Genomic DNA, 57,756 nt, shown 5'->3' on the forward strand with positions numbered 1-57,756 from the left:
AAAAAAATTAGAAGCTCGATTGAAGCCTAAAATTTGAGCTTGATTGAAGTGAAAGAATAGTTCACTCAATGCTCACCAAAAGGCTTCATGATTTTGAATGTCAAATTACCTCTATTATTTATAGAAGTTAGTTGTGATGCACTTATATGTTTCTTAGCAATGTGAGATTGTTTTGTTATCATATTTTTACTCTTTAGACTTTTGAGATGCTCTTCTATGTTTCTTAGCCATGTGAGATTGTTTTAAAAAAAAATTAAACCAAACAATATCATTTTGTTATGATTTTTTTAACCCCAATTTTTTTTAATTATAGTTATATAATTATATTTATTATTTAATATGTTATACCTTAAATATTATGTTGTAGTTAATTTGAATCATTTTGTTTCACTTGATTTTATGGTTTTTAACTTATATATGTTATGACTTGCTTTGAATATGACTTGTGATATAAAAAATTATTTTTTATTAAATATTTTTGGTATTTTTTATTTAATTTTTTAAATAATTATGATGTCGTCCGGTTCTTCCGACCGGTCAGATCGATTCGACCGGCTGAACCAGTGAACCGGTAACATGACTGATTCGCTAACCGATCCGGTTCTGAAAACCATGCCTAATCGGTCTAACTATGATGCTTTATTCAACTATAATTAGTCAAAAAAAAAAACGTGACCGCTAACATAAATAAAAATAAAGTTAGTTAACTTAATAATTCTTTATAAGATGAAAAGAAGCAAGATATTGTGATTGTGAGTTAACTATTTCAACTACTGTAATCTAACTTCTCATGCTTTGCCGTTTTATCTGTAAATTTGTTTGTTTGATATGTATTACAGTGTTTTTTCAAATATATATGTAAATAAATAAATTAAAATTATTTTGTATATACATATTATTGCTAAAACAAAGTGTTATTTATTTTATTTTGTATAATTTATCTTCGGAAATTGGTGGAACAAGTGGAGGCAGACAGGGTGTGACCCAAACAATATGAGGGCTGCTGACAAGCAAGAGTTACAGACAGAAACTAATGGTTGACCCTGTCTGTCACGAACTTATTTGGCCCCAACAAACCAAATATACAACAACCACACCCCATTTTAATATTTCCTCATTAACTGAATATTTCGAAATTATAAATTAAAATAAATAAACTAAATACTACCATGGAAACATGGTTTTTCCTTTAACAAACATCTAAGCATAATTAAACTACCTAACATATCTTTGGATTATATGCTAAAGAATAACTTAATTCCTTTACAATACAATTTAGTTGAGTAATTTAGTTTTTTTTACATATTTAATTTTAAATCAATGAGATATTGATAATATTATCGGCAAATACTTAAATAATTAAAAATGTTTTAGGGTTCAATTTATTTCTATAATATTTAATATTATTAAAAGTTTAAATTTAAACAATTATATAATTATAATTTATATAAATAATAAAAAATATGATTACATTATGGTTATCAAATATATCTAAATAATTAGTATTCACGTAAATACACTCTTGGAATTAATTATTGTTATTTTTTGAGGTCTCGAATTCGAGCACTATGGATGACAGGGTACCGGTGTTAGTGGCGGATCCACATGTACTCAAGGGTGGGCACGTGCCCACCCTGAAATCCAAATTTTCTTCAATTAATTATCTATTTTATTAATTGTGTTTATCCTGAAATTTAGTTGTGTCCATCCCATTAAAAGAAATACATATATTGTCTCATATTATCTTTAAACATATATTGCCTTATACTTGCATCATATTAATAAAAGAAATACACTCTCATAAATTTCACAATGATTATAATTACTAGAATAATAATTACATAAAAACTAATCCGCTTCCAAGCTATGCTATAAAGCTTATCCATTATTTATTAACAGTTGATGATTGAAATCTATTGAGTAGTCTCAGTGATTAAAATAATAATATTAATTTTTGAGATCTTAAATTTTAGCAACTGTATTTGCACGATATGTATATATCATCAATGACTAAGAAAATATATTGAATATATACTACCTTATAATCATCCTAAATTATTAGAAAACCATTTACTAGATGAAGATAATATCATACTAGTTTATAAAAGAAAATGATAAACTACTCAAATGATCACTCAACAAGGGGGTGTCAATATGACCACATACTTTTAATTTTGTCAATACTTACATATTCTATCAAATTAATTTTATTTTTAATTTAATTCAGAAAATTAACTATCAAATCAAGAGGTGTCACGTGTCAATAAATTATTGTGTCACGTGTCAATAAATTATTGTGGCACGTGTTACCACTTGTTTAAAGGGAAAACAAGTAATAGAAAATTAGTTTTGAATTTTTATTTATTTATCTTGTTTTAACTTATCACATAAAAGAAAATAAGAAAAATCTAATAAATAAATTATATTTCATAATATATATATATATGTATTAAATTATAGTTAATAAATGGTTTAAAAATAAAAATGAGTTTAATAATTTTATATTAAATAATTTTTTTGTTTTTCCACAATATTTTTAAATGATTATAGATTTAGTTTATGATTTAATTTATTTTTGTAATTTTGAATTATTTATATGAATTTTTAATATAAAATTGTTTAAAAATAATTATATAAAGAAAAATTAATTTAAAAATACAAGATTCATTTCTATTTTAAAACCTTGCATTAACTGTACTTATATATATATATATATATATATATATATATATATATATATATAATATAGTTTATTTATTAAATGTTTATTATTTCCTTTTTTTATGTCATAATTTAAAACAAAATAAATAAATTTTTACAAATTAGTAAATGTTGGGTTTACCCTAGTGTTAGAGGTGTTCCTAGCTTCACTTGAGGTCCTTGATTCAATTCCCCCGAGTAGCAAAAAGTTCATCTTATTTGTTTTCCCTTCTCACCATCTAATTGGTGAGAAAATTTATTCATTTAAAAATATTAAAATTAATTAAAAAAATCAACCAGGGGTGATACACTTTACAAGTGAAATGTGTCACAATAATCTATTGGCACGTGGTATCTTTAGATTTGGAGAGTTAATTTTTTGAATTAAATTAAAATTAAGAATAAATTGATAGAATATGTAATCATGAAGGATTAAATGTATAATTATGTCAATTTTATTAATTATCATGCCAACACTGTTTTTTTTAAATGTTAATGGAAGGTGGCTTGAATGAAACCAATTCAATAGTTTTGTGATCTTATTGACAAAAATTGAAAGTGTGGTGGTCATATAGACATGAATCCAATAATTAATTGGTCATTTGAGTTATTTACCCTAAAAAAGTAGTTATATGAGATACATGTTGAGGTTTAGTTCATCATTTTTAATTACAAAAAAATATTATTCCAACATACTAGGTGTTTTATTTGTAATTTTTAATAGTTTGAGGTAATTATAATATAATATATGTTAAAAAATATTTTAATTATTGACAACGTACACACAAATATACGTATCTATTCAAATTCAAAATTTTAAAAAGAATAATATTTTTTACTTAAATCAATCAATGAGGTTTTTATCTATATCAAATGATATGAAAATAGATGTTTATTAATATAAATAAATTTTATTATTGTAAATGGAATAGGTATGAGTTGTAGACAAGTCACGTTAATGTCTGGAACACATTTTTTATGTGAAATAATAACATATGGTTGTATAAGATACAACAATGGAGATCTGGTGGGTTATTTAATATTGGGGCAGGGGGGCCATTGTTAAACGTTCAAAGCCCTAACACGTGTCACATATGTCGTTTTGCAACTCAATCAAGTTGATGGACAATCCCATAGTTTCTGATCTCAATGTTGGTTAATTGCTTTCAGAAAATGTGGATGTCCTATCTAACCATTTATTACTTGTTTTAATGTCGAATAATTTGATAGATTTTCTGGGTGAAACATTTTGATATCTCATATAACATGTGTGTACTTCGTATCTCCAATATATTATTTTTCAAAAAAACAAAACCTTACTTTTCAAATAATTTTGAAAATACATTATTGTATTGATCGATATAAATATTAAAATTTAAATCAAATCAAGTCAACACAAGATAAACTTAAAATTTGAAGTAGGATTATAATATAAAATATTATTTAAATAAGATTATAAACCTATGATTTTAACATACGAACTCGTCCAATTTTATTCCATATTTCTTCAACATCCAATACATTGACCTGTTTTTATAGTACGTTTTCAAATTAAATGATATTTTAATCTTTAGACTTATATTTCATTATCACTTTAGCATATAAATGTTTAAATTTATTTTATTTTTTTAATTTTTTCAACCGTAATGTACGTTATTCATATTCTTTTTTCATTATAAAAACACGTTGTATATATTATATTAAAATAAAAAATTATTATCATTTAAATAAATATTTTAAAATAATAAATTTTAAATTTTTTTAAAAGATTTTTAATAATTTTTTAAATTTAATATATATTATATGACACATTTTGAAGAGTCCTGTGAATTCTATATAATAAAGTAATCAAATTAAAGTATATGGTCATTGATGTTTGAGTAAATTACTCTTTTCTCCACTGATGTTTCAAAAGTAACGATTTGGTCATTGATATTATCGATTTATAACAAATCAGTCACTCAATGTTAATACTCGCTACTAGATAACATAATGTTGATGTAGCACGTGGCATTGTTTGCTCATACAGGATAGCCACATTGATCGGCCATTTGATTTTCTCTATATTTGACCAGTGTTTAATGTGATCACTTATGAAAAATCACATAAAGATATAATGATTCATCAAATTGCTCGAAAATTCCATGCACATAGTATGACCAGCCATGAGAGTGCATAGGTAGGTTATGGAATGAACCAAAGATCATTTTCGAAGACGTATCGAGCGGAATGCATCCATCGTTAACCTCATATCTACTGTGAGATCTTCTCATGCCTTAGATTGTAGGGGAAGGAACGCATTTTTAGGTTCCACAAGCATGATATAACTATGCAAATAAATAATTATTATTGACAGTAAAAGTTTATTTATGTACAAAGACTTTTTAAGTTTCAAAATTAGATTAATTATAAATAGACAATAATAATAATGCAAAACTAGTAAAAGATTACACTTTGGTCGTTGTACTGGGTAAAATATCAGGTTTAATCCAGATTGACCTAGAATTTAATACAAATCAAAATGAGTTTTAGATGATTCAATATCTTATTTGAGGTGATAATAAGTCCAAATGAATCTAAATAAATATTTTCTATACGCATACATATATAGTCTCTACATATTTACTAATTCAAATTAAAAAAAGATGCTGGAACAAATTTGAATTTAAATTGGAGCTGAGGTAGAGATTCTCAATGTAATAACTCGACTCCACTACACAATAAGTAGGATGATGGGGCAACCCAAACTTGTAATTAGTTGGGGGCCAGGGGACCGAGCGAGAAGAGAACCGCACAAAAAGCATAACTGAAAATGACGAGCCGGGCGGCCCATTTCAAATGTGATTGGTATTGCTTGTGAAGTGGGAGGCAGTCAAACATCCAAAGTGGGGCAATCCTCTTTCCACCTTAACATCGTGAGAGGAAAGATATTTCATCAATGTCTCCTCTCACCCACTTAAGTGACAAATTCAGTGATTCCTTAAATTTTTATTTTTTTTTTATATGTTTTTTTTAAAAATAAATATTTTAATCGATAAATTATTTTCGTCTTTTAAAATTTAATAAGTTCATCTCTTCAAAATATTATTATAAATTCACGACATAAAATCATATTTCCGTCCTATACAAATTCTAACTTATTTGGATTAGGTACCCACCTCTCTTGTGCTGTTGTCCATGTACTATATATCACACAAATGCATTCCTTTTTTTTATTTTTATTTTGTTTAGATGAGTAGGGAAATTAAAACGATACAACTAAGTTCACATTGAAACATAAGATACATTTTGATAGAAGAAACACATGATTTCATACTTAGAAGCATTTTATGTATTGAACTAAGCATGACAGCAAATGATAGAACCTATGGAGATGGAGGCCAACCCAACATTCCTGCTTCTTCACCATTCCCTTCGTAGAATCTTAGCTCAAGTTCCTCGAATCTCCCCTCGTCATGCCACATGCCGTCGTAGATGTCATAATCATCGTAGTCATCCATTTCGAACTCCCAACCCAAATACTCAGAATTATCGGAGTAGTCTGAGCTATCATCATCCCATTCATCCATCTCATAGTAGTCCATGACAAAGGGTCCCAGGACCTTCAATTTCGGGAACTTTTCCTTCACAAACTGATTATCGAGTTTAACATCCCAGCAACCTCTTAAATCCAAAAATTCAAGCTGGGGACAGCCAGAAAAGATGTTCATAACACTCCCTGTGCTGATATGATGGTATGCCATCTCAAGGCGCTTGAGCCTAGGCATTGAAGCAGCTATGGCATTCGCCTCATCATCCTGCGAGAGCTTGCCTGCTGCATCCAGTGGGTGCATGTTGCGGCACAGGGTGACAAGCAGTTTACAATGCTTCCCAATGGCCTCTAAAGCACCGGCACCGATTTTACCACAGTAGCTCAAATCTAAAACAGTGATTGTGGACAGCCTCCCAGCAGTTCGTTCAACTATTGAATTGCTCATTTCGCTTCTTCGCAGTCGCAAAGCCTGAAGGGCACCAGCACTTGCCAAAAGCGACGACCAAAAGTAAATTCAGTATCACTTATAGGAAAAGGAAAATGCAATCCTATTTTCCTTGATACATTACAATTGTCTCATTGAGAATCTTATCATGTACTTACTTCTCTGTGATGAAGGAGAAAACGGAATCATTGTGGAGGCCCGAAACACACAACTTGCGGAGAGATCCGGTGCTTCGGGTGATGAGCATTCGAAGCATCCGATCGAGATGGTCAGGCTGACATCGATTGCTCCACTCTTCAATGTCAATCTCTTGCCAACAATAGGGACCTTTGATAGCCTTTCTCCAGGATTTGCAGACACTGGGAATGACTGTTAGAACCTCTTGTAGGGTCAGATTGCTGAAGATCATCCCAAGTGCATCGGGAATTAGTTCTCCCCAGTTTCGAAAGTCGCTTTGCTCTTCCATCTGTTCTTCATTCAGGAAATGGTGGGCAAAAGGGAAACACAATAAGCAACTTTAGTAACTAAAAGAAAAAACAAATAGAGAAAATGAATTTGATGCAGAGACTTTATTAAAGATTGGATAAGCTTAAGCCACCCTCATTTGAAGGAACAAACGCAACACAAAGAAGAATCACTTTACACAACCAATGGCAAAGAGAGTGTATATATGGTGGCAAATTAGCATATGAAATAAGGTAATACAAGCAACTTTATCTACTCTGAGGGGAAAAAAGTTATATCTTTAAGAGAAGAAAAAGAAGTGTAATTGAGAGTATAATACTGCACCCACCGCGCAAGGAAAGAGGTGATTATTGTATAATAGAAGACAACAATGAAACCAATTTATGGATACAAAAGTTCAGAAAAAACAAAGTAAACTTGATGCAAAAATTCATGTCACATGTTAAAGAAAGGAGCAATCAAACTAAGTACAATAACAACTTTTCTGAAGGGGTTAGGAATAGGATCTAAAAGCAGAGTACAAGGAACTGAAAAAAAAATTAAATCTTTGGACTTGGGATCTAGAAGAAACAACTCAGAAACGGTGAGCTTTCATTTTAGTACTCGAAAAACAGCATGAACATGACAGACAATTACGAATTCAGAACCATTAAATCGAAAGAAAGAAGAAAAATCTAAGATGGGTTACCTCACTTCACTTTTGTTGCAATTTAGATTATGCGAAAGAATCCCACTTATCAGCCTGAAATGCCGGGTTAAAAGAGAAAAGTAACCCCTGAAGAGAAAAAAAAAGTAAAGAAAACAACAAAACAAGTCTATCTACCCACCTAACCAAGGGCATCAAATGCAACCCATCAAAGAAGATGAAGGGAGAAACCAAGGGTAAAATAAAGGAGTTACAGGAAGTGCAAAAAAGAAAAACATAAGTGGTTAAAAACAGAGGATATATATAAAAATATACAGTCTTAAGTTACAGAAGAAATGAGGGAAGGAGGGTAGCTTTTACTGGGGGGGGGGAATGGGTTTGTTAATGACAGATTTGGAATAATAAAGGCATTGGTTTCATGCCATGTATTTACGTCTTTTTGAACTGAAAGTGAAAGGTAAAATATTTGAAAATGACTGAAGGCTGAAAGCACATTAGATTATTTTGCGTGCGTTTGAAGGAAGAAAAGCGATTGGGGAAGGGTGGGAAAACCAACACCAGTGGGAGAGTTAACGGGTTTGAGAGGGAAAAGACCGTAAATGGTTTCTTGACAAATTAGAATGGTTGTTTTGTTTAAGCCTTATCGTTGACTGACCAATTGGCTAATGGCTATGGATTTTCAAAGCTTCTGGTTCCAATGCTAATTGGTTTCGAAATCTCACTTTTTATTAAGACTTTTCTTTGACAAATCTTTCAAAGCACTGTACATCTCGTTTGAAGGTGAATTTGAAGGGTGATGTGTTCTTGGATCCATGAAAAAATAGCATAAAAGAAAAGGGTAAAATAATACTCTTACAGTTGATGAATTCATTTTGTTACATGAAAAGGGTAGTTCTGCGGTGCGGCGTCTAAAAAACGGTTAATATATGGTGTGACTGATTAAACAAGTGATCGGTTAAAATTTAGACCGGTTATGTTATATTATTTAACCGGAAATATTATAAAGTACAATAACATACTAGGTAGCGCTTATATAATGTAATAGGCAGCGCTTATATAATGTAATAGGTAGCGCTTATATTTACATATTTTATAAGTAAACTGGTATATTTATACCGATATCATTGCAAATTTACCTATTACATTATATTATATTGAAAGTGTCCATACTTTTTATAAAAAGGATCGATACTTCTTTTAAAGTTATGTAATTTATGTTTCAATTTTTTTTAATAGTGTTTCATGTTTTCCACCTACAATATTAATTTAATAATTTCATTTGCACAAAAAATTATTTGATTGTTTTGATATTTTATAAAATAATATTTAGAATTTTTAATTTAATAATAATATATATCGTAACGTAAAAAAATAAATCATTAGACACCTATAATTACTAAATTAATATCTTAAAACTCACTCAAAAGATAACCTTAAATTAATGTTTTCCACAGTGAAAAAAGTATGGACACTTTTATAAAAAGGATAGATACTTTACAATATAACCACTACCTATTACATTATATAAACGATACCTATTACATTATATAAGCGCTACATATTACATCATATTTTTACCTATTATATTGAAATGTCCATACTTTTTATAAAAAGGATCGATACTTCTTTTAAAGTTATGTAATTTATGTTTCAATTTTTTTAACAGTGTTTCATGTTTTCCACCTACAATATTAATTTAATAATTTCATTTGCACAAAAAATTATTTGATTGTTTTGATATTTTATAAAATAATATTTAGAATTTAAATTTAACAACATTAACCAAAGATAATAATAATATGTAATATATATGTTTATTGTTTTTAATTTAATAATAATATATACAACATCAAACACATTCCAAGCTATAAATTACAAGCTAAAGACACTTGAAGAAGCAAGAGAACAACTATCCAAGCAATCAAAAACGAGAAAATCCCAACATGATAACAACTGAACATATCATATCAATGTTCAAACTCAAGTTGTAGATTTTGATTTCCTTTTGCTTGGCATCATATGAGATTTGGATTTGGATTTCCTTTTGCTTGGCACCATATGAGCTTTGGACTTTGATGAGCATCAGAAGTATTTCGGACTTATGATTTGGGTGGTACTCAGAAGCATTTCGGACTTATGATTTTAGTTGCTATTTGTTACATTTCTTGGATACCACCCAGATCATACGCCCGAAAAGTTTCTGACGCTTTAAAGTTGAGCAAAAAATACATGGTCGGATTTCCCTCGCGTTTAAACGTTGAAAAAAACAATGGAAATTAGGAATAATCAATGATAACATGCATAATGGCTTGGGCTAATATTTATAGTGGAACCGAAATATATATTGAAATTCAAACTCAAATTGAAATTCAAATTGAAATTCAAACTCCAATTACATATGTAATGAATTTGAAATGCAGTGTTAAATTGAACATGAAAATTGCATAATTGATTCATACTGTTCAAGTAACATGCTTTATGAACCATCAAGCTAAAAGACAATATTGATTGAGTTCAAAGCTGAGTTGTGAGTTGATGGAGTTGTCACACTTGTCAGATGGTTGGAATAAAGTACTCGCATGGAAGAGATAGATTGTTTTGTTATACATAACCCATCTCAACTGAATGAAAATATACATACAATATAATCAAACCAAAACATACATACACAACAAATTTATATATAACAATGTTCAAATAATGTACCCACAAAAACGAAATTAATCCAATGAAAAAGAGTTATTTCTAACAAAGTCCAGAACATTATTTTTCCAAATAATGTACTCATAACAATGTTCAAATAATGTACCCACAACAATGTTTAATTGATTTGTTGTTTAATTTTCAATTTGAATTATTTGATTTAATAATTTCATTTGCACAAAAAATTATTTGATTGTTTTGATATTTTATAAAATAATATTTAGAATTTTTAATTTAATAATAATATATATCGTAACGTAAAAATAAATCATTAGACACCTATAATTACTAAATTAATATCTTAAAACTCACTCAAAAGATAACCTTAAATTAATGTTTTCCACAGTGAAAAAAGTATGGACACTTTTATAAAAAGGATAGATACTTTACAATATAACCACTACCTATTACATTATATAAACGATACCTATTACATTATATAAGCGCTACATATTACATCATATTTTACCTATATATTGAAAGTGTCCATACTTTTTATAAAAAGGATCGATATTTCTTTTAAAGTTATGTAATTTATGTTTCAATTTTTTTTAATAGTGTTTCATGTTTTCCACCTACAATATTAATTTAATAATTTCATTTGCACAAAAAATTATTTGATTGTTTTGATATTTTATAAAATATTATTTAGAATTTTTAATTTAATAATAATATATATCGTAACGTAAAAAATAAATCATTAGACGCCTATAATTACTAAATTAATATCTTAAAACTCACTCAAAAGATGTATATACCTAGATATGTAGTTAACAAACATACCTAAATATGTAGTTATTGTACATACCTAAATTTAATGATAATATATACTTGTAGTTATTGTACATACCTAAATATGTACTGCGAATTTAATGTTGTACCCACCCTTTAACTACCACTACCAATGCCAAAGCAGCACGACTGAAACATGTTCAAATGAACCTTTGCTTACATCTCCATCAACTCATGGAGCACTGAACTTGCACAACAAAATTTTTGCCATGGATAATACTAATGTAGACAATGTTAAGCCAACCGAGGAATGCCATGAAGTACATAATGTTGATGAATCTGACAGATTGGTTGGTCAGCTCTTCTGTTCGCGTGATCAAGCTTGGCACTTTTACAAGGGATTCGCACGGGAACATGGGTTTAGTGCACGTAAGGGAACAACACGGCTTGACGTGGAAGGGAATGTGAAGACACAAGAATTTTATTGTTCCAAAGAAGGGTTTCGAGTATCAAAAGTCAATACTGTTGATCGTCAACGTGCTCATACGCCAGTCACAAGAATAGGATGTAAGGTTAGAGTCGTAGTTACAGCAACAAATACAAACGATCAGTGGGTTATAAGTAAGTCTGATCAGAAACATAATCATGCATTGTGCACACCTGCTATGACACCATTTATGCGTTCTAATAGAGCTGTAAGTAAGGCTGATATCGATGAGGCAACAACATTGAAAGAGGTCGGTGTTGGCACGTCACAAGTAATGAACTATTTAACGCAGCAGGCAGGGGGCTATCATAATGTTAGATTTACACATAAAGACCTCTACAATGCACTTCAAAGAGGTAAAGCAAAGGAAATCGTCGATGGGGATGTGAATGCGCTTATTGCCTACTTTGATTTTAAGAAACATGATGATCCCGAGTTTTTTATGACATACTCGGTAGACGAATCGGGGGCATTGTATAATCTTATTTGGTCGGATTCTACATCGAGATCGGATTACACATGCTTCGGTGATGTAATTGCGTTCAACACAACGTACAAAGATAATTTGTATGGTCGACCAATTATGCCTATTGTTGGTGTCAATCATCACCATAACATAATTGTGTTTGCCACTGCCATAATCGCTGACGAGACGTCTCAATCTTTCGAGTGGGTGCTACAGAATGTTTTAGAAACCATGATGAATAAATCACCTATTTCCGTTGTAACTGATGGGGATAGGGCAATGCAGAGGGCTATCAAATCTGTTATCCCTTATGCTAAGCACAGATTATGTTCTTGGCATCTTTCTCACAATGCACAAGCTAACATTGGTGACCCAAAGTTTACAGCAGCATTCTCAAAATGCATGGCTTCCTGGTGGACAACCAAGTAATTTGATATTCAATGGCGTTCGGTTGTTTCAGAATTCAACGTCCAAAAGCATCCATGGGTGATTGAGAAGGGAAATACACGACACTTATGGGCACAAGCATATCTAACCGGTCATTTCTTTGCCAATATCGCTCAACACAAAGGTGCGAGTCTATGAATGCTTCACTAGCTATTGCACTGAAACACAAGAAGACATATTTAGATGTTGTTCGTGCAATTGAAGATGGAATTAGTAGAATGCGTATGAACGAGTTGAAAGCGGATTACTTAAGTTCCCATACGAAGCCCTTCCAGATCACAAAACTGGTCGACCTTGAAAGCCATGCCGCTGCGATTTTTACCCGTGAATCTTTTCGTGTATTCCAAGATGAACTTATACGGGAGACATTGTACCGGATTGAGGCAGAGATTAAGTCCTTATCAGATGAATGTCAACATTATATTTTGTCAAAGTACGCAGAAAAAATAGGAAATTTGAAATTAGTTTTGATTCTCGTACGAAAACTATAATTTGCTCCTGTAAAAAATTCGAGACCGTTGGACTTCCGTGTCACCATCAACTTCACATTTTGAAGCAATTGGACTACACATATTTGCCCGGGACTTTGATTCAAAGTAGGTGGACTAATGATGCGAAGGCTTCTGCACCCAGCTATGTTGATTTGAATGTGTCTCCAGAAGTGATGCAAATGGCAAGGTTCGCTGCTCTACGTTCAACGTCAAGTAGGTTATGCTACATTGCATCAAAGACAAACGAGTCTTTCAAAACCGCAAGAGATGAGATGAAAAAACTAATAGAAGAATTAGAAAACTCGTTTGGTTTGAATCATTCAGTCAACCAGAGCATTGTAGTAAACAATGTTCGTGACCCTCAACGAAAACAACGCAAGCGAAAAGAAATGCGAAGAACAAGGTCGAGAAGAAATTAGGCGATGTGGGTACTGCAACGGTGAGGGACATAACAAACTAACATGTCCTCAAGTCAAGCTCAGTTTGAGTACAAGCACACAGCCTACATCAACTGATTTTTTCGAAGACGGAATGGAATGGCAACGATCTCCATATAATATATCGTAAGTATCAACATGACTCCTATTGTATGTACATATAAATATTTTGAATGAAGGAAGAAAAACCGCGTTACTTAAAATTACCGACACTTTTTTAAATGGTATCGACACATTTTTCTTCCAATCTGGACATAAAGTACCGACACAATATTAGAAAATGTCGATATAGGTTGTAGACCTATTCGCTCATAAAACCGGTATACTTATACCGGTTATATTACAAAATTATCTATTACATTATAAATCTGGGTTTCGATGTGTAAATGTCGACACTTTTTTAAATCGTATCGACACATTTTTCTTCCAATCTGGACATAAAGTACCGACACAATATTAAAAAGTGTCGATATAGGTTGTAGACCTATTCGCGCATAAAACCGGTATATTTATACCGGTTATATTACAAAATTATCTATTACATTATAATTATGGGTTCCGATGTGTAAATGTCGACACTTTTTGACAATGTATCGACACATTTTTCTTCCAATCTGGACATAAAGTACCGACACAATATTAAAAATTGTCGATATAGGTTGTAGACCTATTCGCGCATAAAACTGGTATATTTATACCGATAGCATTGCAAATTTACCTATTTTATTATAATATGTTGAAAGTGTCCATACTTTTTATAAAAATGATCGATACTTTTTTTAAAGATATGTAATTTATGTTTCAATTTTTTTTAAGTATGTTTCATGTTTTCCACCTACAATATTAATTTAATAATTTCATTTGCACAAAAAATTATTTGATTATTTTGATATTTTATAAAATAATATTAAGAATTTTTAATTTAATAATAATATATATCGTAACGTAAAAAATAAATCATTAAACGCCTATAATTACTAAATTAATATCTTAAAACTCACTCAAAAGATAACCTTAAATTAATATTTTCCACAGTGAAAAAAGTATAGACACTTTTATAAAAAGGATAGATAATTTACAATATAACCACTACCTATTACATTATATAAACGATACCTATTACATTTTATAAGCGCTACCTATTACATCATATTTTTACCTATTATATTGAAAGTGTCCATACTTTTTATAAAAAGGATCGATACTTTTTTTAAAAGTTATGTAATTTATGTTTCAATTTTTTTAATAAATCATGTTTTCCACCTACAATATTAATTTAATAATTTAATTTACACAAAAAATTATTTGATTGTTTTGATATTTTATAAAATAATATTTAGAATTTAAATTTAACAACATTAACCAAAGATAATAATAAATATGTAATATATGTTTATTGTTTTTAATTTAATAATATGTAAGTTATGTAATAGGTAGCGCTTATATTTACCTATTTTATAAGTAAACCGGTATATTTATACCGGTTATATTACAAAATTGTCTATTACATTTTCAGTCGACACTTTTTAAATCGACACTTTGTTGTGGATATCATCGAAAACAATGCTATAGTCATGTGTTTCGATACATTTGCAAGCATATGTAAAATACATTAGTATTGATATTTCAACAATCCTCAAATGTATATGACACATAGAAGCAAATATGGAATAATTAATGAAAATATACACACAATATAATCACACCAAAATAAAATACACAAGAATGTTCAAATAATGTACCGACAAACAAAATTAATCCGATGAAAAGGGTTATTTCTAACGAAGTCCGGAACATTAGAGGCCTTCAACAAATTTCCAAATACTCTCGTATGTTTCCGCCTTTTTCTGAGGACATACATAAATAATTTCAATTATCAAACTAATGAGGTGCAATTTTACTAACAATAAACTAAATTCGCATAAGCATGAATAAATTTGTGTCATACCTAGAGCATTGTCGTTCGAATGGGAAGCAGCGTCAAAGGTATGTGGACATATGTAATTGTATTTCTATATAAACACATAAGTTGTTAAAATAATCAATGTCTGAACACCTGTTCAACTGGAAAAAACATATTGCATAAATGCAACTTACCGGATTATAAATCATTTTTTCCGCTGAATCATCGACCAAAAGTGTATTTAGCTCGTTAAAATCTGGACACGCGTTCCAAACATCATTGAGATCTTTACAGTAGGTAACAGAATCATATGTTTTGCATTTTTTTGATCCTGTTCACAAACAATCGAACATAAATATGTAGGAATCATAGACAACGAAAAGTCAGCAAACTGTAATGACATTCATCTTACCTACACGAATAGAAAATGCTCGGAAAATACAGGTAGTTTCTCAAGTACACGGTCGACGTTATGCCTGAGATTGTAATCAAGTTTGAATGTTAACATTCAAATGTATATTAACGATTTTGACTACAGTAATTCAATTGCTTCAAACATGTTCTAACCTCATCTTTGAAGACCAAAGGGCAACAACAAAATTATCGACACAAAATTGCATAAATTCAAATAATCCTCTTCTGAGGACAACATCTACAACATGAAGAAAATGAGATTAAAGTTCTACGCTTATATGTTAAAATAATGGATACAAAAGAATAGAATTAAAACATGCAGGCAGTCTTGGGATGTAGGCAAGGACACCATTGAGATCAAAAATTAAAAGTTTTCTTGAAGGCGGCGTTGCAGACACGATATACTTGTTTGGATCATCATCTTCATCATCATCATCATCATCGTCATCATCTTCATCGTCAGCTTCATCGACATCATCATCGTCATCTTCATCGTCAGCTTCATCTTCTGCGACTGCTTGGTTGTCCACATCTGTTAAAAGAAAATAAAATAAAGTTCAGAACGTGTAAATGTTAAGAAACATAGATAATGAATTACCTAACTCGTTTGATGTCGTTGACGTAATTCGTTACGCAACATGGAGACTTCACGTTACAATGATGAAATATCGGATTGCATTCCACTCACAAGGGAATCAATATGCTCCCGAAAATTGACCATGTATTCCATCACGGTCTTAATTGTGACATCCTCTGCAACTGGAGCTTCTTCCATCATTGCGTCTCCACTTGGTTGCTCTTTTTCATGGCCAACGGGGTCCATTTCCTCCCTCTCTTGATCTAATCCGACCTCCTTGACATGCTTCCAATCGAGTTTTTCAACAAAATCATATCCCGCTTTTTTAATAAATACCATGTCAATCTTGCGGGTTAATCGAACAGGGGCGTCATGCGAAAAATCAACTTCCTTCTTCTTCAACAGATGGGTGATGACACATCCATATGGTAGTGTAGTTGAAATTGTTGCTCCCTTTGTGACCATATACAATTGTATTAAATATGAGTTTTGCAATGTTTGGAGCCGTTTTGGATTTATACTTTGCTATCCACCAATAATCGTTGTCTCGAAGCGTTGAATGTTTTCCCCCACTAGGCTGGATATACCATGTGAGCATTTTGTGAAACACTCTCGACTCTACATCGAGGTGAATTGGGCTATTTCTATCAACCCGTTTAATTGTAGACCGATCTACACCATTTTCATCTGAATCCCCTGTATTCGATACACCTAAACCCTCTGCAATAGTTTCTGGAGATATATATATATATCCTTCCCCATGACATGTGTATTAATTCCTATTATATTAGTCTTATTAGGCTCGTGCTGTAAGGAAGCATTGTTGTAGAAGACTCTAACTAGGTTGGATAATATATTGGTTCTACACCAAGGAATTCAAGCCAACCCCAAGATTAAATGTGGATTTAAAACTAAATGCATATTTATCATCAAACAAGAAACCCAGGTCAATGACACGTTCGGGACGAATCTTCCTTACTTTAAAACTCGTCTGCCATATTTGTTTCTCCATATCGGATCTAAAGTTCAGAGTTTCGAAGGACCTGATTTCCTCAGAAGAATCGTTTCTTACAGAAGGAGGTTGTGGTTGAGAAGAACTGGGTTGAGAAGAGCTTTGAGAAAGACCTCGCTTCTGACGCTGACGTTTTGGAGCCATTTGGTTGGATGCTATTACAATGGAACACAAACACATTCAGGAAAAAACTCCAATATAGAAATCAATCAAACCCATAAAATATCGATAAATTTACCTGAATATCTGATCGTCACTTATGATAACGGTAGAAGAAAGAGGAAGAGTTATCTTCTGCCTGCTTGTCTTTATGTTTAGGGTTTCTCGATTAAGAGTACTATATATAGTGAACGGTGGAAAAACACTTGATATTTAAATTAGTTTCGACACAAACTAAAAAGTGTCGACACATTATTTAGACATATTCTCTCATAAACCGGTATACTTGTACCGGTTAGATTGAAAAATTACATATTACATTATACTTTTGGTTTTGTTTTTGGGATCGACATTTTTTATATATGGATCGACACTTTATGATTGCACCCTGTTTTCCATTCATTCTGGAACAAAAATATCGACACAAACTAAATAGTGTCAAACATTATTTAGACATATTCTCTAATAAAACCGGTATACTTGTACCGGTTAGATTGAAAAATTACATATTACATTATACTTTTGGTTTTCGATATTTTTGGGATCGACACTTTTTATATATGGATCGACACTTTATGGTTGCACCCTGTTTTCCATTCATTCTGGAACAAAATATCGACACAAACTAAATAGTGTCGACACATTATTTAGACATATTCTCTCATAAAACTGGTATACTTGTACCGGTTAGATTGAAAAATTACATATTACATTATACTTTTGGTTTTCGATGTTTTTGGGATCGACACTTTTTATATATGGATCGACACTTTATGTTGCACCCTGTTTTCCATTCATTCTGGAACAAAAATATCGACACAAACTAAAATAGTGTCGACACATTATTTAGACATATTCTCTCATAAAACGGTATACTTGTACCGGTTAGATTGAAAAATTACATATTACATTATACTTTTGGTTTTCGATTTTTGGGATCGACACTTTTTATATGGATCGACACTTTATGGTTGCACCCTGTTTTTCATTCATTCTGGAACAAAAATATCGACACAAACTAAATAGTGTCTACACATTATTTAGACATATTCTCTCATAAAACCGGTATACTTATACCGGTTAGATTGAAAAATTACATATTACATTATACTTTGGTTTTCGATGTTTTTGGGATCGACACTTTTTATATGGATCGACACTTTATGGTTGCACCCTGTTGGCCATATTGTAAATTTGCCTTTTACTTCAAAGTATCAACATGACCCTTAATGTGTATAAGAAACATGTACAACAACATACTGCTAACTTTTCTCATCTCATTCATAATTATATTCCATACAAAAATATAAATCGTATACAAAATTATAAATCTTATACAAAATTAACCCTACATTTACTTCATTGCATCATTTTGTATTCTTATGTAATATGGCAGCTTTTGTTATCTCCTGTCTTCGTTCATTTTGATTGTGGCTTACGAGATCGTTTAATATTCGCGATCGATCCCAGTCTCCAATAACCTATATTCAAATTGTCAGAACGTTAAGTATTGTCAACTACAGCATTCAATCTACGACTTTTAACAATTTTACCACAAACGAATTTTTCTATCCACTTAAAAAAATCACCAGTTGCCCCTGTAGAACCGATCGATTCCATCCACATCACATACATGCCGCAATCATGTCTGTTACAAATTTGAAACCACACATGTCAATTATGATGAATACTGCATAAATTAAGCTTTCTATTTGTGATAACATATACCCATTCAATTGCTTATTCTTCTTATGCTCCACAAATTTGAAATTTTTCAAGGGATACTTTCCTAGAGATCCACATGATTCAACCCAAATGCGTTTCTTATTATAAGAATCTAATATTTTAATCTGCATTAAAATAGAAGAAGTTATGCACCCAAAAATTATGCATTATAATTTACATAATTTCCTTTCATACATACATACATACCAATCTCTTAGCATCCTTCACTCTCTATTTAGCTGCTTCATTGTAACATACTATCATATTGTTACAACACGATCTACCATATCCAAGACCAACAGATACCAATGTGAATTATGGTAGTTTATTGTGATCATGATCTGCAACAAATTTCACACCCAATTTGACAAATTCAACATTCTATATCCGAAAACATCATTTGCATTTGGTATGTGTTTTACCTTCTCACAGTCGGTGAATTTCACATAGTTATCCAATATGAGACCCCAGAAGGTAGAAATACTCTCAACACTTTCTTTGTTGTTAGCATCCAACGCCTGTTGCTGTAATTACGCAACAAACATTATTATTTACCGTCTATAACACTACTTTTCAACATTTATTATTTAACTCACCGCTAAGAGGTATGGAAGGTAGCCAATCCTCCGGATGACTTTTGAGAATCGTAGCATATTGTCCAGGCGAGCAAATCGATAACCTAACAAAATTAATTACACAATCAGAACATATTCAATAAGTTTTAACATTTTCTACTTTCTACTTACCACACCGCCAACCCATTCCGTAGGCTCAACGTTGTAACGTCGTATACAGTAGCGAATTGATTTCCCATTGAGATTACAGAATATCTGTATGAATCATTAGGATTAATATGTCATGAAATATTTAATATCACTCACAAAATAAATATTCACTACTCCGATTCTAACTCATTATTCCATAAATAATCACAATTGCAGCTTCGATGTCATCAATTCCGCTTGGAATATCCGCTTTTTCAACCTACAATTTTACATAAATTTTTTTTATCACAACATAATAAAAATCAATTAAGTTTTCTTTTATTCAACTTACATTCTGCTTCTTCTTCTGGGGTGCAGGACATTCCGAATCCAATCTGCTGCTAAACACTCTCCGTGTATAAATGACATTGACTTCCTCCTCCTTCTTCTCTCTTCTTCTTTCCTCCCTCTTTTCTTCTTCATATTTTTCAGTTCATCGTATTTTTTTTTCTACATAGCTCTTCATCTATTTATTTCACCCTTCAATTGATCTCATTCAAGTATTTATCAACCACCCCCTTCACCCCCGTAAGTTCACTTCTCAATTCCACAACCTCCTTCACCACTCCCTCAATTTTTCACCGTCACCATCTTAATATCACCCTTAACACCCCAACTTCTTTCACCACTTCACCCCTCAACACCTCTACTTCTTTCACCACTCCATCTATTTTTCCTTCCACTACCCCTTATGCCTCTCAAGTGTATCTTCGACTCTCTCAAGTTTCTCTTCGACTATTGATTGTCTTTGCATGATTTCAAATTGGATTTTTTTGATATCAGCCAATTCAGACATCAAAATGTCGAAGTTACTACGTTTCTCTCACCATCGTCCCACTCACCATCATCCCCCAATACAACCCCCTCCTTTCTTCTCCTCTAACTCATTGCCCTCTACATCCTTGCCAATAACCTTCAAAATTAAATTACAATATTAAGACATTGATTATATTCTTAATATTATTTAATTACATTTATTACCCTTTCTTGCTTCTTCGCTCTATCCAACTTCAACTTTACCATCACTCTAACCACCTTCCTTCCCCCATACACGGATGCGTGCCACTCCGGTTCTTTCATAAGCCGGCACTGCCTCACAGCCCGACCAAAAATCGAACAGTGCAACCTGCATTTATAATAAAATTTATATTTTTATATAAAACACAAAAAAGTTCTTCAACTCATTTACCTCTAAGATTGCTATGCACCCTTTGAGGTATCTCTGGCTGTCCTTTTAAAGGTGATTATTGATTCAATCAATCTCGAATGGATATATTCAGCCCAATTAATTCACCATTCAAGCCTTCATCACAAATGAGCTTCATATGTTCTTTGTTCGTTGACGTATTACCCGTTGGACAAAGAAGATACCGACAAGGTATAATAGAACTCTGGCCTTCAGCTCATCCCCAACGTAAGATCCACTTTTTTTTCCTCTTCAATTTCAGCATATGTCACCTTATGCTTCAAACCATATTTGGAGGCAAGTGCTTTCCAGTCCTTACTCTTACAGACTTCTACAATATTTTTGCCTTCATTTTCTAACCCCAATACGGCTGCAGCACATGGGATCCTGAGAGGAAATGAAAAATCACCATATTTAGCAATACATTGCCTGACATCAAATTGCGCCATCAAGGATCGACACAATTCCCTCCGAATAGGTCGATCCCTTACTCCTACCAACGATCCAAAACCTATTTCTCCCAGCACATTCAACTGACCCTTCTCCTTAAGGTGTTTAATTAATAAATTCACCATTTTAATGTTGCATCTTGTCGACACTTCCTACATTTTTTAACAATATATAATGTTATAGTTCTTATATATTTTGTATCAACGTATTTACAAGTTTAATGAATACCTTATTTTCATGTGCTTTCCTCCGTTCTTTGTATTCTTTACTATCATTCCTTGACTGTGTGATGTAAGGTTCCTTTTCAGCATCACTCATTGAATTCCATTTGGACCTCACATCTTTTGTCACCTAATATAAACATAAACGTTTCTTAATCAATACATTAACACTAAATACTACTCAATGTCAATTTTATTTTACATACCGAACCGCTCTGTGCCATCTTCCTTCATCCTTTTGCATTCGACCATACTGTCAACATTTAAAATTTGTAATCAATTTAAAGTTTATCGATACTTAATCCAATTACCATTTCAATAATAATAACAAAAAGACATTGATACTTACTAGAAGTACATATATCCACCCTTGGGTTGTTTCGAGTCTCGGCCTCAATTTCAAAGTCATCTGCTCCACCAACAATTTTCCAACCCATTGACTCCATTTTTCCTTCATATATCAGTTTACGCAAATCAAATTATTTTGTTACATACACTTTATTCAATATACAAATATAGATAACTACTCTTGTGGTAAAATGGTTTTCTTCAAAAGAATTTGAATGGCCACACCAAAAGTGTCGGCACATTTATACAAGCTATAATATCATTTCTACCTATAATATTTAATAAAAGTATCGACATTTATATTTTCCTTGAATATCACTTTCTACGTGCAATCGGTCCCAAATGCTTCTTTACTCCAAAACCCCAAACAACACATAAAAACCCTATCGCGATTACTGTAATAATAAAAAATTAGGGTTTCGACAACATACTTTTCGATTCGACTGACTGCAGCAACAAACAAACAAACTTCGCTTTAGAAACGCCTTCTGAAATACAGCAACAATTACTCTTCGATTTCAAAAACTCGTCCGTTCTATCTATTTTCAGAGGATATTTAGCTTATATTTTCATCGGATATGTTATTTATATTTAATCGATACAAATACAAAAGTGTTGATACTTTTATGTCAGGTGTCGATACTTTCGAAAGGATAATTACCTATTTCTTTGAAAGTGTCGATAATTTATTACACGTACTTACGAAAGTATCGACACTTTCAATATATCTGGTATCATTTTACCGGTTTTATCATTTTGATACCGGTTTTATCATATTTTTACCTGTTATATCGTTGTGGATCGATATATTTTTTAAAAGTATCGACACTTTATAGGATTTAAAACTGCTTCTCTTTTAAATTCACAAAGTGTCGATCCTTATATTAAAGTACCGACACTTTAAATGTATCCGGTAGCGCTTTACCGGTTTTATCATTTCTATACCGGTTTTGTCATAGTTTTACCTGTTATATCGTTTTGGACCGACACATTTTTTATTTGGATCGACACATTTTATAAAATATTATTTAGAATTTAAATTTAACAATATTAACCAAATATAATAATAAATATGTTTTCCACAGTGAAATAAGTATGGACACTTTTATAAAAATGATATATACTTTTTTAAAGTATGTAATTTATGTTTCAATTTTGTTAATAGTGTTTCATGCTTTCCACCTACAATATTAATTTAATAATTTCATTTACACACAAAATTATTTGATTGTTTTGATATTTTATAAAATATTATTTAGAATTTAAATTTAACAATATTAACCAAAGATAATAATAAATATATTTTCACAGTGAAATAAGTATGAACACTTTTATAAAAAGGATAGATACTTTACAATATAACAGGTAAAAATATTACAAAACCAGATTCATTATGACAAAACCGGTAAAATTTACTTAATATGTTAAAAGTATGGACACTTTTATAAAAAGGATAGATACTTACCGATAACCAAAGTTTACCGGTTACCAAATTTTTTAATAGTTTTTCATATTTTCTACCTAAAACATTATTAGTTGTCAACATAATAGGTACCGCTAAACCGAATTTATTAAATTCATTTTAATGTATCCGGTACTACCGTATATTAACCGTATATTAACCTGTCTTTCCTAATACAATACCACATGAAAATGATGTAATAGAAAGAGAATAAGGGAGTTGGTTGAAGCTGACAAGTCCACATCTGCCACCGCCCAGTTAACACATGCACCATTTAGTCTCTCTCGCCATGCAAGCTTACATTGGAATTTGGGTGCACCATTTAGTCTCTCTCGCCATGCAAGCTTACATTGGAATTTGGGTGACCTCTGACGTAACACATCTCCATTACACTATGGAGTTTGATAGTTTAGAAAGCTGACACGTTTAGGTTTTATGACGTGGATTTCAAATTAAAACAATAATTTATATATAATATTTAAATTGAACAAATTTATTCCACTCATAAATTAATGACATATTATATGTTTAAATTTATAAATTAATTAGATATTATATTTAAATAAGGACCGGATTTTATGGTAAATAATAAACTTAAAAATTTATATTAAAATCTTGAAGTGTGAAATACAAAATTTCACATAATGCAGAATTAAATTCTAAATATAAAAAATATTCAAATTATTATAAATTAGTGAGATATTATACTTTTAAGTAAGAACAGAAATAAAGACATTGTATCGAAAGAAACATCAGTTTAAGTGAATTATTATTCTAATTGAAAATATCCATTTAATAGACATAGTAAAATATCTTAATTATAAAATAAAATAAACACAGAATCAAATTTAGAAATACGCTCGAACATAAAATGAATTTCGCATTTGCCTTTTTCCACATTATATAAACACTAAACAGAGTTCCCCTCACGAATGGTTACAAATTGGACTGTGACTTGAAAAAAAAAAAGTCCTTTAAGATTACCAAAATCCTTTCAATTCCTCCACCCAAAATTGAAAGCCTTTCATCAGAAGAAATACATCATCAACAAAAAGAAACAATAAGAAGAATTGGGGAGTGGGTTGAAGGAACACTCTACCTATCACAATATCATAAATTGGAAACCACAAAATGAATTCATTGGGTGCCAGGACTTGGTTGCTCACCATTTGTCTCCATCGAGGATTGTTCACTGTGAAAATTCAAAAGGATTAGTTAAAAGTTAAAGAGATCAAAAGATATCTTGTTAAAGTCCAACAATAACATAAATTAATAGCAAAATAATGGCATGCCAAAAATAAAATCTGTTAGCTCCTTAGCTTAAAAACAAGCTACCATCACCTACACAGCATGCTAGAGTTTGTCATTGAAGTGGTGAGCTAGAATTTTATCTGAGCCACTAAGTGCAAACACCACAACCACACATGAAAAATGGTCCAAAGCTTTGTTAACTCAGTTAAATGGAGTCCACTAAGATTCATTTAAATGTGGTTGGTCCACATCTGCTTCAAATGTATTATGCAGATCATCCAAAAAGGTGTCAGGGAAAGATGAATTCTCCACCGTGAGTGGCTTTAAAAGATACACCTGAAAGCCCTCAACCATATATTCATAATCCCTCCCCATATACTGCTCAAAAGGTTGTTTCATATATGAATTCGAGGAAACCCCAAGATGAGTTATTCACCTTGAATGGCATTAAGAAAGCATCTCAATTCTCAAATGCAAAAAAAGGTTGACCAGGTCCATTTCTTCATCAGCCATTAAATATGGCTCAATAGTTGTTTTCTATATCAACCAATTGCATAGACATTTGTAGAATGGATCTGTTTTTCTCTAAAATTCATGCAAAGTAGCTTAATTTAAGACCGAGACTGAACTAAACAAAACCGAATTGCATACAATGTTCAACGCAAAATTTACCACTTAATGAGCCATCCAAAGAGGAAATGCTGCATAATAGGAACCTTTTCGAGCACTTCAGCTTTATACATCTTAAGCAACCCCCTATTCACCTTGTTCCAGTTAGGCACTCCACTTATATCATTGAACAGAGGCGAATGCTCTGCAAATGGGCCCTTTTTCACCTTCCTTATAAACTTAATACATGAAAGATACATATACTCGCTCGAAAAATTCTCCAAAATATCATCATTATGAATCGATTTTGTCCTCATGTACTTATGATAAATCAACTGGGAACTCCCAAATATATAGGGCAAGAAATGTTAGTCATCTAAACCCACACCCCATGAGACCGGCAGGTTCCAAGCAATGATCAAGCTGAAGCTTCCTCATTAAGTCTAAATATTTGACAAAAACTCTAGCCACCACTGCTGGGTAATCTTCTTCTTTGATAAAATAAATGGCCTTCGGTGGGGCGGCGAGTCGAGACTCGAGAGAGGCAATTTGAGAAAAAAAAATGTTATCGTTGCCAATGACTCTGAAACAGTGCTAGTTGGGCATTTAGGGTGGAAAATTGCACGTGCATGCGTCTTTCTAAGCCATGAATGACCCAGATTTCTTAGCCCAGAAAAATAACAAAGATTTTACAAATCTATTTCAGTTAATATCATCCAAATATAAAAAGCTCATTGCGGATATTTTACAAAACGGTTTATACAGAACAATAGCATAGCTCATCATATACATAATACATTATGCATGCATGGCAACCTTCAGTTTTGTTGCTTCACAAAAGTGTTTTGCAAGTCGATGTTTGGGGATCCACATAGCTGGAAGCAAATACTTACGGCCATTACCCCCAACTGCGTTATAACTAGCCCCCGTCGTTTTGTCCACCAAAACCTCTCCTGGATAACCTGGGTACGCTCCTTTACCAAATATCCCCGTACACGCGCTCACTGCCTCCAGTGGCGCCTCCGCTGGCCCCTGAAAGTACCGTTTTTGAACGGGTTTATCACTGTTCCCGCCAAAACCGTTGCCAAATTAATCACCATACCGTCAACCCCGACATCTCCGTTAGGAGCTACCAGGGGAGGAGTTTGTGACCCGTACACGGGTTGATGAAACGGCCAGGCGCAGTAACCCGGGCACTGACTGACCGAGTTACCCACCCAAGCGTAAGGGAACCTGCTCTTCTTAACCCGGACCGAACCATGCGTCCCGCACCTGCTCATGCAGAAACCATCAACAGCCACGTCAGCGGAAGTCAAAACAACGTTGACCGCGTTACCGTGTCCATATCCAGCTTTCAAAGCCAAAGCCGTGAGCTGGGAAGTTTTAAGAGCCTTGCCAAAAGAGTACTTTTCATCAATAGTTTGTTTCCCAACGACGACGCTGCTCGAACCTCCCTTGTATTTTCCAGTCGTTTTCCACCACGAGGAGACTGAGGGGGACGACGATGCCGACTTCAGGGAGCTGAGTGAGTTTAAGAAGTCGACGATTATGGAATGCTGCGTAGATGAGAATTTACCGTACCAGATGAGATTAACAGTCATATTACCCTTAAGGAGGGCGCCATTATGGTATTTAAGAATGGGTTGTTGTTCAACGGCTGAGAGTTTCCGAGTGGTGGCCGAGGAAGAGGAAGGGAAAGCGAAAGAGAAGAGGAGAAAAAGAAGTGAAAAGGAAGGGATGGGAGCCATGATAATTTCAGTAATAACTGAGTTGGAGCTTATGCTGTGAATTGGGTTTGGGAGATGTGAGTATATATAGGAAGGAGGTGGGACGCGTTGCGTAAGGAGAAGGGAGGGGACAGCTGGTGAAAAAGAGGGAAATGTTGGGTTTAAATGGATCCGCGTAGGGTTGACTCCTTGGCATAATAAAGGTGTACAGTAACTAACTGGCGAGACTCTTTATTCCTTCGTGTGACGTCTTTATTAAGGGAAGGGCTTTATTGTGCCTTGTATTTTGGTTCATGGCACCGCCTCTTCAGTAGATTCAATGTTCAGTAGTGGTCTAGGAGATTAATGAACACCACTACTATTCCCTCTTTTCTTTACTTGTTGCAATCAAATAAAATTATTTAACACTGTCTAACTTTGGTTCAACTAAAACATTAACAAATACTTATCAAATAACGGAGTCGTGTTTGGCCCCACGCATATCATTACATAACTCATGGTGCATTCCAGCTAGGTTCATTTCTAAAGTACTACTATCAACCAAAGGTATAATTCTTCACATTGGGGTTTATTCTACAAAAAAAATAGAGGTTGCCATGGATTTAAAAAAGCCTAGTTTTTAATTGAATCCAATGATTAAAGTATCGAAATGGGTCGATTCCAAAGTCACAATTTGTCAAACACTTGGTGATCACGGATGGTAGCTTTATCAAGTCATGATCTTTTTTTTAAACGATTAATCCGGCGGATGGGTCCCGAAACTGCTATTAGAGAGGTCCGCTGCCTTATTTTGAGAATTAAATGTCCTGTTTTAAAACTTAAATCTAAAGTTGATTCCTCACCGCCCTAAATTTTATTAATAGTAATTTGATAGTGGTTCGATATTGTTTGCTTTTCTTCTATACATTTGATATATTTTTATGTTATTATCAATTCATAACATATTTTAAAATTAGACAAAAGTTTTTTTCTAAACAATACATATATAGTGAGATTTTTTTTACTCATAATGGGTATTGAATACATAACTTAGGACGGAGAAAGTGTCAACTAGTAACTTTTGATCACATACTCAATATTATTGACAAAACTAAATAAAATTAATTTTACAACATTTTTAACATGCGATTAAAAAATTTATGATAAAACATACAATTATAAATTCATAACACATCAAATATTAACGTTAATTAATAGAGAAAATAATCTCAGTGACCAAAAATGCCTTATAATATACGATTTTAACCATTTTTGGATTTGCCAAAATGACCAACTAAATCGCAATGCGATCGATAATTCGCAATGCGATCTCGGGTATCGCAAATCAGTTTTCAAGTTCGTTGCGATAGTCGAAGTTCGCGTTGCGGTTTATTCCAAATTCGCAACAACTGGTGGTATTGCATTTGTTTCTTAAGAATTTTCTCTAAAAAGATAGTATTCGCGCGGACGTGTCAAAGACACGTATTACCACGACCATGACCCCGACCCGACCCGAGACGAGACGGACGGACGGCGGCGCGCGAGAGTCCCCCTTGTTCTCTATCACTCAACAAGGAAGTGGGAAAGTTAAGCCTTAAATACCATTCCCAATAGTGTTTCCAATACTATGTGGGATTGAGCATTACCAACACTTGTTCCCAATACTATGTGGGATTGAGCCTTAAATAGTGATATTATTTTTGAATGTTTTGCTTAAAATTGCAATAATCGCGATTGATTGTATATTGACTTTTAATTATGACATATTTAATCGTATAATACTAATGCAATTGGTTGTTGATTCAGTTGTTTTAAGGTGCATGATTGTTAATTGTTTCCTGAATAATCACATTGTATTGGAAACAAGTGTTGGTAATGCTCAATCCCACATAGTATTGGAAACACTATTGGGAATGGTATTTAAGGCTTGGCTTTCCCACTTCCTTGTTGAGTGATAGAGAACAAGGGGGACTCTCGCGCGCCGCCGCCGTCCCGTCTCGTCTCGTCTCGGGTCGTGTCGTGTCGTGTCGTCGTGGTCGTGGTCGTGGTCGTGGTCGTGGTAATACGTGTCTTCGACACGTCCGCGCGAATACTATCTGTTTAGAGAAAATTCTTAAGAAACAAATGCAATATCGTCGTTGCGATTTTGGACTATCGCAACGAATTTGGAATAAATCGCAACGAACTTGGACTATCGAAACGAATTTGGAATAAATTGCAACGCGAACTTCGACTATCGCAACGAACTTGGAATAAATCGCAACGCGAACTTGGACTATCGCAATGCGAATATGTAAATCGCAATGCGATAGTCGAAGTTCGCGTTGCGAATCTGAAAACTAATTTGTGATACCGGAGATCGCGTTGCGAATTATCGATCGCATTGCGATTTAGTTGGTCATTTTGGTAAATCCAAAAAAAGTTAGTTAAAATCGTATATTATAAGGCATTTTTGGTCACTGAGGTTATTTTCTCTAATTAATAAAGTATTTGGTGAAATAGACTTTAATGAAAAAAATTATGTATAAATTTTGAAGAAAATATTATTGAAAAAAATTATTATAATTTTTTATATAAAGGATAAATGTATAAGTATAATATTTTAAAAATAATTATATTTTTATATTGCTATTGATATATTATTTCTTATTACATAATAGCAAAGTTATATTCGCGTGATTCTCTATAAATTTTTCCTTCATTACCGTTTGGTTCACTGCATATGGGATTACTTGGGGAATGGAATCCTCATTCCCCCATTTGATTGGCCAACATTCCTAGCCCCCGATAATATTTTATTATCAATAATGGATTTTTTAAAGTATATTACCGGGAATGTGATTACCCATTCCTTTAGGTATTGTTGGATTATCGACGTTTTGGACTAAAATGCCATTTTTTCTCAAAAATATCATTCTTATGTAGTTGAATAATAAAAATTCTACGAAGGTTAAATTACAAATTTATCCTTAAACTATTTTAGATTTAAAAAAAAAAAATCTATAATTAAAATTTTATATGAAGTTCAGGGGTTAAATTTACCCTTCATTAAACCTATTTATCTTTTCAATTTTGTAAAAAAATATAAATTTTATGAATTTAATTTTTTAAAGAAAAATATATAAATTAATTATAGTAATATTATAGTAGAATTCAACTTGTTAAAAAAATAAATATATAAAAAGGATAATTTGGTAAAATATACATTTCAATAATCTTTTATTCCTTTAACCAAACACTATAATCTTACATTCTTGTTAAACCAACTAAACACAAAATACAATATTCCCAGTAATCTTATTCTCCGATAATCTTTTATTCCCACTAATAATCTTACATTCCGTAAACCAAACGCAACCTCATTGTTATTATTATAACGACAGTTATTTTGTTGATTCCCACATAATATTTAAGCAATTGTGGCCCAAATGACGAGTAAATGAATAAAAGAAATGTAGCCTCTTTGCACGAGTTGAGTTCGTTGGTGTAAATATTATAAATTTAGGATAAGAAGGGAGGTAGGCAAATTAGGAGACATTCACCATTCGTTAAGGTTGGTTTTTGTGCTCATTTTAGGTCGCATTTTAAAATAAGTAAAGGAAAAAAGAAAGAAAGAAAGAAACTATCATTGATCATGATTCATGGATGGTTATTTAATAAAATTAAATAAAGTGTTTAGCATGTTTATCGAGATTATCGTCATATTGATATTGGTAGGGTCAAAAAGACTTATTCTTTGTAATTGGTTTAAATTTTTAATTAATATTATTTAGTAATAGTTTTCAACTATATTAAGTAAAGAGATTTACGAGTCCCAAAAACTTTAAATTACTTGAACTTAGATTGGTTCGAGTTTAAAGACTTGCTTTTTTTATACTTGTAATTTGAATTGATTAATTAAATTAAACTGCTATAAATTTTATCTCATTCGAATTAATTTTGTTAAAATCAAATAAAGAATTCCCGTCAGAATGTTTTTCCAGTGTCCTACTCAAAACTAAAAATGAAGTCAACAGTTGAAATTGCAGGCGTTCATTTGAAGATTTGGTATGTGGCAAAGGCTAAGGCACTGACACCAAAGGAAAGGTCGGAAAGCCAATGGAAGATCGGTAATCGGTTAAAGAGTTAAGGCAACTCCCACGCGTGGTAGAGGATGGATCATCGGCGAACTTGTCGTTAAAGTCTTGGAGTGGGATGGTCCGCGTGCTGCCGCTGCTATGTGAGATGTGATTAAGGTTCTGTTTTGTAATTTAAAAAACACAATTTTGGAATCAAGAGTATATTTAGGATTAAAAATAATATATAAAAAAATAATTCCTAAATTTAAATTATTTATTATACATTATTTTTTAGATTAAAATAAAAATATTATAAAAGTAGACCAAAAAACGTATAAGAAAAACAAATAAAATCATTTATATTTTGTGATTACTTTAAAAAAAATACTTTCCCATTCAAGAAAAAAAATACTTTGTTCATTTCCATTCATGCAATACAATCCAAAAAAATATTTTAAAAAATCGTTCCCATTAAAGAAAATCTATAACTTATAAAATTATTCTTAAAAAATATTAATGTTTCTTTTTTTTTCTTCAAATCTAACAAAAAAAATAAAATTCTTAAAAATAGATGACAACGATGCATGTCTTTTAATTAATAATTTACAATTCAAATTATCACCTTCTATAATTTTTAAAACGTTAATATTATATAAACAATTTGATTTAACGACTATGCCACAACATAAAATTATATTTCATTTTTAGTGATTACTGCCCCTAGAATTTTGTTACTTATTCAATTTGGTTTCCATTGGTGTAATATCATATAGGAAGTTTCTCAATGTACTACCTTTTTTTTTTATCGATGACAAGATGTTATGGTCGGAGAAGAAGAAGAACAGCGAGGAGAGGAGGATTTGGGAATGGACGAGCGAGGGGAGAAATTGGGAATGGATGCGCAAGGGTTAGGGATTGGAAAATGTAAATTGGAAATTAAAGCACGAGATTGTCAGGTGATTATCTTACCGACGAGCCGGAGCAGGCCAGAAGGATCCGAGGAACACTGGAGCGAACCAAACAAGATGGCCAATACCTGCTGAATAAAGGAAATGACACAGAACCTTTCTGTTAGTAATCTGTTAGTACAAATGCCAGCTGGCATAAGTTAGATTCTCCATACTATATTGTAACTAAATAAAATACTTGCTTGTAATCATCTTTCCCTTATGAAATGAATGAATGAATTCTCAACTTTCTTGAATCCCTTTTCTTCTCTTCTTTAATCTCAATTCTCTCCATTCTTCGTCTAATTTTCTTCTATAATCTCCTAGGGTCATAACAATTGGTATCCAGAGTCATCATTTCCTAGCAGCTTGAAGCAAAAAAAAATCAAGTCATGGCAGACTCCATTAATCTTTCTTCGATTCAGAGGCAGCTTGACGTTCTCACCAAGATGATAAAGCATACAACGGCTAAATCAATCCCTCCTAAATGGTGGAAGAAGCAGGACAGTTGGTTGAGTATATTGGAATCAAAAATGGCATCGCAGTAGAGAGATGTGGAGTATATGTTACAGATTCTGACTGGTAAAAAGTGTGAGCAAAAACATGATGATTCTCAGGTGTTCGATAAATTGCCAACATCAAAGTTAAAGAATATTAGAGACCAAAATGCAACAACCTTCAATTTATTTAAAATACCATGTTTATTACCTCTGTCAAAACTATCCTGGGAGTTTGCACCACCAAGTTTCTTTGGAAATCACAAAGCTTCATTCCACCATCAAGGACAGGAAGGTGTAGGAGCTGGCACTGGTTGATTTACCGGTGATTTAGCTCTGAAGGCTGATCAGGTTATTGCTTTAGACTTCGTCGAAGACCTTATAAATAAGAATGAAAGCATCAATGGACATTATAAGAATATCAAATTTCTCTGTGTCGATGCGACTTCTCCAGATTTGGATATTTCTGAAGGATCAGTGGACTTGATATTTTCCAATTTGTTGTTGATGTATCTCTCAGATGTAGAGGTTAAGGAGTTAGCAAAAAGGATGGTGGAGTGGTTGAAAGTGGGAGGGCATATTTTCTTCAGAGAGACTTGTTTTCATCCATCTGGTGACAGCAAGCAAAAGCATAACCCAACTCACTACCGTGAGCCTTCATTTTACTCACATGTCTTTATAGAATGCCAAGCAACTGATGATTCAGGAAACTCATTTAAGCTTTCTTTAGTTGGCTTCAAGCGCATAAGTGCTTATGTCAAGCACAAAAAGGATCAGAATCAGATTTGTTAGATCTGGGAAAAGGTGAATGCAGATTATGATGGGGGATTCCTACGCTTCTTGGATACTGTACAGTACAAATCTAGTAGCATACTTCGTTATGAACGTACCTTTGGTCCAGGATTTGTGAGCATAAGAGGAATCAACACAACCAAAGAGTTTGTAGCAATGTTGGATCTTAAGCTTGGCCAAAAAGTTCTCGATGTTGCCTGTGGATTTGGTGGAGGTGACTCTTATATGGCACAAGAATTCGGTGTCCATGTTGTGGGCATTGTTCTATCCCTAAATATGGTATTTATTGCTCTTGAACGAGCAAATGGACTCAATTGTGCGGTTGAATTTGAAGTTGTTGATTGCACTACAATAACTTACCCGAAAAACACTTTTGATGTTATCTACAGCCTTGACACCCTTATGCACATTCAAGACAAACCTTCACTATTTTGATCTTTCTTTAAATGGTTGAAGCCAGGGAGTAAAGTTCTTATTAGTGACTACTGCAAAAGCGTCGGAGCTTCATCGCCATAATTTGCAGCAAATCAAATTGTTACAAAGTGGGTGCTTACACTGGGTAACTCAAATAATTCCAACTATCTAGTTCCATCCGCGTTTAGAGAAAATTGTTCCAAGATGTTTAGGGATGTCAACAAACATGTTAAAATCTTTGATCCTTTTTTGTTTCGACTTTTGTTGATGAGATGGAAGATGGTTCAATTTGATAGGAGTTTGAGTGTGCCTAAAGATCTTTTAATTCGTTTGGTCTTCGACCAAGGAATCATATATGCAGTTGGCAAAGTAGCATAGATAATGTCTACCGACTTTGTTCATGAAGTGATTTCAGCATGTGTACCCCTAGTTTATCCTCCACATTCTGGTCATGGATGGCCATGTATTCCCGTCATCACCACATGCCCTCGTAGTTGTTCAGATAATAAAGTACTTTCTCATTCTGCTAAAGAAGCTAAACCTAGTTGTTACAGTCGTTCCTCTGCAATACATGGGATCCCTCTTTTTCCTCTCCAATTAGATATAGTGAAACATTTGGTTAGATTATCTTCAGTCAAGGCTGTCTTGGCATGTGTTTTTGGAAGCAGTATATTATACAGCGGTAGTGACTCCTCTATATCTAGCCCCTTGGATGATGATTTATTGTAGGCACCTAATGTTGATCGGCTGTTTTATGAGTTTTCTCTTAATCAATCTGAAAGGTTCCCTACTTTGAATAGATAGATACAGATGCAAACTAATCTTCATAGGGTTTTAGAATTAGTTGTGATAGCTATACAAAGCGCTAATGGTGGCAATGGTAAACCTGAAACAAGAACTGTTATTAAGAGACTGCATGAATTTGACAGTGACACTGAGTCTGATGTTGATGAAAATGTTAGTAATTCTAATGTCACGGCATCCTTGGACCTTAATGTTAAAGATAACACCTCTCCAGACCCATGGAATTATTGCATAAAACCTGAAACAGATGAAGTTGATAGTACAATTTTTCTTTCTTTTGGCCTAGAGAATGAAGATCCATATGAGAAAACGGTGGAATGGTTGATTGATGAAGGAAAACTAATGGATTCTCTTGCACTCTCTGATCGCTTTCTACGTAATGGATCCTCAGACAAGTTGCTTCAACTACTAATTGAACACGAAGAAGGAATTCATTCAACTTATGGACAACCTCAGGGTTACAGGGGCATGGCATATGGAGCATTAGTTGGCAGTATTGCCTGCGGTTGAAGGAAAAACAGTTGTCTACTGGACTTGCCCTCAAGTACATATATAGATGGGAACTTGATGCTGCATTGGATGTTCTAACCATGTTCAGCTGCCACCTGCCTCAAACTGATCCATTTAGGAAAGAGCTGTCAATCCAATAACTATGCCTAGCTATTGGGTTTCTATCTCTCCATTCTGACCAATCCAAGTACCATGACTATTCAGTTCTAAAAGGATAGTTTCCTGGGTTCAATCCTTGAGGACAAGGATCATCTCTTGGGGCGGGTATTGTTATGGTCGGAGAAGAAGAAGAACGACGAGGAGAGGAGGATTTGGGAATGGACGAACGAGGGGAGAAATTGGGAATAAATGTGCAAGGGTTAGGGATTGGAAAATGTAAATTGGGAATTAAAGCACGAGATAGTCATGTGATTATCTTACCGACGAGCTGGAGCAGGCCATAAGGATCCGAGGAACACTTGAGCGGCCCAAACAAGATGGCCAATACCTGCTGAAGAAAGGAAATGACACATAACCTTTCTGTTAGTAATCTGTTAGTACAAATGCCAGCTGGCATAAGTTAGATTCTCCATACTACATTGTAACTAAATAAAATACTTTGCTTGTAGTCATCTTTTGTTTATGAGATGAATGAATGAATTCTCAGCTTTCTTGAATCCCTTTTCTTCTATTCTTTAATCTCAATTCTCTCCATTCTTCGTCTAATTTTCTTCTCTAATCTCCTAGGGTCATAACACAAGAATTCAACTGAGATGTTCGTACCATTGATTAACGTTTATTGTCGTTTCACGTAATTCTGCTTGACTGATAGTTTGTGTTGAGTTGGTTTGTAGTGTCAAGGATCAGAGATTGAGGGTATTTACTTGCGTTGCATCTTGCGGTAAGTTTCACTAAGGTGCTACTTGATTGCTTTGCGTGTGTGTTCTTTTATGATTATATTATATGTTAGGTTTAATAATATAAAAAAATCATTTTTAATACAAGTTAATGATTATTTATATACTTTACCCGTATATATTTTTTCAGTTTTATCTCTTATTATATCAAAATCTAGATATTTAGTTGGATATAATAAATAAATAAATAATACCTTATTTTTCTCTCTTTTTCTTTAGTTACCGTTAGTTTTTTTCTTCATCTTTCTTGTAACATCCTCAATACCGGGTTAGTGACCAAATTATAAAGTTTCAGAAATTGGTGATTAAAGTAGGATAATTGAATAGTGCAATGATTTATTGGAAATATGATGAAGGTTATTCAGTAATTATTAAAGGAAATAAAGGGTAAAATTGGTCATTGGACCAGAAAGATATTTATCTTTCTTTTAAGGGTTATAAAACACGTGGGATATGAGATAATTATCCAGAGTCTTCTTCTCCAGCTTCTTCTTCTCCCCGTAAGCCTCATTTAAAGGTGAGTTTAATTTAAGCTGTTTAATTCTTGGATTTATAAGTTGATTTTGATTCTTGGAGTATTATATAAGCTTAAGGAAAGCTTATATAAGCTTAAAACATCAAGAAGAGAGAATGAGAAAGGAATTTCTATTAAAAGATTAGAAATGAACTTTTGATATAGAAAGGTTTTTGAAATTCTAAGGATGAATTTGACTTGTCAATGGTTAAATTAAGAGATTTGGAGTGATAGAATTGGATTTAGAACATATAGAAAATTTGGTATGATTCTTGAATCTCATAAAGAAGATAGGATTTTGAGGTTAAAGATGATTTGCATGGATATAAGTTGGTTCAAGTTATAGTAGTTGAGTTTAATGTCAAAATAGGGGCTTAAAATAGAAGAATTAAGGGAAGAGTTGATGATTTACGTGCTAAAATGTCAGTTCTGGGCAATGTGCATCGATGCACATTCATTGTGCACCGATGCATCGATGATAAATACCAGAAATTGTTTAAGGTGCATCGATGCACATGCAGTGCATCGATGCATGAAGTTAAATAGAAAACATCGAATAGGATTTATGCATCGATGCATAAGGAGTGCATCGATGCATCCCCATTAAATACAAACATCGAATAGGATTTATGCATCGATGCATGGTGTAGTGCATCGATGCATACCTTCATTAAAAGATGAAATTGGCTTTTCTTTGAGACTAAGGAGTGATAGTTTCGAATATATCAATCAGTATACTGATAAGTATTAATGTATTATTATGTAGATATAGAATGAAAGCTTGTTCCGGAACAAACTAAGGATTAGGATTGATTCAAACAACGAGGCCCAGGTGAGTGCATATTCAATAGTATATGATGTGCGATGGGAATAAGACTTGCGATGAGTCTATTTCCTGAAGTGTTACACATGAATGCATGATTAAAGGCATGAATTGAATATGCATGTATGTATGCTTGATTATATGGATTGATCTGTTCTTTATGTGTTAGGTGAGAAAGTATAAGTAATTACATAAGAAAGGTTATGAATTATATGAGATATAAACTATGTGATCATAGTAAAATATAATTATTATTATATGATAAGTGAAATAAGCTGGATAATATTGATCTATAGGATGAAGTGAGAATAGTACACTAACTAGGAGATTTGAACATAAATGATAAGATGAACATATAAGATAAGCTAGATGGGAAAGATTCATATGTTTAAATAAAACTATAACATGGGTTGTATGATAGAAATTTATGAAGTTATATGAGAAGATTATAGGAGTTATATGAAATTGAATTAAGTAAACAGATTAGATTATATATATATATAAAGAAATAATAGAAGTGAGATGTGTTTATAAGTCTGCCCTAGATAAATATGAATATGAATTATAAGAGTGCTATATGATTTATATTAGGATAAATCTTGAGAATATATATTTATATAGATGGATATGAAATGAAATGAGTTATATGAATACATAATTATGTGATGAAATGGTGGATTACCTGAACATGTGAATATATATATATATATATATATATATATATATATATATATATATATATATATATATATATATATGTCTAAGAGAATGCATAAGATTAAGATATAAGCAATGTGACTATAAGTATATATGTGCTCTAAGTGATATGACTTAGGTATTTCTATTATAATGTTACATAATATGTTATGTATGTTAAATGAATTATGTGAGGGTATAAGAAATGATATGAAATATATATGTGAAAACAAGTATATGTTATGAGATAAGACCTATGACTATAAGCTACGTCAAAGTGTTCTAGGTGTTTCGATATATTATATGAAGTATATGATCTTATGTGAACAAGATATGATAAGTATGTTTACATGAATAAAGGTGATTGGGTGAGAAATGATAGAAATTATATGAAAACATGACATATGTGACATGTGAATTATATGGAAATGATCTACGTGTAAGTGAACTACGTGACTATGTGATAATATGAAAAGAAGCTATGTGATACGTGATATGTGAAAGTGAATTACACGTTTATGTGAATATTGAAATGAAATAAATGATAAAGCCCATGTTATGTGTCATGAGAGCTAGGGGTATAGTTGGCATGCCAAGAGTCGAGGGTCTACGCGGTCCTTCGGGACATATATATATTCTTTGGAACATGTGTGAAGTCTGGTGAGACACATATATGATCCCTAGCATATGTATATGATTCTTAAGGAATTCTATGTGGTCCTTATGGACATCATTATATGGCACTACGGTGCAATTCTACGCGGTCCTTCGGGATATATATATATTCTGTGGAACATGTGTGAAGTCTTGAAAGACACATATATGATCCCTAGCATATGTATATGATTCTTAAGGAATTCTATGTGGTCCTTATGGACATTATTATATGGCACTACGGTGCAATTCTACGCGGCACTTCGGTGCAATTATACGAGCTGTGGTGACAACATTAGTGCACAACCTCTATAGACTCACATATCGATAGTTCTCACATACGTACATGGGCTAATCCAGAGATATGAACAAATATAAGTTAGTGGTATGATAAATGCTATAGAAATGATATGATGTTGTGTGTGTATAGTGTTTGATTGAAAAAGTATGTGATTATATGATAAACTGTTAATGATGAATTATGTGTATGTATGTATTTACTGCAATTAATCTGATATGATTTTATACGATATGAAAAATGCATGGAATTGCTATAACATGATAGAACAGAACATGCATGTATCGATATATGTTTTAAAGTGCATTATAAGTTGTTATGCCTCACTAAGTCTTCGACTTAGCGTGTGATTGTTTCACACGTAGGTTTCGAGAAGGGTAAAGAGTGATGCGGAGCAAGACATGTTAGTTTTCCTTACCAGAAGATCATATCAGAAATATTTGACAAAGTATGTATTTGGTTATGTATAAAGTGTTGGCATGTAATAAGTCATTAAGTACGAGCACTCTGATAAAGTCTGTATTTTGTTTTAAATAAAGTTTTAAATTTCCCGGGATTTTTCTTAAGAGTCAAGGATTGAAAAGTTAATGTGACACTTCGGACTCGTATCCGGGTCGGATACGGGTTGGGGGTGTTATATTTAATGGTATCAGAGCTAAGGTTTAGCCGATTCTAGGCTTAAACCGAAGTCAAAGGAGGTTTAAAAATGTGTACATGCCAACTAAAGGTGAAAATTTCTGATCTGATAGTGTAAGGAGTATATTATCTTGCTAATAGAATAAGATTTGTATGAGATAGTAAGAATTGATTATAGAAATTGTCAATGTAAAGTAAATCGATAACTGACAAATCTGATGGTGATAGCAATTCACCTGCCCTGGCCAGGCAAGATGAAGAGTAGAAACCTCAGAAAGTGTCTATAAGATTAAAGGTTGATTTCAGAAGATTGAAATCATATTAGAATAGTGATAGAAGATCTTCATGGTTTTGAATCGTAAAAACGATATGGATTAGTTTTGTTAGGACGTGGATAAGATAGAATATGGTGAACAAGTGTCACCATAAGAGCGTTAAAAGATCAAATGATGCAGTGAGAATTGCAAAAGAGTTCCAGGATAAGTGCATCAGTGACAAGTGTATAAGGTATATGAAGCTAGAGTTTATGAGTTTGATACAGGGGGAAATCGTAATGTGTATGGACAAGAGTACTGATGAGTAGAGTGAAAGGTTGTGAAGCTAATTTAAATGAAAATGATGCATGCAAGTGATGTGTAGAGGGCTGGTGCCTGGATTTAAAGAAGTGTTGTAGGTGTTGAAATGGGTCCCTTTTCAAAAAGTGGTTATTGTGTTAAGGTTTTGGAGAAAACTCAGAATGATTAAGGGAACTGGTATTTCATAAATTAGCACTACCAAAGAGAGATAGAGATTATGATTATCAACTACAAACTTGATTGGAATTGGTGGTATTTCAAGATAAAAGATCAATTGGAGGAAAGTCAGACTCATTTAAGTAGTAGAATCTGGTTCTGGATAAGTGAATGAAAAGTTAAAGATATATATATATATATATGAAAGTGGAGGAATGAATTCAGAGTTTTGCTAGAAATTATATATAAAGTGAAGAACAAGAAGTATTTTAAATGGATCAAGTGATGTAGATACTATTTTGCATTCTAGAAGGAAAAAGTTAGCGTTGGCTAACAAGAATATGCGATGGGAATGTACGGGAAGTATAAGAATGTAAGATATTGTCGGGATATGATAATCAAATATGGAATGGATCTGGATACAATTGTATATTTGAGTAAAGCTGAGGATTGATAAGAAGAGTTTAAGAATGGGTATATCGATGATCAATTTATAAGACAAAGGAAGTCAGAACGTTTAGTTTGAATAACGAAAAGTACAGGATGTATGAGAATGGAGGTGCAATTGACAAGTTAAATAAACGAATTTTAAGATAATTTCGATTTAAAAGGATGTATGTGTTTGGTTGATTAGGGTTTATACCCTAGATTGAACATATGTTATTGACTAGTTGTCAGAGTAAAGGTGATAGAGTTATAAGATTGAGGGAAAAGATAAAGTTGAGTTAATTGATTATGATGTGAATTTGAATATAGTTGTATATTCTGAGCAGATAGCTATGATGTAGAAACAGAGATAAGTATTTGCATGGAACCTTCAGGAAGGAAAATACAAGTATAAGAAATGATAAAGAATGAAGTTATGTATAAGAAATGGGTTATCAGAGTAATGAGAATGCAATGAAGATTGGTACATAAAGATGAGTAAAGTGATAAGACAAGAGTATGTGAATATGAAAAGAAAGATATGATTTGTGTATAAGGAATAAATAAAGGAGAAATAGAATAAAGAAAGGAAATTGATTGAGGTTATGAGTTACTGTGTTTATGATAAGTAACAGAAAATAAATGTATAAAAGAAAAAGACAATTGAAGAAATACAGGAAGGAAAAAAGTAAGTAAATGAGGTATCATGAGAACAATAGAAGATATGTTCTTATTGATTTGTTCAGTGAAAATTCGAGGACGAATTTTCTTTAAAGGAGGGGAGATTTGTAACATCCTCAATACCGGGTTAGTGACCAAATTATAAAGTTTCAGAAATTGGTGATTAAAGTAGGATAATTGAATAGTGCAATGATTTATTGGAAATATGATGAAGGTTATTCAGTAATTATTAAAGGAAATAAAGGGTAAATTGGTCATTAGACCAGAAAGATATTTATCTTTCTTTTAAGGGTTATAAAACACGTGGGATATGAGATAATTATCCAGAGTCTTCTTCTCCAGCTTCTTCTTATCCCCGTAAGCCTCATTTAAAGGTGAGTTTAATTTAAGCTGTTTAATTCTTGGATTTATAAGTTGATTTTGATTCTTGGAGTATTATATAAGCTTAAGGAAAGCTTATAAGCTTAAAAACATCAAGAAGAGAGAATGAGAAAGGAATTTCTATTAAAAGATTAGAAATGAACTTTTGATATAGAAAGGTTTTTGAAATTCTAAGGATGAATTTGACTTGTCAATGGTTAAATTAAGAGATTTGGAGTGATAGAATTGGATTTAGAACATATAGAAAATTTGGTATGATTCTTGAATCTCATAAAGAAGATAGGATTTTGAGGTTAAAGATGATTTGCATGGATATAAGTTGGTTCAAGTTATAGTAGTTGAGTTTAATGTCAAAATAGGGGCTTAAAATAGAAGAATTAAGGGAAGAGTTGATGATTTACGTGCTAAAATGTCAGTTCTGGGCAATGTGCATCGATGCACATTCATTGTGCACCGATGCATCGATGATAAATACCAGAAATTGTTTAAGGTGCATCGATGCACATGCAGTGCATCGATGCATGAAGTTAAATAGAAAACATCGAATAGGATTTATGCATCGATGCATAAGGAGTGCATCGATGCATCCCCATTAAATACAAACATCGAATAGGATTTATGCATCGATGCATGGTGTAGTGCATCGATGCATACCTTCATTAAAAGATGAAATTGGCTTTTCTTTGAGACTAAGGAGTGATAGTTTCAAATATATCAATCAGTATACTGATAAGTATTAATGTATTATTATGTAGATATAGAATGAAAGCTTTTTCCGGAACAAACTAAGGATTAGGATTGATTCAAACAACGAGGCCCAGGTGAGTGCATATTCAATAGTATATGATGTGCGATGGGAATAAGACTTGCGATGAGTCTATTTCCTGAAGTGTTACACATGAATGCATGATTAAAGGCATGAATTGAATATTCATGTATGTATGCTTGATTATATGGATTGATCTGTTCTTTTATGTGTTAGGTGAGAAAGTATAAGTAATTACATAATAAAGGTTATGAATTATATGAGATATAAACTATGTGATCATAGTAAAATATAATTATTATTATATGATAAGTGAAATAAGCTGGATAATATTGATCTATAGGATGAAGTGAGAATAGTACACTAACTAGGAGATTTGAACATAAATGATAAGATGAACATATAAGATAAGCTAGATGGGAAAGATTCATATGTTTAAATAAAACTATAACACATGGTTGTATGATAGAAATTTATGAAGTTATATGAGAAGATTATAGGAGTTATATGAAATTGAATTAAGTAAACAGATTAGATTATATATATATATATATATATAAGAAATAATAGAAGTGAGATGTGTTTAAGTCTGCCCTAGATGAATATGAATATGAATTATAAGAGTGCTATATGATTTATATTAGGATAAATCTTGAGAATATATTTATATAGATGGATATGAAATGAAATGAGTTATATGAATACATAATTATGTGATGAAATGGTGGATTACCTGAACATGTGAATATATATATATATATATATATATATATATATATATATATATATATATATATATATATATATGTCTAAGAGAAGGCATAAGATTAAGATATAAGCAATGTGACTATAAGTATATATGTGCTCTAAGTGATATGACTTATAGGTATTTCTATTATAATGTTACATAATATGTTATGTATGTTAAATGAATTATGTGAGGGTATAAGAAATGATATGAAATATATATGTGAAAACAAGTATATGTTATGAGATAAGACCTATGACTATAAGCTACGTGAAAGTGTTCTAGGTGTTTCGATATATTATATGAAGTATATGATCTTATGTGAACAAGATATGATAAGTATGTTTACATGAATAAAGGTGATTGGGTGAGAAATGATAGAAATTATATAAAAACATGACATATGTGACATGTGAATTATATGGAAATGATCTACGTGTAAGTGAACTACGTGACTATGTGATAATATGAAAAGAAGCTATGTGATACGTGATATGTGAAAGTGAATTACACGTTTATGTGAATATTGAAATGAAATAAATGATAACGCCCATGTTATGTGTCATGAGAGCTAGGGGTATAGTTGGCATGCCAAGAGTCGAGGGTCTACGCGGTCCTTCGGGACATATATATTCTTTGGAACATGTGTGAAGTCTGGTGAGACATATGATCCCTAGCATATGTATATGATTCTTAAGGAATTCTATGTGGTCCTTATGGACATCATTATATGGCACTACGGTGCAATTCTACGCGGTCCTTCGGGATATATATATTCTGTGGAACATGTGTGAAGTCTTGAAAGACACATATATGATCCCTAGCATATGTATATGATTCTTAAGGAATTCTATGTGGTCCTTATGGACATTATTATATGGCACTACGGTGCAATTCTACGCGGCACTTCGGTGCAATTATACGAGCTGTGGTGACAACATTAGTGCACAACCTCTATAGACTCACATATCGATAGTTCTCACATACGTACATGGGCTAATCCAGAGATATGGACAAATATAAGTTAGTGGTATGATAAATGCTATAGAAATGATATGATGTTGTGTGCGTATAGTGTTTGATTGAAAAAGTATGTGATTATATGATAAACTGTTAATGATGAATTATGTGTATGTATGTATTTACTGCAATTAATCTGATATGATTTTATACGATATGAAAAATGCATGGAATTGCTATAACATGATAGAACAGAACATGCATGTATCGATATATGTTTTAAAGTGCATTATAAGTTGTTATGCCTCACTAAGTCTTCGACTTAGCGTGTGATTGTTTCACACGTAGGTTTCGAGAAGGGTAAAGAGTGATGCGGAGCAAGACAGGTCAGTTTTCCTTACCAGAAGATCAGATCAGAAATATTTGACAAAGTATGTATTTGGTTATGTATAAAGTGTTGGCATGTAATAAGTCATTAAGTACGAGCACTCTGATAAAGTCTGTATTTTGTTTTAAATAAAGTTTTAAATTTCCCGGGATTTTTCTTAAGAGTCAAGGTTTGAAAAGTCAATGTGACACTTCGGACTCGTATCCGGGTCGGATACGGGTTGGGGGTGTTACATTTCTGATCGACGGCATCATCAAAATTGTCTCTTATTATATCAAAATCTAGATATTTAGTTGGATATAATAAATAAATAATACCTTATTTTTCTCTGTTTTTATTTAGTTACCGTTAGTTTTTTTCTTCATCTTTCTGATCGACGGCATCATCAGTCTTGGTATAGGTTGCCGACTGTCAGTATTCATTGTTTTTCTTTTGCTTTATTATAGTGTATCTTTATTTTTTTATTTTTAATAATTTTGCTCTTATGGTATGTCTTTTTTTGTCTCATGACACATGTTTCTCTGCCTTTATGACACATTTTCGGTCGTTTGGACGTTGTTTTCATTTATCATTTTTTTCATAGTTGAATTTGATATCGCCACAACTGATCAATATGATATTTGTTATCATATTGATATTCTCCGCTTTGGACCCTCAGATTGAATTTAGATATGTGATTTGCATTTATGGTTAGTATTTTCACGTTGATCTATTCTGATTTGTTGTTTATTGGTAGTCTTTCAATAGCTCCATCCCATTTTATGGTTTGTTTGTCGATGCAATCAGATATATTTGTATCTATTTTTTGTTTGAGTTTATTTGATTAGATTTTTTAACATTTTTCTTGTATGATCCTTATGTGATCTTAAGTTGTTAGTTTTCTTTTGTTTAAGAAAATATATTTATTATATGTTTAGTTTATGGTCGTGGTTAGTTGTAAATGTAACACCCACCGACCGATGTGGGTGACCCGATCCGATCTGAGGTGTCACATTAGGGCTACCGGAGAGTCCCACAGTAAAAATCCGAGAAAAATTAAAATTTTGTTAAAACGCATAAAATCATAAAACAATTTATAATTAAAATACAAGTTCAGAAAAACCATTTATATATTAAAAACAGAAATAAAATCATACAAGTTTCAGACTCGGATATAGAAACAGAATACAACCTACATGCCCCTAATCACATGCACCATACTCCGTAAGCAACGCCAATGAAACTCTTTTACTGTTGTTGATAGTTGTACTGGATCAACTCTTTTAACCTGAAATGGTGAGTAAGGAGTGAGCTTTGGGAAGCTCAGTAATACAGAACTACCAAGTGATGCTGAATGATATGCAAATAAATAGAAAAACATAAATATTTTCTTATCGATTTCGACGTCTACAAGTTTTCAGAATGAACTATGGTTCTACTGATATTTCTTCGAGTAAAAGACATGAAGATTTCAGTTAAGAGAAAACATTCAGAGGACCAAGTTTATTATATCATAATAGGATGTCTAGTGTTTTCCAACAATATAGAGTAATGTATATAAATCCTTTAAAAACATTTGTAGTTTAAAACATATTTCAAAAACTTCAAAAACACAGTGATACCCTTCACCCGAACACCGTTTGCAGTTTCTCATAACTGCATCCATAAGGACTTACCCTAAGCACACAACAATGGAGCCACCCTAAGGGAGTATCTTGGGGCCTATAAGCCTACCCTATAGTCTCCTTAGGTCCGTAAGAAATTGACAACTTGATCAGACCTGAACCTCCATACTCCATAATCCTACCAATACAGTATCCAATAGAAATCAGATTTAACAGTAACATGTAATATCAAGATCTCGATCTAGTAAAATCTCATAAGAGTGACAATGAAATAAACTACATAGATGCCTTCCACCCGTACACCATATGCAGTCCCATTATTTACCCAAGGGAGTGCCTTGGGGCCTGAGAGCCTACCCAAGAAAGTTTCTCGTGGCCTTAGAGCCTACCCAAGGGTCACCTTAGGCCCGTAGGGAATTACCAGCTTGATCAGAGCTGAACCTCTATACTCCAACCTACATAGGTAAAATCCCAATAAAAAAGTTCAAGTAGTAACAGTAAATCCCATGATCAATGAATTCAAGAACGATTATATTTTCCAGTGAAAACAATAATCAGATAACACATACAATGTAGTCATGGTTCATAAGGCAGTAAATCATAAATTTCGGTGAAACATATTTCAAAACAGATAAAACATTCAGGTAGTACATAGGGAACACACTAGAGGATCTAGATATTTTTCGGAGGTACTTAGCAATTATCAAGTAGGGACCATGAAACTTCTGTAATTTAATATGATTTCAGAATTAATATCCCTATAAAAAGGGGTTTAATAGCTAACAGAGTCATCAATCATTCAGAAAATGGTTTATCAAGATCGTATAATATTCATATATTTTTTCGGAGGCACTAAGCAATCAGGAAGGTACTTAGAATCTTTTGCATCAGAGTTACTTAAGATTTCAAATATAACGGAAGTGATTCCATTATTCAGAAAATCAGGGGCATTTTGGACATTTGGTTCTTGGAGAATTATTAGTAATTTGATCTAATAAGGGTGAAACGATAATTTATGGTATTTAAGACTCGTATCAATTTATCAGGATATTAATTTAACTCGAACTGAACAAATCTCAGCATTGTGATACCTGTCAACCGGTCAAATCGATGCACTTCAAAGGTATTCATACTTTAATATTGATAACTCTTGTCGAACTGATCATCTTCAGAATCATCATTGAATGGATCTTAGGGATACAAACAGATATTCCAATGGTATTTATTTTATTTTTGTATTGCAACAATATCAAGAAATATCAACGTGCTTGATTTGTGGTTCAAAACCCTTATGGACGGTATAACATATAGGTTCATCAGCGTTACCAGACTTATTTAAGTCATTCACTTAATTCTAGATCTTTGAGGGTACTTAGGTCATTTAGTAGTTAAGTCTATCCCGATCTCTTCGGAGTTCCAGAGTAATTCTGTCGTTTCCACAATTCATATACATACAGTACTTCCATTCAGTTCAACTTAATTCAAATGTGTAAAGTACCTTCAGTAATTTAGTCCCTGGATGTTTGCTCAGAAATAAAAATTCTTGGTCATTTTTTGTATTCGAGGTTGATTTATTTATTTCAGAGCTTGAGGGTATTTAGTTATTCTAGGTTTGGAAGTACTTCAGATCATTTTACAATTCAGGGGCATTTCAAATAGATCAGGAGTTTAATCGGTGATTCCAAGGTTCAAGTGGATCAAAATATGATTTCTCATGTCGTCTCCATTATCATAGCCATTCATAGTCCTTTTTAGACTTTAAGGATATTATCATCATTTCATTCAATTCTATCAGTGATATTATTTCCGATAAATTAAGCTTCAAGTGTTTATTCAAGAATCAGAGTTTATAAGCCTTGTGCTTTCTTTGAGGGTTAAAAATGATTAAAAGATATTTTCCAAATAAATTAAGAGTTAATAGGCGTGCCATAAATTTTATCAGGTCAAATACAGATTCTCAGAGTAATTCCACTATCAAGGTTAATACATACCATTTTTACAACTTAAGGGTATTTTTCGTAATTTCTTAATCAAGTATTCCCCGCATTTAACCTTTAAAGAAATTAATCATAATTTTGGATTCTGAGATCAATTTATTACTACATAATCCATGAACTTAAAATTATTTCCGATAGGTCTACCAATTTTTTGTGCGAGCAGTCAGAGTATTCTACAGTATTATGCATTTATTCCATATTCAATTTAAGTCCAATGATAATTAAATACACCTAATTGACCAATCATTTTCATTCATGCATTTACCAATTACCAATGTGTTCCGAAAAGAATACAACATGTAGTAGAGTATTACCTCGATTTACGAGTCATATCGATTCACCATTTAAACTCCTGTGATCGTTCTCGAACTTTCATTCCACGTCCCATAATGTATCGGATTCATAACAAACTAATTTACGCCAAAAACTGGACTTAATCCAATAACCAAATTTGATTTCGAAGATAAAAACTGTAAAATGGCTTACCGAGTGCGAATATGACAAAACAGACTTCAGATTCGGACTTATGATGTCGAAAAACATAAAATACGACTTTTAAAAAAATGACTTTTTTTGTTAAAGTCAAAGGTCAACGGGTCGGGTCAAAGTCAACATGTCGGGTTGGTTGACTCAGTTCAGGTCAAACAGACTCGGTTCATACTGGGTTGGCCAGTTCGGGCCGATCTAGACTGATTAGACCGATTCTAGAAGGTTCCAAGGCTAGGGAAGAAGCCCACGCGCACGCGGAGGCGCGTGGCGGTGACGACGGGCTTGGGGTGATCGACCGATTGCTCTACGATCATTTAAACCTTAACATCAAGCCAAACAACACCCAATTTCAGCTAAAGCACTTGAAACAAAAGAAAAAGGGTCGAAACGCTTACCCATGTCGACGACGAGGAAAGCGACGGTGACAACTTGACCCACCAGTCAGTTTTTGAGAGAAATAGGTCGGGAACACGTTGGTGATAACGGTGAGGCGAGACGGTCATCGGATCAGCTGGAATCGACGAGAAATGTGACGGTGATGCTATGGGTTTTATCCCTTCAATTAACGACGCTCGACGATTTATTGGGGTCGTTAATGGCTGAAGATTGGTCGTCGGAGGACACTTGTTCAACTTGTGGCGGCGGAGCGTGACAATGGCGGCCAGATCAGAGCGAATTGCGGTGAAGAGACGACGGCTAGGGTTGAGGTAGGGAATTTGGGGATAAATTTGGGGGGGTTTTCATCCCATCGAGGGATTGGGTATTAACTAACTAGAAAAATTAGGAAAATTTAGTGTTAAGTCCTTGAACTTCCCACAGGTTTTGAAACTAAGCTGCAACTTTTAAAAAAATACAATTTAGTCTCAACTTTTCTCTTGTTATGACTTTAATTTAATACTTTAAGTTAATAAAATTTAATACCTAAATTGGAGTGTGACGGTAAACTTTCATTATAATTTAGATATTTTTTTATTTTTAATAAACTTAGTGGTTTTTGGAAAAAGAAGAATATAATAAGAAGGGGGAAATATTTGTAAGTATATACTCAATCATTTAGGAAAAAGAATAATTCAATGACAATACAATAAAAGAATCTCTTACAAAACTATATTGCCTAAAATATATTTTGTACACTGCCATGCTCTCATGTCTTATAATCTTTGTTTGAACTTTTAAGTCAGAGCAGCACAAGTGGAGGTCGAAGGGTCAAACATAGCAGGAAGCAGGTACTTTCTCCCGTTGACACCATGTGCATTGTAGCTAGCACCAGTTGTTGCGTCCACCGGAAGGTCTCCGGCATAGCCTGGATAAGCCCCTTTACCATAAATCCCGGGACAAGCTGATGCAGCCTCCAGCTGTGCCTCTTTTGGACCCTGGTAGTACCCATTTCCGAAAGGGTTAGTCACAGTCCCAGCCAAGAGGCTAGCTAGATTGATCACCATCCCATCAAGACCAACATCGTTGTTGGGTGCAACCAAAGGTGGGTTCTGCGGGCCGTAGATGGGCTGATGGAATGGCCAAGCGCATTGACCTGGGCACTGTGTCTCTGAGTTACCGACCCAAATGTAAGCGAACTTACTGTGACCATTGCTTGAGCTACCCGAAGCTGAACCATGGTTTCCGCACCTGCTAGAGCAGAACCCATCAACAGCCACGTCGGCTGATGTCAAGACAACGTTAATGGCGTTCTTCTGAGCACCCTTCGATGCCAAATCCACGATTTGTCGATTCGTGAGTGACTTTCCCAAAGAGTAGTTCTCGTCGAGGATTTGTGAACCCAACGAGAGCGCAAGAGAAGAAGGTTTCTTGCTGAGCTGAAAGTACTTTTCCGTGGTTTTCCACCATGTAGCAACCGAGGGTTGAGCTATTGTAGGCTTGGAAGATGCAACGGAAGCGACGAAATCGGAGACAATCGCACGTTGGGAAGGCTTGAACTTGCCATACCAAATGAGATTAACAGAGATTTTTCCGTATAGAAGAGGGCCGTTGTGGTATTGGAAAAGCAAAGGCTGCTCGGTTTGGTCCGACGCAACGAGCCTCCTTGCTTCTACGCTGAAATGTAGCGAAGAGACCAAGACAACAAGAAACAGAACAACATTGGAAGTACTCAAAGAAGTCATGATAGAAGAAAGCTTAGATGAAGGGACGAAAGTGGTAGGAAAGAGACTAAAATTAAAGAGAAAGGTGGGGATGCCAGCCAATTTGAAGCGTTATATTTTAATCGAAGACTCTCGCAACCAATACGTTAAAAAAAATACAATTAAAAGCCAGCTAAGGGTGGATACAGACAGAGAGAAGAAAAGAAGATTGAGTGCGAGTAAGCTAGCTTCTGAGGCAGATGGAAAACGCGTAATAGTGTTAGGGGACAGTGCAGTCGAAGCCAAATTGGGGGAGGTGGCTTTAGATTTTCAAAAAGAGCAAGTTGCTGGAATATCAAGGTTTCATAATTGAGAATTGTTGAAGAGAAACAACTCCAAGACAAATAATAATAATAATAATGTTCATATGTCTTGTTTTTGGTGTAATATGAATATGTATCACAAGCACATTGAATGATGTGAGATAGTTGTTATTGCATTTGTTTGGTTTCTATCGGAATATCAATAATTGTTGGTAGGATTTAACTTACAGTTCACAACATCAATTAATCATGTCATGTTTATAATAGCTGTAGGGTAACATCTTATATTAAGTAGAAAAATATTATATTTTAAAATAAATGTCGATATTTGAATTTATAAATATAAATAATATGAATATCATTGACCACTCAATTAAATTTAAATTCATATAAAATAGGCTAATATTAATATCATTGGTCACTCGATCAAAATTAATGAATTTCAACAGTAAGATAACATTAATTGTAAATCATCCTTGCTATGAATTAATGATTTATGAATTGTTATTTGTTTTCATTCTTTTTATATTTTAAATACCACTTAACTTGGCTTATTTAAAATAGTTTCCCCCCCTGAAAGTTACTATTGATATTATTTAGAAAAATAAGTTAAAATGATCAATTTGATGTAAAATTATCCTTAGATGGATGTAATTTTACTTAAGTTGCCGTGTGATAGTTTGAACTTAGACTTGTTTTTTATTATTGAAAGTTACCGGTGATTACTGAAGACTCCAATAAAATTATGGGTAAATTATATATAAATTAGATTACTTAATTATTTAAACGGTTTTAATCAAATCACATATTATTAATCATCGATGAAAATATTAATATAATAATTAACAAAATTGAAATAATTATAATTTTTATTATTATACTTAAATTTTATATCAATTTAGTTCAAAATCAGTTCTTTCACATCCCCTTCCTTGGAACTTGCAATCCTGGAAAGTGGAAACCTCAAGATGCTTCTAACTTTCCAATTTCCAACATTCTTAAGAACTTCCCCTCTCTTCATAAGCTGCGCCAAGGTAATCGAAGAGCAGAAATGGAAGTTTCCCGAGGGGAAGCACAAGCTTATACAAGGGTGATTGATTTAAATCACGAACTAAAACTCCCAAGTAAGTGAGAATTGTCAATATGGAAAAAGCAAACCCAAGTAGTTTGCTGATCTTTTATTATCCGCATAAGCACAACAAATGAACAAATAAAAGAATTAAGCTGTAAACCGAGTACATACAGCTGAGCTCACGGAGGCTTCAAATGGTTAGACCAAAGTTGAGCAAGATGACGTTGAAGGATCATACATAGCAGGAAGCAAGTATTTCCTTCCATTGTCACCAATAGCATTGTAGCTAGCACCGCTTGTTGCGTCTACCAGTAGGTTTCCTGCATACCCCGGATAAGCTCCTTTACCATAAATGCCAGGACAAGCTGATGAAGCCTCCAATGGCGCCTCGGCTTGGCCCTGGTAGTATCCATTTCCGAAAGGGTTTGTGACGGTCCCGGCAAAGAGGCTAGCCAAGTTGATCACCATGCCATCCAGACCCACATTGTTGTTTGGGGCAATCATAGGTGCGGTTTGTGGCCCATAGATTGGCTGGTGGAAGGGCCAGGCACATTGACCGGGGCACTGTGTCTGGGAGTTACCGACCCAAATGTAAGCGAACTTGGAGTACTTGTTGGCCTTGATGTGACCGCTGGTTGAGCCCAAGGCAGACCCATGAGTTCCACATCGGCTCATACAAAACCCTTCAACAGCAACATCGGATGCTGTTAAGACGACGTTGATAGCATTCTTTTTGTCACCCTTTGAGGCTAATTCAACGATTTGTTTGTTTTTGAGCGACTTTCCAAGTGAATAGTTTTCGTCGAGTATTTGTCTTTCCAAAGACAGGGAAAGCGACGATTTCTTGGAGGTGAGGTGGTAGTATTTGTCTGTGGTTTTCCACCACTGAGCAACCGAGGGCTGGTTGTTTCGAGGCGGCGCGGTTGAGGAAAGGGAGGTAACGAAATCGGAGACAATAGCCCTCTCGGAAGGCTTGAAGTTGCCGTACCAAATCAAATTGACTGTAATTTTGCCAGAAAGAAGGGGACCATTGTGGTATGTCAAGAGCTGAGGCTGGTCTTGCACCACTTCACTCAGCTTCCGTCCAGCCAAAGAGATTTGAAACATAGAGATCACAAGGAAAAGTTTCAACACACTTTGAGCAACGAAAGAAGCCATTTTGATTCTGATACAAAAAAAGAAGAAAAAAAGCTGCTTTTGGAGAAGTGAGAAGAGAGAGCTGAGAGAGCTTCGAGCTTGGATTTAAGTTGTGGATTTGATGAGAGGGGAACAGGGTACATATAGGCCTAGAAATAGAGTTTATTTATTCAACTTTAATAATAAAAAAAACTGAATTAAAAAAGGGTGAGATTTGGGGTTGGACTTGGAGCTTCGACATCGGCAGTAACTTTAAAAAAGAGGCCCAACGGTTAACCCAAGCGTATTTTAAATTCAAAAAGAGGCTCAACATGCCATTTTAATTCACTCGGAAATAAATCATGAACAATGCCTATAAAGCGCGTGAAAACAAGGGAAAATGGAAGCAGATATGTTATGAAATGACGGTGGAATTTAATTTTTCTGAGGAAGCTGGCTGAGATTGGGCACAGTGATGAGTGAATCCTGGAATCCAAGGTGAATTGGCACGTGACAATACGCGCTTGTGAATGCGGTGGACCTGCAGCTGGTCCCAGGCCTTTTCCCCGCTTTTTAAAACAAAAGAAATACTACCACGCAGAGTTCCTGGTTAGTGTACTTGTTGCAGGTTAACGTTGCTGCTGTGGTTTTAAAGTTTCAACTTTAATAATCAGATGTATGATGTTTATGATGTAATTACATACCTATTATTAAAAAATATTAAATTTAATTTAATATATTAAACAAATAAGAAAATTTACATACTCGTTTAAAAAATAATAATGTAATTAAAAATTTTAACCCATTTTTAATTTTTAGACATGTCAGTGACTATTTGTTAAAATACAGAAAATAACTCTATTAAAAACGTTATATTTTCTTTAAACGTTGTATTTCTTTAACAATTTACGGGTGATTCTAGTAGTTATGAGACTTTTAAAACTTTAATCATATTTTGAGTTGATTTAAGGGTAGTTCTAGTAATATATGAATTGCTAATTATGGTGCCCGTTCAAGTAAAATTTATAAGGCAAAAGGGTACTTAAGGTCTTTGTATTTTTCTTTAAAAAAATTAATAGGACCCTCAAATTATTTTTTATTAAATGTGATCTTCAAATTTAGAGAAAAAAATCTAATGTGATCCTTTAACCAATAATTTTTTGTTGTTAACGTGGTATTTCACGATATTGACGTGATGATCCATGGTGACTGATGATGTGACAAATAGACTAAATTAAATTTTTTTTATTTGGTTAGAGGGCCAAATTTAAATTTTTTTAAAGTTTAGTGACTTATTGATTTAAAAAAATCTAAATTTAAATTTTGAATTGTACAAATATATAGAAAATTAAATATAAAAATATTGAAGCTAAAAAACAAATTACTAAAAATTATATATATACACACACACAAACATTAACCATAGTTATTGAAAATGTTTTTGCTAAACGATTCATTGAATTTAGAGGCGTAATCTAATTCTAATTTAAGTTTTATTTTATTTAGTAGTATAATTATATTGTTATGTTCATACATGTCAATTCTAATATGAGGTTTATTTTATTTTTATTTTGTAGAGATAAATTTGTTATTTCTTGAAAATGCTAAAAATAAATAAATATTGGAGGTGACAAAAAACCCCGCTCAAATACACGAAGTTCATATCAATCTTGACTTTATAGAGTTGTATCTAACATAAATTGACAAATATATTGATTTTCCTATTAAATTTTTTGAGATCAAGTTTGGGTGAAATTTACTTTCATCTATCATGTTATATGCACTAAAATGCTCATCTTAATTGTATAATTATTTTTATATTTTTAAATTATATAATTTCATGATAATTTATAAATAAATTTTAATTTCATAACTTTTAAATTTTATTTTTATAAGACTTTATAATGTTTATTTAATTCTATTTTATAAAAATTCAATGGAATAGAAATAGAAAGATATTTGAAGAATAAGATAATTAGAGGTAAATATATAAATAAAATTTGTGCCAGCTAAATAAGTTTAGATTTATATAAATAAAAATCAGGTTAAATTCAAGGTAAATAATAATAATAATATATATTTTAAAATGTTTAACAATTTAATTTTTATTTTTGATATTTTATTATATTTACTTTTTGAATATTTTTATATTTTAATTTTTTTAAAATCAAATAAGTCCATGAATTTAAAAAAATCAACTTGGTCCTCGAACTTAATTAAAAAAAACCAATTTAGTTCATCTATTACTTTACTAACCACATCATCAAATACAATAACTGCCAAATTAGCATTATGGATCTTCACGTCAACATCGTAACAGTCAAAGGGTAATATTAGGTTCTTTTTCTAAGTTTGAGGGTCACATTGAGTACAAAAATATTTCGAATGCCATATTGATTTTTTTTAAAGTACAAGTACCTCAAATATCCTTTTACCAATTTATAATCATGTATATTTTCCTAAACAAGATATAAGTTTGTTGATCTATAGAGAAATATCACTTATTAAGGTGATATTTATTTAACAAATGTGTGGATATTAAGAGCATTTTTCACGCCCAGGATTTCATTCCATTCGTGACTTACAATATCAAATTAAAGTATAGCAGCTCAAATAAAATAAATCTAACCCTAAATTCACGAGCTTAATTATAATATATCCAACACCTAAGCAAGTGGCTATCACGAGGCATGCTAATTTGTTAACTAGTAATTACTTAGATCACATGATTCTTATATCTCATTATTTTTTTAATAAAAATAAAACTATTCTCTTAAAATAATATTGTATTAGGTTGAATCAGTTAATTGGTTGCCTATGCGTCCACTTACAATGCCCTAAAGTCCCGAAATACTCAAAAATATTAAACTATTACTGCACCATGTCTCAAGGGAATTTTAAAAAAAATGATCATACAGCTCAGTTGGTAGAACACAAGATTCTTAATCTTGAGGTCGTGGAATCGAGTCTCACGGAGGGCATTTCATAATTTGGAGGTCTCCCACGGAAACTGCTCTCAATCTGACGTTGGGGGCAACCTACTATCTTACCTCCCTCTTACCCCATTACATATGGGAATAAGGGTCAGCTAATTTTTTTATATATATCCAGTTTTCAAACGCCAACTTGCAATATTTCTAAGCCTCTTATGCATTTCAAAATTTAGTATACCATGATTATGATCACAAAACTTAACTTGAACTAATGTTTTATTTTATTTTTGTTATTTTTGGATATGAAATCTTTGACAAAATTTCATATCCCTTACCATATTCATTCTCTTTGTCTGCAATTTGGATGGTACTGGTCTGATGCCTCCAAGTTATCAAAATTTTGTGTTCTTCTCAAAGAGATTATCAGTCCCAATATCCAGTAAGATACTGCATAGAAATTGCAGCAATTAACTTGAAATTAGTTAAGAGTCCTTGATTCAATTAATCCATATGTAAGAGATCATTAATCCATGACTATGATCTTGCTGCTTTGACTATATATATATATAAAACTAACAAAGTTTTACACTGATCTAGAATCGTTAAATGAGTGAAGATAGAAAATTGAGATTAAAAATTAAAAATTAAAAAAAATTCACTGAAAAACAAAATAATGAGATAATCTCAATCGTCCATTTTCATTCATCCAACTATCATAGATTTATATGAAAGTATTTATTTTTTACATTGAGTGAATCCTACCCCTCTCTCTCTATATATATATATTATCTCGATAATTATACCAACCTAAATAATGTTCAACTCCCATATTATTTACTTAATATTATTAATTAAAACACCTTAAAACAATTTGTGGATTTTTTTAGAAAATCTAATTATCAATAGATCAAATAACTACCCTATATTATATGACTTGGTCTCAAAGTGCTCCCGTTCTTCTCAGCAACCTTCCTATATCTATGGGTTGAAACTAGTTGTGCATATAAGACTTTGGAAACCGGCATTTTGAGATATTCTGAAGTCAATTACCCATACTTTCGCAGAAGGTGCCGCAGTTGAGCCTCGACCGGATGTAAATGATAAAGTGATAATGCCAACTTTTGCATATATTTTTCCAGCTCCATCGCCATTGCTTATTCATTTGCAGTCCATGATTTTGCTGCTG

At 32.8% G+C, this 57,756-nt stretch overlaps 2 protein-coding genes and 2 pseudogenes across 2 annotated transcripts; 1 reads left to right on the forward strand and 3 right to left on the reverse strand.

The window, feature by feature from the left end:
• Window positions 1-5,936: 5,936 nt before the first annotated feature.
• Window positions 5,937-27,430, reverse strand: LOC120180305 (annotated as a pseudogene).
• Window positions 27,431-32,906: 5,476 nt separating this feature from the next.
• LOC120180294 lies at window positions 32,907-34,087 on the forward strand (annotated as a pseudogene).
• Window positions 34,088-50,122: 16,035 nt separating this feature from the next.
• LOC120180312 (protein PHOSPHATE-INDUCED 1-like) lies at window positions 50,123-51,208 on the reverse strand. Its single transcript, XM_039185664.1, has one exon. The coding sequence runs from the start codon at window positions 51,166-51,168 to the stop codon at window positions 50,221-50,223; it is 948 nt and encodes a 315-aa protein (XP_039041595.1). The 5' UTR covers window positions 51,169-51,208; the 3' UTR covers window positions 50,123-50,220.
• A 1,396-nt stretch (window positions 51,209-52,604) lies between these two features.
• Window positions 52,605-53,716, reverse strand: LOC120180165 (protein PHOSPHATE-INDUCED 1-like). Its single transcript, XM_039185550.1, has one exon. It carries the CDS (start codon window positions 53,677-53,679, stop codon window positions 52,720-52,722), a length of 960 nt encoding a protein of 319 aa, XP_039041481.1. The 5' UTR covers window positions 53,680-53,716; the 3' UTR covers window positions 52,605-52,719.
• Between the last annotated feature and the right edge of the window lie 4,040 nt (window positions 53,717-57,756).

The sequence above is a fragment of the Hibiscus syriacus genome, unplaced genomic scaffold (genome assembly GCF_006381635.1).
Source record: "Hibiscus syriacus cultivar Baekdansim isolate YM2019G1 unplaced genomic scaffold, ASM638163v2 tig00112491_pilon, whole genome shotgun sequence".
Lineage (NCBI taxonomy): Eukaryota > Viridiplantae > Streptophyta > Magnoliopsida > Malvales > Malvaceae > Hibiscus > Hibiscus syriacus.

What these genes read in the sequence shown, in the direction of transcription:
- LOC120180312 (XM_039185664.1), bottom strand. Translation starts at nt 51,168, where the DNA reads ATGACTTCTTTGAGTACTTCCAATGTTGTTCTGTTTCTTGTTGTCTTG.
- LOC120180165 (XM_039185550.1), bottom strand. Translation starts at nt 53,679, where the DNA reads ATGGCTTCTTTCGTTGCTCAAAGTGTGTTGAAACTTTTCCTTGTGATC.